The 69,936-nt window shown below is 39.4% G+C and overlaps 7 protein-coding genes and 2 long non-coding RNA genes across 16 annotated transcripts in view; 2 read left to right on the top strand and 7 right to left on the bottom strand.

Moving 5' to 3' along the window:
* Positions 1 to 1,247: 1,247 nt before the first annotated feature.
* Positions 1,248 to 1,737, bottom strand: LOC117474475. Its single transcript, XR_004555102.1, has 3 exons — positions 1,691 to 1,737; positions 1,471 to 1,509; positions 1,248 to 1,293 (listed from the first exon to the last, which is right to left on the bottom strand). It is a non-coding gene; the product is annotated as an uncharacterized LOC117474475 (long non-coding RNA).
* Positions 1,738 to 1,865: 128 nt separating this feature from the next.
* Positions 1,866 to 2,911, bottom strand: LOC117474596 (meprin A subunit beta-like). Its single transcript, XM_034120477.1, has 3 exons — positions 2,698 to 2,911; positions 2,120 to 2,569; positions 1,866 to 1,975 (listed from the first exon to the last, which is right to left on the bottom strand). Exons 1-3 carry the CDS (start codon positions 2,906 to 2,908, stop codon positions 1,866 to 1,868), a joined length of 771 nt encoding a protein of 256 aa, XP_033976368.1. The 5' UTR covers positions 2,909 to 2,911.
* A 5,375-nt stretch (positions 2,912 to 8,286) lies between these two features.
* Positions 8,287 to 11,934, bottom strand: LOC117474605 (meprin A subunit beta-like). Its single transcript, XM_034120490.1, has 10 exons — positions 11,914 to 11,934; positions 11,735 to 11,822; positions 11,289 to 11,406; positions 10,832 to 11,010; positions 10,308 to 10,541; positions 9,742 to 9,903; positions 9,295 to 9,525; positions 8,765 to 9,211; positions 8,483 to 8,653; positions 8,287 to 8,396 (listed from the first exon to the last, which is right to left on the bottom strand). Exons 3-10 carry the CDS (start codon positions 11,402 to 11,404, stop codon positions 8,287 to 8,289), a joined length of 1,650 nt encoding a protein of 549 aa, XP_033976381.1. The 5' UTR covers positions 11,405 to 11,406; positions 11,735 to 11,822; positions 11,914 to 11,934.
* Positions 11,935 to 11,960: 26 nt separating this feature from the next.
* On the bottom strand, positions 11,961 to 12,550 carry LOC117474761. Its single transcript, XR_004555112.1, has 3 exons — positions 12,458 to 12,550; positions 12,195 to 12,213; positions 11,961 to 12,100 (listed from the first exon to the last, which is right to left on the bottom strand). It is a non-coding gene; the product is annotated as an uncharacterized LOC117474761 (long non-coding RNA).
* Positions 12,551 to 16,619: 4,069 nt separating this feature from the next.
* Positions 16,620 to 22,302, top strand: LOC117474612 (meprin A subunit beta-like). The gene is made up of 9 exons (XM_034120503.1): positions 16,620 to 16,658; positions 16,984 to 17,101; positions 17,380 to 17,558; positions 17,866 to 18,084; positions 20,636 to 20,911; positions 21,013 to 21,243; positions 21,372 to 21,806; positions 21,933 to 22,106; positions 22,193 to 22,302. Exons 2-9 carry the CDS (start codon positions 16,986 to 16,988, stop codon positions 22,300 to 22,302), a joined length of 1,740 nt encoding a protein of 579 aa, XP_033976394.1. The 5' UTR covers positions 16,620 to 16,658; positions 16,984 to 16,985.
* Positions 22,303 to 24,879: 2,577 nt separating this feature from the next.
* tomm40 (translocase of outer mitochondrial membrane 40 homolog (yeast)) lies at positions 24,880 to 30,312 on the bottom strand. 2 transcript variants are annotated; one of them, XM_034121021.1, is made up of 9 exons: positions 30,247 to 30,312; positions 29,218 to 29,447; positions 28,415 to 28,575; positions 26,889 to 26,990; positions 26,692 to 26,797; positions 26,091 to 26,213; positions 25,830 to 25,906; positions 25,498 to 25,600; positions 24,880 to 25,377 (listed from the first exon to the last, which is right to left on the bottom strand). In XM_034121021.1, exons 2-9 carry the CDS (start codon positions 29,426 to 29,428, stop codon positions 25,238 to 25,240), a joined length of 1,023 nt encoding a protein of 340 aa, XP_033976912.1. In that variant the 5' UTR covers positions 29,429 to 29,447; positions 30,247 to 30,312; the 3' UTR covers positions 24,880 to 25,237. The 2 variants fall into 2 exon arrangements, with proteins under 2 accessions (XP_033976912.1, XP_033976918.1); XM_034121027.1 differs by lacking the exon at positions 30,247 to 30,312 and adding an exon at positions 29,827 to 29,933.
* A 747-nt stretch (positions 30,313 to 31,059) lies between these two features.
* ddx61 (DEAD (Asp-Glu-Ala-Asp) box helicase 61) lies at positions 31,060 to 40,154 on the bottom strand. Its single transcript, XM_034120208.1, has 13 exons — positions 39,945 to 40,154; positions 37,742 to 38,550; positions 37,481 to 37,544; positions 37,263 to 37,367; positions 36,659 to 36,788; positions 36,190 to 36,336; positions 35,795 to 35,889; positions 35,571 to 35,693; positions 35,354 to 35,482; positions 34,901 to 35,081; positions 34,708 to 34,809; positions 34,357 to 34,582; positions 31,060 to 33,675 (listed from the first exon to the last, which is right to left on the bottom strand). The coding sequence occupies exons 2-12, from the start codon at positions 37,891 to 37,893 to the stop codon at positions 34,365 to 34,367; spliced, it is 1,446 nt and encodes a 481-aa protein (XP_033976099.1). The 5' UTR covers positions 37,894 to 38,550; positions 39,945 to 40,154; the 3' UTR covers positions 31,060 to 33,675; positions 34,357 to 34,364.
* Positions 40,155 to 40,242: 88 nt separating this feature from the next.
* On the bottom strand, positions 40,243 to 59,375 carry bcl3 (BCL3 transcription coactivator). The gene is made up of 9 exons (XM_034120207.1): positions 58,216 to 59,375; positions 57,397 to 57,514; positions 49,534 to 49,642; positions 43,987 to 44,188; positions 42,494 to 42,582; positions 42,293 to 42,370; positions 41,742 to 41,909; positions 41,142 to 41,241; positions 40,243 to 41,058 (listed from the first exon to the last, which is right to left on the bottom strand). The coding sequence occupies exons 1-9, from the start codon at positions 58,709 to 58,711 to the stop codon at positions 40,940 to 40,942; spliced, it is 1,479 nt and encodes a 492-aa protein (XP_033976098.1). The 5' UTR covers positions 58,712 to 59,375; the 3' UTR covers positions 40,243 to 40,939.
* A 5,422-nt stretch (positions 59,376 to 64,797) lies between these two features.
* Positions 64,798 to 69,936, top strand: part of cblc (Cbl proto-oncogene C, E3 ubiquitin protein ligase) — a 14,964-nt gene continuing 9,825 nt past the window's right edge. For 5 of the 7 annotated variants that reach the window (XM_034120893.1, XM_034120900.1, XM_034120909.1 and 2 more), the window contains exons 1-2: positions 64,798 to 65,008; positions 65,235 to 65,995. In XM_034120893.1, coding sequence (XP_033976784.1) covers positions 65,622 to 65,995 — 374 coding nt within the window. In that variant the 5' untranslated portion in view covers positions 64,798 to 65,008; positions 65,235 to 65,621. The remainder of the gene's footprint in view (positions 65,009 to 65,234; positions 65,996 to 69,936) is intronic. The other 2 variants (XM_034120877.1, XM_034120886.1) reach the window with 2 other exon arrangements.

Genomic DNA, 69,936 nt, shown 5'->3' on the forward strand with positions numbered 1-69,936 from the left:
GGGCGTAATCGTCCGACTCGTGCCCTCCACTCGGATCCAAGAAGTCCAGGGCCTCGTCCACAGAGTAAACCTCTGGGACTGCCCAATCATCCTCTACCTCAGCAGCAGCGAGAGCGTCCGCTCTCTGCTGTCTGAGGGCCAGAGGGAGCCGGGCACATAATGAGCATGACACCTGTGGGGAAAGAGCAGCTTTCGCATGCTCTAACCCCAAGCAGGACTCACACTGTGAGTGTTTGTCAAAACTCATTATGTAGCCCGCCTCACATGAAAGGCAGTTCCGGACGCAGCCCTGACTTACCTTGCTCATCTCCATCTTTCCACTAGAAACAAAGCTTCGTAAGGGAGGAATCTTTGTTTTCTAATGTGCCTGCTACAGTGCTTCTGCTACTACGTGCTGAAGAAAAGTGGGAGCAGATTGACGGGCATACTTCCTATTTATACGGAAGTGAGACCGTAGGTGGGGCCCACGTCATAGGTGGGCGTGGATTAAGTCTGTCAGTGCTGCGCATGCGCAGTGGGATTACCCAATAGCGATAGCCTTAGAGGGCGAAGCCTTATACGAAATAGAACAGGAAAACAGAACCTAAATACACACAGGACTAATCAAACCAACAAGACACAGGTGAGGAGGGAGGAGAAACACAGGGCACCAGGTGAACGCAATCACCAGCAACAGACAAGACGGGAGGGGGAACACTTTTCAAACTAAAACAGGAAACAGAGACAGACAAACTAAAACATAGACAGATTGTGACAAATATATGCATAAATGACATATAATCACATGCTTCCTGTGCAATGTTTTAGCGTGGAACAAATGAATATACTTCGCCAATAATGAAGCTATATAATCCGTAACGGAGACCGAGATCTATGGCCCCAGAGATCACCTCCGTTACAGCGTGGTCATGGTTTAACTCCAATAGAATTGACTCTGCATTTTTGATCGCACTCTAGAAGCTATGAGTAATAAATACACTCCAAAATGATTAAATATCACTATTTCAGAGCAAAATAGTAATTACTCTGGAAAAAATACTCACCAATATTTCCTGTGTAGCATGATTTAAAAAACATATCAAAATCGAATTGCTTTTTGTGTCTGGGCTAGAAATGGACTTTCATGCTTGATTTGAACATAGGGGCCTGTTTTTATATATATATGTAACATCATAAATCATAAGTTGATTAACCACAACAGCATCAAATTAAGAATTTCAAAGCCCACTGTTATTATGGCTTACAAATGACTACCTGTAATCTGTTGTCATCATGGGATCACTGGTTGTGGTTCTGTAAAATGCATAGCCCCATTGGAAAGGCATGTGAAAATGTAATTAGCTCAATATCAACAAAGATGTCTGATTGGTTTTTCATATTCGACAGCATCAAATTAAGCTTTTCAGAGCCCATGGTTTTCATAGCTTTCAATTTACTGCAAGTGTCATTTGTGTGAGTAAATATGCATACCTGTCATCTGTTGTTCTGGGGGGATCACGGGGGGTGGTGCTGTAAAATGCACAGCATCATTCAAAAGGCATATCATCAAAATTACTTATTATGCAAATAGAAACCTGTTTTTATATATATTTAACAAAGTGATAAACCCCTACACCCTGATTTTAATATTTTCAAAGCTCACTGTTTTCACAGTTTACAAAAAGTGTAACGTGTGAGTAAATATGAATACCTGTCACTTGTGGTTCTGGGAGGCTGGGTGGTGGTGCTGTAAAATCCATAGCATCATTTGAAAAGCATATTCAAATATATATGGCTTAACCTGACGATAAAATGTTTTAAAGTTTTGTTTTAAAATAAGAGGTTGTTTAAGAGCTAAAATAAATCATTTGATAATAAAAAAAGTCCTACCTTGATGAGCAAGGGCCTCTGTTCAGATCTTTGGGAGGATATTTGATCTCCACTGGTCCCACTTCAGGACTTGGCAGGGCACTTCCATTGACTAGCGGGGTGATATCTAGAAAATAATAAAGTTTGAGTAATTATCCGCAACAAAACTTAAATTGCAGCTAAATAACCAGAGGAACCAGTGTCAGCGTGCTGAACCAGAAACTTCTAATTTAAATAGGTAATTCACTTTTGTATGTTCTTTTAGACTTACCATCAAAGGATGTGCTTAGGTCACTGGTGATACTAAATTGCTTGGACATCTGCAGCTGGATGTTGGCGTTCTGGTCCAGCATTTTGAAGGTCACCTGCCTTTGTAGGCAAGGCCACTCCAGCCAGTTATCATTTTCACCAGACAAGAGTTGAACAAACAATCCGAAAAAGGAATTATACAACACAACCCCAACCCTGTAAGCATAGCCCCCGCTGGAGTATTGCCGAGGGCTGTACATAGTGGTGCCAAGACTACTAGAGTTCAAAGCCTGCTCAAAGTCATCAAGCTGCATGGTTACATGTGGACATTGGATCTCTGACAGATTGATGTCATCGATTGAGAAGCCGCCTGTAGAGCTTCCTGCTCCTTTACAAACCTCAAACTCTACCTGGAAGTGCTTGGTGGCATTCAGGGACACATGATGGAGCTTCCAGTGTTTTGTTGGCTCACCTGGAGGAAGAATTTTGTAATGTCTGAATTGCATTTGTTGAATATTAACAGGCGCATGAGATATATAGCTTTCAAACACAATATTCTTAAACGCAATTTATAGAGGATGATACCATATGCTACATTACCAGTGATCTGTCCCATGAGGCGTAGGGTTCCCTTGAGGTCCAATTCATCCTGAAACTCTCTGATCCAGATGTTGAGGTGGTCTGACATGTTCCCACTGTGGAAATAGTAGAACTGGAGACACTGGACATGATGCTCCCTATTGAGACTCATCCTGTGGGTCTCCAGCCAGGCCGAGTCTCCCTCCTCACCTGATGCCGTGCTAACATGCATGAAGTAACCCGCATCTTTACCTAGAATGTGTATTGTCCAAAAAATAAGGAGTTATATATTTGTGTTTTTAATAATTTTCTGTGGGGATACTTGATAATATATTAAACAGTTCAAAAATAACATGACATAAGGGTGGGTGGCATAAGAAAGTTGGATAGGAATAGTACATATTTTGTATTCATTGTCAGGGAAGGTTTTGAAGTACACACATGCAATGTTAGATTTAAAAATCTTACCTTGTTCACCACTGCCACTGGGTAGATTGGTGTGGTCAGACACAGGACCCCCTGTAACATTTGTTACCATTTCCCAGCCAAGCCCACTCTGTGAACAGCTAGTCATTTGACACATGGTCTCATCGGGGAAGCTGCATTGCATCTGAAATGCAATGGTTGACTCTGTAGAGTAAGATAGAGAACATTGGGTTGCGCACTCTTGGTTGAATGTAGGGTATCAAATCAAAATAAGACTGATTCCGAGTGTTTATTAAAGGTTTTTGTGGGTAGTCATTTAATATTGACTAAACCTTTAACTTTGAAGTTCATTGTTCAAATACATGTTTTGATTCACAAACTGCAACCAAATGGCCTTATACAGGTTCACAGGAATCATTAAGTAAGCTCTTATCTTGCTTTTGATAATAAATAATAGATTTAGTTCGAGCTTGTGCTGTAGTCAATTATAATTGTACCCAGGTAAAAGCACAGGTAAAGTTCCTGAGTTCATTAAAATGCCCCTTGAAAACCTGCTGGGCTGCAAATAGCATTATTATATCTCCACCAATTTTCAAACACTTACTGCATTTGTAGAGGAGGTTCAGCTCCAGAGCGTCTTTGGGACTCACTTCCAGTCTTTGACCAATCACATCCTGGAACTTTGGGTCTTTGGTTATAATAGTTAACCCGTTGCCATTGCTGAAAGCATCTTTGCCGTAGTGCATCACTGACCAGTAGTCGTACGCAGTGGCGTTTTTATATGTATAAAAGTGGTGGGACACAAAAAACTTAGATGTCTATATATAAGCTTCTGCAGTGACGTGCAGTGAGGTTCATGGCTGGTGAGGCACTGGCACTGACTCTTCAGGTTTACAAATATTATATTTTGACCTAAACCAAAATATAATATTATTTTCAAAAGCTTTTTTTGTCTGATGCTTCGATTCATTTTAAACAGACAGTTCAACAAAAGGATACCCAAAACATGTAATTTTATCATTTAAATATTGAATTGTTCTCTCTTAGTAAGATCCCATTTTCAATAAAATTGCGGTCTTACCTTGACTTGAAGATGAAGTCCATTTGCCTATCCTTCTGGACAAACATTTCTATTACTTTTTTGTTAAAGTCCTCCTTATCTTCTTGTAGTTTCAAAAGTCTATCATAAATCTAATCGATAGATTTATGATAAAAAAATTATAAAAGTAGGGTAGACATGTGGATGTTATCCGGCTGATCAAAACGTGCATTTATCTAACAGGTACGTTTCCCACAGATCTTATTTCCAGCTATTTTCTAAAATGCTATGGAGAAATCTCATTGCTTTTTTGTGCTTACTTCCTGGTTTTAGGACGCGTCACTGCAGCTCTCTCGTCTCCTCTTCAAGCACCACACTTTTCGCGGCACACGTACTTACAGCCAATCAGCTCTGAATGATTTGAGATGACGTATGGTGGGGATGGTAGCTCCGTGCCCCTCTGGTCATTATTTTTTTGCCACACACATTACATAGAAAAATACTCTGAGCATGCGCACTGTAGTTTTTACAGTCACCGTTCACTTCACAGCGAGAGGAAGGGGCATCATCAGGTTTTGTCCCACATGGCTCTAAACAGCTCAATAGGCACACACTGTGACTGTAGACACACTAATTAGAAGAACACAGACTAAAACAGCAATGTACAGACGAATCAGATGATTAAACATGATCTTAAAATATATTTTATATATTTTTTTTTTTTTTTTTTTGCATTTTTGTAATCATTATTTGTAATACTTTCTGCTGACACTAGGTGGGGCTGTGCCCCACCTGCCCCTAATGACCAGTCGCCACTGGTCGTACGGGACTCCCTGGGTGGTGGTGGTTTCATTGCTTTGTTTGTCAAAATTATGCTGACGGCCTAGATAAAGACATATAAAAGCCAACCATTATTTGTTTAAACTTATTAAGATATGAATACAATTGTTTGGAATAATGTTATGTATTCATTGTTTTAATTTCAGCAGCATTTATCTTGCCACCAATCGATATATTGATATTTGAAATACTTTTGATTAATTAATTGATTGAGGCTCTAGAGTGGTGGTGCTGTAAAATGCATAGTATGATTTGAAAAGCGAATTGCTTTCTTTAAATGAAATTAATTTCTTAACTCAGGTTCAGGAACATGGCCATGCATCAACCCCATCACTAATCATGGCTAAGTTTATTTATATCCGGCCAATCATCCAGCCATCTCCAAACCCCCTTCATCCCTCCAACCATCGACCCCTTCATCCCTTATACTTTCATCCCTAAATCCCTCCATCCTGTATCCCTCCATCCTGTATCCCTCCATCCCTTATCCCTTCATACCAACATTCCTTCATCCCTTCATCCTGACATCTCTTTATCCTTTCATCCCGACATACCTTATCCTTACATCTCTATATCCCTACATCCCTTCATCCCGACATCATTTCATCCCGACATCCCGACAACCTGATATCCCTTCATCCCTCCCTTCCCTTATCCCTACATCCCCTCATCCTCTCCACCTGTCTCTATTCATATTCAACTCGTGCATATTTTGCGGAATCATGCCGGGGACGGATCCCCCACTCTGAGTCTCCCTCTTCCTGGACCAAAGCACGTTATCCCAGACCAGACCAACAGACGTCATTCACCATCATCACTTAATAACCCCCTCCATATCAATTAATTGTTCCTTCTTCATTAAACCTACAAACAGTATACTGTTGTGGCGTGGTCCTTGCTAGTGAAATCTAAGATAAGATTTTCAAAGCCCACAAATTACTGCAAGTGTAATGTGTGGGAGTAATAGTGAATACCTGTGATCCGTGGTTCTAGGGGGTTTAAGGGTGGTGGTGCTGTAAAATGCAGAGTATTATTTGAAAGACATGTATAAATCTACTTGCTTTCTTCAATTGTTGTTTAAAAAGAAATATACCTTTCTTGCTTAACATGAACATAGAAACACATATATATTTTATTTGTTGAATATCCTCAAGTGCATCAAGCTATTTTACCACTTACAAACGTAATACAGTTTACAAATTACTTAAAGTGTAAATGTGAATACCTGCTTTCATCCGTGGTTCTGGGAGGCTCTAGGGTGGTAGTGCTGTAAAATGCATACTGAAGCACGATTTGAAAAGCAAATTTCTTTCTTTAAATGAAATGTATTGGTTAACTCAGGTTCAGGAGCAAGGCGACGCCTTAGCCCCATCGCTAATCAAGGCTAAATCTATTTATATCCGGCCAAACATCCGGCCATCGCTTGTCTCCATTCTCTCAACCCACCCTCCCGCTCCCTTCCACTCATACATTCTTAGTTCTACCTCATACTTAGCCAAACCCCCTCCATCACTCCAACCATCGACCCCTTCATCCCGGCATCCCTTATCTCTCCATTTCTTATCCCTTCATCCTGACATTCAGACATCCCTTAATCCCTCCATCCCTTATCCTTTCCCCCCTACACCTAGCAAGTTAACCAAATCAATTTAAGTGTTGATCGTGTCCAATTCATTGTTTTGCCTATTCCTGCTGCCAACAAGTGGCCAAAAGAGATCTGTTCATGCTTTTCTGACTGGCATCTGATAAATGTGATATGTGGACCAAGTGATAGAGAAAGAAGACTGCCTTCCACTCGGTGAGTTTTTATTTTCTACATACACTTTCACAATCCAACATACTAACAAGCATTTTGTAACTAACACGGCCCAAATCATGTCGTTGCACACTTTTATATATTCTCAGAAATGCTAATGTTGTGAACTAACAACCACTTTGCACACAAATAAAGGCTCACACTTAAACTTTCCTTTGTATTACCCAGTTATAAAAGCAGTGAATCTTATATTTCTAATTTATTTGAATACACTTCCATAAGAATTCAAAGTAAAGATAATAACAAAACTGTGGTTACACTGATCAACTGCCTTCATGGATCAAAAAGCTTGAAACACAATAATTCCCATACAATTCTGTTTAATTAATGTCCTAGGTCTTTCGAACATTACAACATATATACAAAGAAGGATTGTAATTGTAATTTGATATTAGGCATTGATTGCCTGCAGTTTGTTTTCAGGCCTGTTAAAAAATGAGTGAAGCACTAAAACTAGCAACAGAGCACAGTAATTCAATTATTACATACATTTGAAAATCATTTGTAACTGTATTTCAAAACAATCAATAACGCCAAAATAATATTTTTTTTGTGCAAATAATGTAAATGTAAGTGGTCATTTCCATGAGGAATGAGGACCTAGAAAAGGAAACATGGTTATAATAATCAACTCCCAATCATCAGTTTGACCCGGACAGACATGATCACAAAAACAAATATATTGTAACAACATCATCAACTCTGTGCAGGCATTTCATTGACTTTTACATAAGCTGTTATACAATGTGATACAGTTGTAACCAATATTTGTTTTACCCTTTTGAGTTACCCATTTTTGATCTGTGTATATAACTAGAGAAAAAACGAGAGAAAGAAAACAACAAAAGAAACGTAATACATGTAAAACAGCTGAATAACTCTGCATTACGGGTCCCGTCATGAGCTGAGGTTCAAAGTTCAAGGCTTTTATTAGTCATACGTACATAGCTACAGTGTAGTTATGATGATGACAATCTTAAGTCACAGGCGAGATGTGCTTCAAGGTATCAAAAGCATCGCCGCTAGCAGGAGGGTGAGGACAGGAGAACACAGCAAACCAGGAGAGAAGCCAGACATGCTGAAGCCGGAAGAAAGGAATGGATGAATTAAGATATGAAGATTTTAGACACATACAAACATACACAACCGTATTTTGTAACAAGTGGAAATAGTCTCAACAGCATGAAATTAAGCTTTCAAAGTCCACTGTTTTTATGGCTTACAAGGTTTTTCATCTATACTGTGTGAGTCAATATAAATACCTGTCATCGGTGGTTCTTGGAGGCTCACGGGTTGTGAAGCTGTAAAATGCATATAATAATTAGAAAGGTGTATATAAATCGAATTGCTTCATTTAAAAAAGAGAAATATATATATATGGCATCATTTGATAGACATATTAAACTCCTATGTTTTTCCAAAGAAACTCCAAAGTTCTGTTTTGACAATAACAAGTGGTTTTAGTGTTGAAAAATGATAACACAATGTCCTACCGTGATGAACAAGGGCCTTCTTTCAGCTCTTTAGGAGGATATTTAATATTCACTTGTCCAACTTGAGGAATTGGCAGAGCACTTCCATTGATGAGAGCAGTGATATCTAGCAAAGAAAAAAACTTGGGTAATTATGTGCCATACTTCAACTTAGCGTACATTTAAACATTTAGAGAAAAATAATCAGCTTGCCTTGGAAGCTAAAGGTGAAAATGACACTTCCCCCCTTGAGGAACTCCCTGGTTTTTGATTCATTTTTATCGGAGAAAGTAGATCTGCCATACATAGATCCGGCAAAGATGGTTTCACCATTGTCATCTACGTAAGGCAATCCAACCAGACGAGGATTGTCCCACACGCTGCCTGTTTAAAGAGAGCAATAGATCATTTAAGTTAAATAACGAGAGAGTGTTCTAAACCAGAAACTACTTATGTAAATAAATACTGAACACTTTTATGTTCTTTTTGACTTACCATTGGAGGATGTGCTTAGGTCACTGGTGATACTAAATTGCTTGGACATCTGCAGCTGGATGTTGGCGTTCTGGTCCAGCATTTTGAGGGTCACCTGCCTTTCTGTGCAAGGCCACTCCAGCCGGTCATCATTTTCACCAGACACGAGTTGCACAAACAATCCGAAAAATGAATTATACAACAAAACCCCAACCCTATAAGCATATCCCCCGCTGGAGTATTGCCGAGGGCTGTAAATACGGGTGCCAAAACTACTAGAGTTCAAAGCCTGCTCAAAGTCATCAAGCTGCATGGTTAAATGTGGACATTCGATCTCTGACAGATTGATGTCATCGATTGAGATGCCGCCTGTAGAGCTTCCTGCTCCTTTACGAACCTCAAACTCCACCTGGAAGTGCTTGGTGGCATTCAGGGACACATGATGGAGCTTCCAGTTTGTTGGCTCACCTGGAAGAAGAATTTTGTAATGTCTGAATTGCATATATATAAACACAAGATAATTAAATGCTATATTTCTAGAGGATGATTACCAGTGATCTGTCCCATGAGGCGTAGGGTTCCCTTGAGGTCCAATTCATCCTGAAACTCTCTGATCCAGATGTTGAGGTGGTCTGACATGTTCCCACTGTGGAAATAGTAGAACTGGAGACACTGGACATGATGCTCCCTATTGAGACTCATCCTGTGGGTCTCCAGCCAGGCCGAGTCTCCCTCCTCACCTGATGCCGTGCTAACATGCATGAAGTAACCTGCATCTTCACCTAGAATGTGTATTGTCCAAAAAATAAGGAGTTATATATTTGTGTTTTTAATAATTTTCTGTGGGGATACTTGATAATATATTAAACAGTTCAAAGATAACATGACATAAGGGTGGGTGGCATAAGAAAGTTGGATAGGAATAGTACATATTTTGTATTCATTGTCAGGGAAGGTTTTGAAGTACACACATGCAATGTTAGATTTAAAAATCTTACCTTGTTCACCACTGCCACTGGGTAGATTGGTGTGGTCAGACACAGGACCCCCTGTAACATTTGTTACCATTTCCCAGCCAAGCCCACTCTGTGAACAGCTTGTCATTTGACACATGGTCTCATCGGGGAAGCTGCATTGCATCTGAAATGCAATGGTTGACTCTGTAGAGTAAGATAGAGAACATTGGGTTGCGCACTCTTGGTTGAATGTAGGGTATCAAATCAAAATAAGACTGATTCCGATTTGTTAAAGGTTTTTGTGGGCAGTCATTTAATATTGACTAAACCTTTAACTTTGAAGTTCATTGTTCAAATACATGTTTTGATACACAAACTGCAACCAAATGGCATTATACAGGTTCACAGGAATCATTAAGTAAGCTCTTATCTGGCTTTTGATAAGAATTAATGAAGAATAGCTTTAGTTCCGGCTTGTGCTGTAGTCAATTATAATTGTACCCAGATAAAAGCACAGGTAAAGTTATTGAGTTCATTAAAATGCCCCTTGAAAACCTGCTGGGCTGCAAATAGCATTATTATATCTCCACCAACTTTCAAACACTTACTGCATTTGTAGAGGAGGTTCAGCTCCAGAGCGTCTTTGGGACTCACTTCCAGTCTTTGACCAATCACATCCTGGAACTTTGGGTCTTTGATTATAATTGTTGACCCGTTGCCATTGCTGAAAGCATCTTTGCCGTAGTGCATCACTGACCAGTAGTCGTACGGGACTCCCTGGGTGGTGGTGGTTTCATTGCTTTGTTTGTCAAAATTATGCTCACGGCCTAGATAAAGACATATAAAAGCCAACCATTATTTGTTTAAACTTATTAAGATATGAAGAAGATTGTTTGGAATAATGTTATGTATTCATTGTTTTAATTTCAGCAACATTTATCTTGCCAACAATTTATATTTGAAATACTTTTGATTATACCGTCTGTATTTAGACAAAAATATTGATGATATGTTTATGGACTATTTATTCTATAACTTATTTCTTTCCAACTCATTGTAGGTCCTTTATATACCTTGATATAATCCTGTAAATATAAAGAAGAGGCATGTTTAATAAGAATCTGTAACAAACCTTCTCTGATGTTCTCGTTAACAATGGTCACATAATCATCTCTGTCATATCTGGACTGTTCATGGTAGAAGCCCAAAGCATGGAGGAACTCATGTTCAACGATTGAGATGGAATCACAGTTAGACCCGATGGAGATGTTCTGTCCGTTGGATATTACTTTCCCAATATATGAATAACATCTAAAATGAGAAAGAGCATCAGCAACAGCATTTTGACTGACCTTACCAGGCCTCGTTTATCAAAAGCATTCATAGTGAAAGTAAAAAATATGTGTATAGTAGAAAGAACAAAGACGTATATTTATCAAACATGCCCCTAAATCACAGCAGCTCATTTACATCCAGAAGCAAAATATGGTCAACCACGTACTTATGAAATGATCTAATGTTGAGGAACCTTTTGTGGACAAAGAAGCTAACAAGAAATGAATGGTAAAGACAGAACAAAAAAAACATACCCATTTAACTTCTGGACGTGGATGTAATACTCCTCAGAGTCCCTTGGTTTGAAGTCAATACATGACTTCAACCTGAACTGGTCAAAGGCTTTCAGGGTGAGTCCTTTAGCATTCATCTCTGCCATTGTTCATGGGGATTTTTCAAATAGAAGAAGAACAAGTAAATGATAATATGAATGCATAGTTTAGGTGACGTTTTCTTTCCTGGGAACATTACTGGAATATGTATGCTCTGGTGGATGCCTTTAATGATTAAGATCATGCCTAAGGAGCTTTGTTCACGTCAATGTGCTGCTGCTATCTGGTTCTTATCTCCCAGGAACTGACCCCAATAAACTGGTTAGGTCAATGATATAAAATATTTAACAAACTCCCTAACATGGCTCATAGCTGTTCTCTCTACCAAAGACACATTTTTTGGTTAATGCAGGAACAATTATATTTACCAAGGTCTTTGTCCAAAACGTATGGGACTGGAGATGTCCACAGTTCGTCCCCATCAGTAATGGCACTCCTCTGCGTTGTTGGTGGTGCCTAAAAAGATTTATAAGAAATGTAATGGGTGGCGGAAAATAATCATATAAACCAAGTTTCAGTTTCTTAATTTACAACAAAAAAAACCCACCTTCAGGATATCATCATGTAATAAATCTAAGATAAAGCACAAAAGGGTTGTGTTTTTAAACAAAGAAAGGTGCTGCAGTTAAGTATGAACGTGAAAACAGCAATATTAACACAGGTCCATTGAATGATATGAAGATGTTTGACTTTACCCTTGTTTGCCTCTTCAATGCTCTGGTCGTCACCAATGTCTAAAAAAAATTGAGAGGTTGCCATATAAAGTAACATTGATGAATTATATGATTATACTAGTTATATTTGATCAAATAAACGACTAAAACTTACCCACTATCAATGTTCCGACCTGTGAACAAAGACATTTGATCATATTAACAGATGTAGTAATATAATATGTTATGTACAACATGAAACACAAATAACGTTATTGTATTCTATCTAATGATAGTTTTTTTGGGAAACAGGTACGCTTAAAACTTTCGTCAAAACAATACCTAATTAATTCCTGCTATAAACTTTACGAAATGAAACACTGCAGTATGAAATACATCATGATTTGACAGAAAATAGAACAATAAAGTTACTCTTACCGTTTTTCGTGAGAATGATAATAAAAATATCAAGGTCACAACAAGGAAAATGTAGCCTTTCATCCTTTTGTCTTGGAACAAACCTAAACTATACACAGATATATGAATAAACGTAAAAGATGTCCCAATATATATATTGTTTAAATATTATAATGAGAATATATTGCTCAACCAATTTAAACAATAGCTTTTTTTTCTTTAAGTTTGATTAATTTGTATTTAAAGAAGACAGAAAGTGCTCATCTGCGTTTACCCTCTGCCAGCCTGATCGTCTGAGCGCTAACTGAACATGAGAGGCTTTGGCTGTAACAGATTCACTTTATATGTTATACAAAAGAAAGAAAAACAGGTTTTAAAACTATTCAGACAATGCAGTAAACACAGACACAGGGTTTCATCTAAATGTGACTTCATACAGAAATGTTAAATGAGTCTGCAGAATGACTCCCTTTTTTATTTATATTTGAATGTTTCACTTGTATAAACTGCCTTAACCTGTTAAGCCCCATGCCTGTTTTTCAGGTCTCAGGCTCGAAAATGACATTCCCAAAACAAATGAATATATCTTCACTTCTAAAAGGGGTAAATTAATAAGCTTCCGGTTTTGGGCATGCTGGCTGCGCATCCTCTCATTCACCAATGGTAATATTTAGATCAGGGGTGGGGAACCTTTTTCCTCTCAAGGGCCATTTCAATCTTTCAACATCCTCAGTTAAAAGCATCAATCTGGTGCACTTTGAGAGCAACATGAAGAGATCTATGGATACATCTCTCAACACCCATATGAAACAGAACTGTAAACAGATTTTATTTTTCTTTATGGATATTTTACAAATCACTCCCCTTTTAAACTGTATTCTTGTTTATTAATAAGAACTTTTTATTTTACTGTCATATAGTATTTTATACCTTATCACCTGAATCTCCTTCTAGAGCACCAATGTGTTTTTTAACACAGGGGTGTGGGGTGTGGCACTTCATTTGCTTTAACCTGTTAAGCCCCGAGCCTGTTTTTCAGGCCTCAGGCTCGAAAATGACATTCCCAGAACAATTGACTAAGGCTGCCTTTACACGGGAACGTTTGCGTTTATGCACAGTATGCGTTTTCAAAAAAGTCTTCCGTTCACATGCATTCGTTTCATTTAACGTGTCTGTTCACACGAGACCGCTGGAAACGCTGTAGTACATATGCCGGGACTGTAAGTGGCGCTGTAACTTCCGCCACAAAATACACCAAAAGCAGCGAAGAAGACCCCGGAGCATGGTTGCCATGGCTACCCTTCTGTTTATGCCCTGCGGTGGATTTAGCAACATGTAGTAGTTCATGTAATTCTCCATGTCCACTTGTTGCTTATGGTTGTGGTAGAGGAGCTGTAGATTTTGCACTAACATCTGTAGCATGGTCGAGCTGTAGATGGTGTACTAACATCTGTAGCATGGTCAGTAGCAGTTGCACTAGCAGTAGCTACTGACAGTAGCTACTGGCCATGCTACAGCAGTGAGCAGCAGAGGCGGGGAGAGGTGGGGCTATCGTTATTTTTTCAGGAAATTATCGTATAGAGGCGATTACACGGAGCCGTTTGACCCCCCAGAGCGTTTTGTTTGCAAATCTATCCACCTTGGGACCCGTTATCGTTTATGGGGTCCGTTTCTATCGTTTTGTTACAGCCTCGTGTAAATAATAGGGCTATACGCAAGAGAAACTATGCAGATACAAGCCGTTTCGTTCTCGTGTAAAGGGGGTCTATATCTTCACTTCTAAAAGGGGTAAATTAATAAGCTTTTTCTCAAAGCAATGATAAACCTGTGAGTTGGATGTAGAAGAGTCAGAATCAATATAGATGTTTTTATTTTAAAGTAAATTCAGATTGAACATTACATTTTAGTTTCCGTCCAAAAGAAAAACATTATATAGTGAATACCACCCTTGAATGATGGGATAGTAGACTAAAAGCTTCAGGAATCCAAATTATACATATAATAAGTACCCTGTATCAAGATTGATGCAAAACAAGTGAAATTTGACCTTTTTAGAGAGGTTTGGGGAAAATAAACACTTCTGGGGTCATTTGGGTGGATAGAATCGAGGGGAAGTTCCTAAATCCATCTAAACCAGGGGTAGGGAACCTCCGGCCTCCGGGCCGTATACGGACTGCGAGACCATTTGGTACGGCCCTCGAGGTAATTTATAAACACACGCAAAAAAGAAAAAAATTAAAGAAATCTAGACCGCAAAATAATTAAACAAGGTAGTGCCTGTTTTTCCTGGCCATGGTCAGGGTCCTTGAACACAACACGAGCCTAACGTGTCATCACGTTGTATATGTCTCGTCTGACAGGGGTGCAGTTCTGACGGAGACCACCAGAACGCGGCTCCGGCACTACATCAGTTGCAGTACCCATAAGGAGCCGTACACATGCCGCAGTTTTTGCGTGGCTGTGTCTTTAGTTGAAAGCCCAGTGGCGATCGGTTCATCTGTCATACTGATCATACAGTCAATAACTTTGTTGTTATTAGCATCTGGTTAGCTAGCTATGCTAACGAATATAATAAGCTTTTTCTACAACCAGTGAGGCACATCTTTATATGATCATTATAGTTATAAAAAAAATTGAGAATAAAGTAAACAGGTATAAAATACTATATGACAGTAAAAGAAAATGTTGTTATTAATAAACAAGAATACAGTTTGAAAGGGGAGTGAATTGTAAAATATCCATAAAGAAAAAGAAAATCTGTTTACAGTTCTGTTTCATATGGGTGTTGAGAGATGTATCCATAGATCTCTTAATGTTGCTCTCAAAGTGCACCAGATTGATGCTTTTAACTTCAACATTTAAAAAAAAATCTTTGGACCCCCTAGAGGATGTTTGGTTGAATGGAATTGAAATGGCCCTTGAGAGGAAAAAGGTTCCCCACCCCTGATCTAAATATTACCATTGGTGAATGAGAGTATGCGCAGCCAGCATGCCCAAAACCGGAAGCTTATTAATTTACCCCTTTTAGAAGTGAAGATATATTCATTTGTTCTGGGAATGTCATTTTCGAGCCTGAGACCTGAAAAACAGGCATGGGGCTGCATTGTCTGAATAGTTTTAAAACCTGTTTTTCTTTCTTTTGTATAACATATAAAGTGAATCTGTTGCAGCCAAAGCCTCTCATGTTCAGTTAGGGCTCAGACGATCAGGCTGGCAGAGGGTAAACGCAGATGAGCAATTTCTGTCTTCTTTAAATACAAATTAATCGAACTTATCATTTATTTATTGATTAATTTAAAGAAAAAAAAGCTATTGTTTAAATTGGTTGAGCAATATATTCTCTTTATAATATTTAAACAATATATATATTGGGACATCTTTTACGTTTATTCATATATCTGTGTATAGTTTAGGTTTGTTCCAAGACAAAAGGATGAAAGGCTACATTTTCCTTGTTGTGACCTTGATATTTTTATTATCATTCTCACGAAAAACGGTAAGAGTAACTTTATTGTTCTATTTTCTGTCAAATCATGATGTATTTCATACTGCAGTGTTTCATTTCGTAAAGTTTATAGCAGGAATTAATTAGGTATTGTTTTGACGAAAGTTTTAAGCGTACCTGTTTCCCAAAAAAACTATCATTAGATAGAATACAATAACGTTATTTGTGTTTCATGTTGAACATAACATATTATATTACTACATCTGTTAATATGATCAAATGTCTTTGTTCACAGGTCGGAAAAACATTGATAGTGGGTAAGTTGTAGTCGTTTATTTGATCAAATATAACTAGTATAATCATATCATTCATCAATGTTACTTTATATGGCAACCTCTCAATTTTTTTTAGACATTGGTGACGACCAGAGCATTGAAGAGGCAAACAAGGGTAAAGTCAAACATCTTCATATCATTCAATGGACCTGTGTTAATATTGCTGTTTTCACGTCCATACTTAACTGCAGCACCTTTCTTTGTTTAAAAACACAACCCTTTTGTGCTTTATCTTAGATTTATTACATGATGATATCCTGAAGGTGGGTTTTTTTTGTTGTAAATGATGTAACTGAAACTTGGTTTATATGATTATTTTCCAACACCCATTACATTTCTTATAAATCTTTTTAGGCACCACCAACAATGCAGAGGAGTGCCATTACTGATGGGGACGAACTGTGGACATCTCCAGTCCCATACGTTTTGGACAAAGACCTTGGTAAATATAATTGTTCCTGCATTAACCAAAAAATGTGTCTTTGGTGAGAACAGCTATGAGCCATGTTAGAGAGTTTGTTAAATATTTTATATCATTGACCTAACCAGTTTATTGGGGTCAGTTCCTGGGAGATAAGAACCAGATAGCAGCAGCACATTGACGTGAACAAAGCTCCTTAGGCATGATCTTAATCATTAAAGGCATCCACCAGAGCATACATATTCCAGTAATGTTCCCAGTAAAGAAAACGCCACCGAAACTATGCATTCATATTATCATTTACTTGTTCTTCTTCTATTTGAAAAATCCCCATGAACAATGGCAGAGATGAATGCTAAAGGACTCACCCTGAAAGCCTTTGACCAGTTCAGGTTGAAGTCATGTATTGACTTCAAACCAAGGGACTCTGAGGAGTATTACATCCACGTCAAGAAGTTAAATGGGTATGTTTTTTTTGTTCTGTCTTTACCATTCCTTTCTTGTTAGCTTCTTTGTCCACAAAAGGTTCCTCAACATTACATCATTTCATAAGTACGTGGTTGACCATATTTTGCTTCTGGATGTAAATGAGCTGCTGTGATTTAGGGGCATGTTTGATAAATATACGTCTTTGTTCTTTCTACTATACACATATTTTTTACTTTCACTATGAATGCTTTTGATAAACGAGGCCTGGTAAGGTCAGTCAAAATGCTGTTGCTGATGCTCTTTCTCATTTTAGATGTTATTCATATATTGGGAAAGTAATATCCAACGGACAGAACATCTCCATCGGGTCTAACTGTGATTCCATCTCAATCGTTGAACATGAGTTCCTCCATGCTTTGGGCTTCTACCATGAACAGTCCAGATATGACAGAGATGATTATGTGACCATTGTTAACGAGAACATCAGAGAAGGTTTGTTACAGATTCTTATTAAACATGCCTCTTCTTTATATTTACAGGATTATATCAAGGTATATAAAAGGACCTACAATGAGTTGGAAAGAAATAAGTTATTAGAATAATTAGTCCATAAACATATCATCAATATTTTTGTCTAAATACAGACGGTATAATCAAAAGTATTTCAAATATAAATTGGTGGCAAGATAAATGTTGCTGAAATTAAAACAATGAATACATAACATTATTCCAAACAATCTTCTTCATATCTTAATAAGTTTAAACAAATAATGGTTGGCTTTTATATGTCTTTATCTAGGCTATGAGAATAATTTTGACAAACAAAGCAATGAAACCACCACCACCCAGGGAGTCCCGTATGACTTCTGGTCAGTGATGCACTACGGCACAGGTTATTTCAGCAATGGCAACGGGTCAACTATTATAACCAAAGACCCAAAGTTCCAGGATGTGATTGGTCAAAGACTGGAAGTGAGTCCCAAAGACGCTCTGGAGCTGAACCTCCTCTACAAATGCAGTAAGTGTTTGAAAGTTGGTAGAGATATAATAATGCTATTTGCAGCCCAGCAGGTTTTCAAGAGGCATTTTAATGAACTCAATAACTTTACCTGTGCTTTTACCTGAGTAAAGAAATCATTGACTACAGCACAAGCTCGAACTAAAGCTATTCTTCATTCATTCTTATCAAAAGCCAGATAAGAGCTTACTTAAAGCTCCCATGTCATGCTTTTCCGGTTATTACCCGTCCCCTTGTGTGTTATGAAGGTTTTTATGCATGTAAACGGTGTGCAGAGTCAAAACCCTCAAAGTACACCCTGTAGCGAGTAAAACTCTAACACAGAAAATACCTCCCCAAAACGCCTCGTTGGAGATACGTCACTGCCCATTTGAGTCTTCCATTTAGTTCCGGGTACCGCCTGATGTCATGCGGTACCCGGAACGAAATGGACCAATCCCGAAGAGCTATGGCCACACCACCAGCGTCGTGTTCCTCCTCCAGAGGTTCGAAGAACCGGCATTTCACAGACGAAAGCTTCCAAAACATTGCCCAGTTTGAGGCCGGATATGCACAGCTTGTTTGGACCGTTTGGAGCAGGGGAAGATCTGGGTATACAACCTGTAAGTTTGCATTGTTATTTGTGTATTTATCAAACAAGACTGTTTAAATGTGTAAACTGTGTTGGACTGCTAAGCCATTGACACAGTGCTAACTAAGTTGCTAGAGTTTCCATATATCAACTCTAATATCAGCAGATGGCCTTGCATACATGTATCTCATAGCAGGAGAATGTCTGCATTCACACACAAAATACCTATTGACAGTATACTCCGGGTGATTTGCCGGTCAGTCGCGAAACGTAATTACATTATAGCTGGCGTAGCGATCTAACACACGGAGCTAGAGCTAGTTTCGGTCAGAAAAACATTTTTGTGATGCTACGTTGCTAGCGTTTAAATATATCAACTACAATGTCAGCAGATGGCCTTACATGTTTGTCATGGCAGGAGAATGTCTGCAGTCACACACACGGAATACTCATACAGTATACTGTACTGTGATTTACCGTACATTGTGACCGTACATATACTGCATGTAGCTAACGAGGCTAGCTGTATGCTAGCGCAAAACAATGTATTCATGCAAGTTACATTGTATGACCGAACGTAGCAGAATACCCGTATACGATTGCAATTATAAACACGTTATTGCTAGCCTAATATGAACCACTAGCTTTTGTTCATAGTAGTTTTATTACACTGCATTATAGTTGCCTTTCCTCCAAGCTAACGTTCATATCGTGTTAGCTACCAAGGTAAACAAAGCTAGGTTAGCATATTAGCAGGCAAGCTGTTCATTACACAACTACTACTAACGAATCTAAAACAACTAAGTTTCTCTAATATTTTGTGATTTGCATTTGATTTCGTCCAGCCAGATCCTGGCGGACAATCCATGACGGGGAAGGGATTCTACTACTACTGAGGGTGCTAAAAGGCACCGCACCGACTGCGCAGGCAAGATGCGAGGAGGAGGAATGGATGATATACCGTGTATATATGTATATTTATGTTCATTTTGTACATTTCTAAAAATAAAGTTTAATGGAAATACTTAGTAGGCCTATCCTTTCTTCCCTGAATTCATATATAGCAAACCATGATTTGATTTCTCATCAAACAGTAGTAGTTTATAACGGGTAAAAATAACTTACTCTTTGTTATGAGAGTAGCTCGTAGGCCACAACGGAAAGGCAAGGAGACATACACGAGTTTACAAAACCACGGCACATTTATTGTAGTAAATGCAGAGACAGGTGGTCGAGGGGAGAGGGTCGCTCAGTTCGTCCTTCTGCAGCCGCTTTGGAGAGAGACTCCGGGCCGCTGGGATTAATAGCACCGGCTACGGAGGTGTCCGTGATCGCGCTGATTACCCTCTTCAGCTCCACCCCACCGTAAGACAAAGGCCCTGAGGCCGTCACACTCTTCTATAACAACAGTTAAAAATATATATGTATATAAAATATACCGCTGTACCGACGCCATGATAAGACTGATGTTACGCTGAGAGCAGCCGGGAAAAGCACTGACATGGGCGCAGCCTCTCTGGTGGTTGACTAATCAGAACGAGTGGCCGAGCTGACCAATCGGAGCACACTAGGCTCACAGGGAGGGGGGGGCAAGAGCTCCAACGAGTCGTTTAGTGGAGAAAGTGAATACTGCTGAATACACATGCTTGACAGAGATGCTGTATGCGAAACCAATGTGAGTTTGGAAAATTGCACAGTATAAATCTATTTTAGTATACCTCAACAATGTAATTATGATCAGTGGAAATGGCCATGACATGGGCCCTTTAATGATTCCTGTGAACCTGTATAATGTCATTTGGTTGCAGTTTGTGAATCAAAACATGTATTTGAACAATGAACTTCAAACTTAAAGGTTTACTCAATATTAAATGACTACCCACACAATCCTTTAATAAATCGGAATCAGTCTTATTTTGATTTGATACCCTACATTCAACCAAGAGTCCGCAACCCAATGTTCTCTATCTTACTCTACAGAGTCAACCATTGCATTTCAGATGACATGCAGCTTCCGCGATGAGACCATGTGTCAAATGACTAGCTGTTCACAGAGTGGGCTTGGCTGGGAAATGGTAACAAATGTTACAGGGGGTCCTGTGTCTGACCACACCAATCTACCCAGTGGCAGTGGTGAACAAAGTAAGATTTTTAAATCTAACATTGCATGTGTGTACTTCAAAACTTTCCCCGACAATGAATTAAAATATGTACTATTCCTATCCAACTTTCTTATGCCACCCACCCTTATGTCATGTTATCTTTGAACTGTTGAATATATTATCAAGTATCCCCACAGAAACTGATTAAAAACACAAATATATAACTCCTTATTTTTTGGACAATACACATTCTAGGTGAAGATGTGGGTTACTTCATGCATGTTAGCACGGCATCAGGTGAGGAGGGAGACTCGGCCTGGCTGGAGACCCACAGGATGAGTCTCAATAGGGAGCATCATGTCCAGTGTCTCCAGTTCTACTATTTCCACAGTGGGAAAATGTCAGACCACCTCAACATCTGGATCAGAGAGTTTCAGAATGAATTGGACCTCAAGGGAACCCTACGCCTCATGGGGCAGATTGATGGTAATGTAGCATCTGGTATCATTCTCTATAAATAGCATTTAAGAATCTTGTGTTTGAAAGCTATATATCTCATGCGCCTTTTAATATTCAACAAATTCAATTCAGACATTACAAAATTCTTCCTCCAGGCGGGCCAACAAAACAATGGAAGCTCCATCATGTGTCCCTGAATGCCACCAAGCACTTCCAGGTGGAGTTTGAGGTTTGTAAAGGAGCAGGAAGCTCTACAGGCGGCTTCTCAATCGATGACATCAATCTGTCAGAGATCGAATGTCCACATGTAACCATGCAGCTTGATGACTTTGAGCGCAATTGGGATGCCAGTGATTATGGAGCCTCTAAATACAGCACTCGGTATTACTCCAGCGGGGGCTATGCTTACAAGCTAGCGATTGAGCTGTATAATTCATCTTTCGGATTGTTTGTGCAACTCGTGTCTGGTGAAAATGATAACTGGCTGGAGTGGCCTTGCACAGAAAGGCAGGTGACCTTCAAAATGCTGGACCAGAACGCCAACATCCAGCTGCAGATGTCCAAACAATTTAGTATCACCAGTGACCTAAGCACATCCTCTAATGGTAAGTCTAAAAGAACATAAAAGTGTTCAGTATTTATTTACATAAGAAGTTTTTGGTTTAGAACACTCTCTCGTTATTTAACTTAAATGATCTATTGCTCTCTTTAAACAGGCAGTTATGTGTGGGACAATCCTCGTCTGGTTGGATTGCCTTACGTAGATGACAATGGTGAAACCATCTTTGCCGGATCTATGTATGGCAGATCTACTTTCTCCGATAAAAATGAATCAAAAACCAGGGAGTTCCTCAAGGGGGGAAGTGTCATTTTCACCTTTAGCTTCCAAGGCAAGCTGATTATTTTTCTCTAAATGTTTAAATGTACGCTAAGTTGAAGTATGGCACATAATTACCCAAGTTTTTTTCTTTGCTAGATATCACTGCTCTCATCAATGGAAGTGCTCTGCCAATTCCTCAAGTTGGACAAGTGAATATTAAATATCCTCCTAAAGAGCTGAAAGAAGGCCCTTGTTCATCACGGTAGGACATTGTTATCATTTTTCAACACTAAAACCACTTGTTATTGTCAAAACAGAACTTTGGAGTTTCTTTGGAAAAACATAGGAGTTTAATATGTCTATCAAATGATGCCATATATATATTTCTCTTTTTTAAATGAAGCAATTCGATTTATATACACCTTTCTAATTATTATATGCATTTTACAGCTTCACAACCCGTGAGCCTCCAAGAACCACCGATGACAGGTATTTATATTGACTCACACAGTATAGATGAAAAACCTTGTAAGCCATAAAAACAGTGGACTTTGAAAGCTTAATTTCATGCTGTTGAGACTATTTCCACTTGTTACAAAATACGGTTGTGTATGTTTGTATGTGTCTAAAATCTTCATATCTTAATTAATCCATTATTTTCTTCCGGCTTCAGCATGTCTGGCTTCTCTCCTGGTTTGCTGTGTTCTCCTGTCCTCACCCTCCTGCTAGCGGCGATGCTTTTGATACCTTGAAGCACATCTCGCCTGTGAGCCTGTGACTTAAGATTGTCATCGTCATAACTACACTGTAGCTATGTACGTATGACTAATAAAAGCCTTGAACCTTGAACCTCAGCTCATGACGGAACCCGTAATGCAGAGTTATTCAGCTGTTTTACATGTATTACGTTTCTTTTGTTGTTTTCTTTCTCTCGTTTTTTTCTCTAGTTATATACACAGATCAAAAATGTAACTCAAAAGGGTAAAACAAATATTGGTTACAACTGTATCACATTGTATAACAGCTTATGTAAAAGTCAATGAAATGCCTGCATAGAGTTGATGATGTTGTTACAATATATTTGTTATTGTGATCATGTCTGTCCGGGTCAAACTGATGATTGGGAGTTGATTATTATAACCATGTTTCCTTTTCTAGGTCCTCATTCCTCATGGAAATGACCACTTACATTTACATTATTTGCACAAAAACAATATTATTTTGGCGTTATTGATTGTTTTGAAATACAGTTACAAATGATTTTCAAATGTATGTAATAATTGAATTACTGTGCTCTGCCACTAGTTTTAGTGCTTCACTCATTTTTTAACAGGCCTGAAAACAAACTGCAGGCAATCAATGCCTAATATCAAATTACAATTAAAATCCTTCTTTGTATATATGTTGTAACGTTCGAAAGACCTAGGACATTAATTAAACAAAATTGTATTGGAATTATTGTGTTTCAAGCTTTTTGATCCATGAAGGCAGTTGATCAGTGTAACCACAGTTTTGTTATTATCTTTACTTCGAATTCTTATGGAAGTGTATTCAAATAAATTAGAAATATAAGATTCACTGCTTTTATAACTGGGTAATACAAAGGAAAGTTTAAGTGTGAGCCTTTATTTGTGTGCAAAGTGGTTGTTAGTTCACAACATTAGCATTTCTGAGAATATATAAATGTGTGCAACGACATGGTTTGGGTCGCGTTAGTTACAAAATGCTTGTTAGTATGTTGGATTGTGAAAGCGTATGTAGAAAATAAAAACTCACCGAGTGGAAGGCAGTCTTCTTTCTTTATCACTTGGTCCACATATCACATTTATCAGATGCCAGTCAGAAAAGCATGAACAGATCTCTTTTGGCCACTTGTTGGCAGCAGAAATAGACAAAACAATGAATTGGACACGATCAACACTTAAGTTGATTTGGTTAACTTGCTAGGAGCACAATTTTAATACATTTTAAAGACTTCATTTTGTATGGCAATGGAGGGTTTAGTTTGAATCCTTGTTAAATTGCATTTAACATGACCTACTTTCAGGATTAGTGGGCAGCTACTATACAGAACCCAGGGAGAAGTGTGGGGATCCCATGCCTTGCTCAATGCACTGTGATCGTCTCACAAGATACCCGATACTATTCAGTGAGTTTTTTTTCACTCGGCTTACTATACATGAAATTATTTTTATGATCTGTTTTCCTGAGATGATTCAATCACTTAAGTAGTATTATACTATTGTGAAGACCTCTTTTTTAATGTTATACGGGATTTATGGCATGACATATTGAGACTTTTATAGCAAACAATTAACTTTTAACAACATACTTGACCTTTCATGTGAAACTAAGCTATAAAATACATTTTAATGACCATGCCTGTGTGAATAAAACCTTTCATGGCACACATTCTATCACGTTTTTTATGATATTTCCAATACTATATTCTATAATACTATACATTTTATTTGGTATTTTACCAAATGCTGTGCTATGAATTTTTTTATTTACTTTTTGTTGTACTATATCCTGACCTTTTTGATACATGTTGGACATTGTAGGAGTTTTGTCATGATAATTTAGACATACTATACTATGATTTCCCCCATCTATTGTATGACTTTTCCATGATATTTTCAACATATTTCTCTGATGATGCTTACATTTGATGGTGTTTTTATCCCATACTCCCCACAGTAAGAGAAACCATTTGTGAATGTTTATGCTGACACTAAAGCCTGTAAAACATTTTATAAGTGAGCCCCAAGTAGAATATGAATCTGAAAATTAGCCTCATGTCACCTTTTGCATCCAGTTCTTCTACAAGCAAACGCAACATCCACTTTTACAAAAAGTAATCACATTTATTTGAATCATCTTACATGATCACCATATATTATGTCTAACCACTTTGATTTTCACATCACATGTTCTCATGCATCACTGATGCCCTCTGTTATACATCGCTCTAGCCTCTGGGTATATGGAATACACCATAAAAGGAAAGACATTTGTGCTACACAATGTAGGCATGGCTTGGCCAGTTCTGGCTCCTTGGTAGTTATCTTTGTCTCTCTGTCTGCCCCGGGAAATCACAGTTGTGTAAGAGAGTCTCTGAATCCAATTTCTAAAACTTAGTCCAGGTTCCGGTGTGTCTCTGTGCCGGTCCAAGCTGTGGCTCCAGGCGCCGCCGCACCGCTAGCCGATGGTGACACCGAAGCCACACTGGAACTTGTTCTTGCGGTGGTTGAGGAAAGCACCGAGAGCCAGAGTGAGGGGCAGCGGCAGCAGTTTCTTTTCCAGGGTAGCCCCAACCATCCAGTTACTATCAACCGTGCCTGAGGAGAGGAAGAGCACATTTTTTTAAAGAGAAAATCTATATTTATTTTTGCCATTTTCTAAATGAATAGTCATTTAATTTGTGTGGCTATGGGTGTATTAATACTGGATTTATTTACCTTTAAAGAGCAAGTTAGCTTTGGGAACGTCCAACTGGTAACCAAAGGACGCCGTGGTTTCTTGCATCCTTGTGTTGGCTTCAAATTCAACTCCCATCTGCAACTGTATTAGAAGATAAAAGTTAGAGAATAGATTTAAATGTTTTCATGTTTGTCGTAAAACAATACACACTAAAGGGCTTTCTGAAAAACGTATGCTTTAAGTGAAAAATCGGAATGTGAAACAAAATGCTCCATTTGAGAAGTTTTGGGGGATGAACGATGATGATTGATACACAGAAACTCAGAATTATAAACACACACACACACACACTATTACTAATCTCAGGTACCTGATCATTGGCTTTGTGATAGTATGTAGCATGCGCTCCTGCTCCTCCCAAAGTCAATGTAGCTATGAAGTTGTCCCCTGGGGAGAAATAAAGGATTGAGAATCTATCACAGAGGTAACATAAGAATGCAATTAGATTTGGCACCACTTGGTCCATATCACACTACAGAAGAGTGATTAAATGAACTAACCATAATGAAGGACAATGTGCTAAATGAACAGGTAAATATAAGATTGAGAGAGTGACAGAGCAGGGATTTACCTGTGTACCTGCCCAACAGGGAGGTGACGGCCCCTTCCTCCCCCGGTCTTCTGTGGTACACCAGCTCTCCACCCATAGCCAGAGCTGGTGTGATGGACTGCAGATAGTGGCTCACCAAAATGCCTGAGGGAAAACAGGAAAAGAGATTCAAATGATGTACACAGTATGGTCTCTTATCATCTGTATTTGTAGTATGGACATCCTGAATTAAACTGTGTGGAGTTGCTGGCAGGTTATTTCAATAATCAACGAGAGAAACTTGACAACCTGCCAAAATTAAACTTAGCTGTTATCTGGTTAGTGCTCTCTGTAGCTAGTGTCTATAATCTGCCAAAGGTTGTTTTTGAGGGGAAAAGCTCGTAACACTGCGAGTTATTCTGTAGTCACAACAACTCCAACAAAGTTTGACTTCATCCCTATAACAGATCCTGTCATGCAAAATACAGGAGAGACAACTTTTCCTATCATGACTTAAAAGTGAATATTCTTGAATCAGGACCTGCAGCACTTTGATCAAGTAGTTTGTAAAAAGATTAGTATGGGCTACAACAAACCCCTCTGTGGACTTTATTATGAGGAATTAGAAAAAACGAAACCATACCAGATCCAACAAGTACATCTGGATTTCCGAGCGTCACGGCAGAGGTGAAGTTTTCCCCGCGCCACTCCATGTCACACTGCCAGTTCACAAACTTATGCTGCTGGGTCTAAAATACACAAAAAGGGGGACAGACTGAAATTACAAAGTAAGTGACGCTGAAAGCTGAAAAAAGACAAAACATCGGCAAGTCTACATACCTGGATGGCTATTTTGGAGCGTACTGCAGACGTAAGCTGGTGGATGATTTGAGCATTCACACTACCAGTGTTGTCCATATCTCCAACCATAACTGGGAATGACTGAGGGGAGTAAATACATGTATTAGTTTTAAATTCATGTGAATAACATGTGAAACCTTGTAGCCAAGCTGGGGGCTGAATATCTTCCTGACTAGGGCTGCAAGATTTTGGAAAAAACTGACAATGCTAAAAAAATATTCAGCGATATGTATGTAAAAATACTGGAAATGTTGTCTAAATAGCAACAAAATACCAGTTTTTGGTCAATATCATCCCATCTGTAGCTGAAATATTGCCATAACCCTGATATGACATGTTATTTTTGCAACCATATCTTCCTGTTTTTTTATAAATTGATTAAAATGATTGTGATTGGTGGATCCCTGTGTGTGCAGAATCCTTCTGTTACTCACAAGTTACAAAATCAGAGTGTCCCAGAAATTAAATCGCAGTAAATGTGTTATGACACAGACCAAATAGCATCACATGTTTGAATAACTTTGTTTTACTTGACATTACTGTGATGTGACTATTGCACATGCACATATTGCAATGTTGATGCTTAAACACCGTTTTATGCTGCCTTTACCTAAAGCATTGTAAATGTTGTTGAGCAAATACAAATTACTTGTGTGATCCTTGTAGGCAAAGCACTAAAACTGATGTAAAGTTGTTATTGAAACCTGTTATTCAGCGTTGAATACAAAGGAGGTCATTAAAAGAGATAAAGCTTAACCTCTAACCAACAAAAGACTGTCTAAGCCCAAGTCCTAAATGTCAACAACACTTTAAAGGTCCTGACACACCAAACTGACACCAAAGAACACGTCCCGACGGAATGTCGCCTCACGTCTCCTGCGTCTTGACCATGTTTCGCACTGGAACACACCGCAAAGACTTCAGCCAACGGCCAAGTTACACGTACGAACTTGCGCATGCGTGAGTGGCAATAACTCTCCTTACCAGCAGGCGGCGGTAGTGTGTATTCGTCATTCAAAAGAGGCAACAACCGGAAGACAGTCTGTGTCATACACCGAGAGAAGAAGAACAGACTGCGTGATATAAACAAACAACAAATAGCGTGTGTGTTCCATTTTCACTCTACAGCGAGAAGCTCATGGGGCTTTCCCGAACCTGTGTCGAGAGCTGGAGTTAAATGAAATCTCAGATTTGCCTTCTTAATAGTTTGTTTGGGTCCCTCACTTCCGTTTCACTTCTCATGCACTGATTCGCTAAGCTGAACAGCCAATCAGAGTGATTTCTTTAGCCGACGGCCTTTTACCGACAGCCTACCGATTCAACATGTCGAATCGGCAGCGGAAGGTGTCGGCACGGCCGAAAAGACACGACGGGGCGGGACACACCAAGACACACCTATCTGAGTAGGGCGACACGACGCTTATCGACGGCCCGACATCTATCGACGGCCGAAATTGGCTTGGTGTGTAAGGGACTTAAGAGTTTATTAAAGAGATGATCATTACCTCTGCTGGTCCAGTCTGTTTACTGCCTACGTAGGTGGATCCAAATCGATAACCAGAATCACCAAGAGTACTGAGGGTAACCGTATGGCAGACCTGGAAGTGGTTACTCAGACCCTTGTTGACCACTAACCGCACCCCATCCATCTGCAGAGGGTACACCTCTGAAACAGAGATAGGGCAGAAGAAGATTACAGACCATACCTATATCTAATAAGTGATCTTATTAAATACCATTAGTAATACTTTAAAGGTCACCTATTGTGCAAAATCCACTTTTTCATGTATATACATCAACGTGTGTCCCCTCTGTGTAAAGAAAGTTTCAGGAAAAAAGATTCCCTCACCGTCCATTTATATAAAAACCTGTCTGAAAATGAGCTGATCAGATTTTGGCCTCTTTATGATGTCATAACGATTTGTTGGCTTGTGTAACCATTAGCCAATCACCAACCAAGGTAACCCCCCCCCCCCCCCCACCTTATCACCTGAATCTCCTCCTAGAGCACCATTGTGGTCTTTTTAACCAAATATCTCTCAGAGGGGCGTGGGGAGTGGCTCCTTATTTTCATCTAAAGTAACAGAGAATCAGCACTTTTGAAACAGGGCTCAAACAGAGGGGATTATGGGATGCTACAATGCAATGATCTGTTTGGTGTTTCAAGCCAAACACTTCAGAGACATGTTTGTATATCTGAGACCTATAATATATTGATGAAAAAGAGTATAATAAGAGACCTAAAGTGGAACAAATGTTGACAAAAAAAATGTCATTACTTGGGGATCACACAAAAAAAATTTCTTACCTTTACATTTGCGGTGGCACTCCTCATATGTGCCAGGATTTGGGAGAGGGGAGTCTGCATCTGCTGTCTGCTGGTCAGACGTAGCAGGGACGGAAGACACCGAGGGCATGGTGAACCCTAGAGGGTCGGACCCCAGCCCCGGGACCCCTGGACTACCTCCAGCTGCAGCTGGGGCAGGACTGGGGGAGGCGGCAGCCAACACACTGCCCATACTCTGAGACTGTGACAGACTGGGAGAGAGATAATACAGAATCAGAATAACTTTATTCGTCCTACAGAGGGGAAATGTACATTGTTACAGCAAGTAAAGAGCCAAAGATAGCTTAATATTGATTAAGAAGCATGCATCATAATATTAAAGATAAAAGTAGAAATTACACAATTACAGTAAATACAGTAGAATTATATAATTAATGATATTAATGTCATTAACTACAACACAGCTCCAGGTTACTTCGTTAAATAATATGTCACATTTGCAGTATTAGATTGCAAGGATTAAACATGAAGATGCAAGTGTTCTGTTATGCAAACAATAAACCCTAAATACCACAATTACCCCCACACAGTACTTCCAATGCACAGTTAGCGCCACAATAGTTAGCTCACTTGCAAGCTCCAGTGATCTGTCAAGAGTCCTCCTGACAGTAAGTAACGTAAGGTTGGTTTGTTGTAGCTAAGGCCCAGCGTTGTCAAACTCTCAATATATAAAATACAACTTTAATATGTTACAATACAACTGCAAGAAATATCGAACAGGAGCTTGTTGTTTACTACAGAGGACACCTTTGGAGATAAGCCGGTAAAACTATCCGCTTGCAGCAATTAACCTGTGAGCTTCATGCAGGCTAGCAGGGTTGGTTGGTTGGTTAGCTAGCTAGGTAGCCATGTGGATTCGAGCACGAGATCTTTAAGTCTTCACGGCACCACTTCAAGGAAAATATGGTAATAGAGAGTAAGATATGTGGCGTGTTTACAATCAAATTAACCCCTCATAAAAGTACTAATGCCATGTTAAGGTTTACTCACGCTGAAGGTTTGGGTCCAGGGGTAGGTTCAACACCGGTAAAGTTCACCACAACGTCCGTGACCGTGTTTGACAAGGGCCCGCCTATTTCGCGTAACTCGTCCACCGATTGGTTAATGTACATCCTACTTCAACCCTGATTGGCTGACAACAAAGCTGGGACAGCCCCCTCCGGACGACGTATCACGGTGTTCATTCGCTTAACATTTATTTAATTCTATCTCCGACTGAATGACATTCCAAGGGTACAACTATGTTACGGGCAGTAGCTCATCATTCAATTTACAAATAATATACTTTAGTTTTCAACTAAAATTGAATAAGATGAGGGGTTACCAGAGGTGAACTGAACTGATCAAATGCAATATTACCTTATGTGCAATGAAGAAGTGCAACATCGGTGGTTCTGTATCCTTAATCAATAACTTCTACTTTGGTGAAAACCTTAAGACACACATTTTAGATGTCACACTAGCATTCTGCTCTAAGAAAAAGGCATGACTTAACACAAAAGATAGTGTCATTTTAGGAAGAAACGGTAGTCCCATGTGCCTAAACATACACTATACATTTAGTTTGATTAAATGGCAGAATTTCAGAGACTACATGGAGCACAATAACAATGATAAGCACACATATACAGTACCAAATATTTGACATGCATATATTTGATAAATACAAGTGTGATAGCTATTTTAAATTGTTCACATGATCTAAACACACTTACCATTAGATATTTGCTCAAAGTAAATCCTTTTTTAGATTTCAAGACTAACCCTAACGAGCAGAACAAAATTAAAATAAAAACAACAGGAGTTAGTCAGTTGGGAGTTTTTATTTGTTTTAGGCGCTGGCATCGACACAATTAACAGAAAAATGGTTGTCTGTTTTCTTCACTTAAAGCATCTGGTCATCAAGTCATTAAGATATTATTTTCTCCAGAATACAGTTTGGAACAAAATGGTTTCAGGTTACAAACCCTTAAAATGGTCATGAAATGAAGAGTTGCCTGCAACGAGGTAAAAAAATAAAAACGGGGAACCAAAAACAAGGGAACTGCAGAATCAGACATGCAGCTAGTTAATGCCAATTTCTACTTCAGAAGCTTTAGGAGAGGGCACACATGGGGCCTTCTCTGCTGGTGCTTAGCAGTAATGCAATTGTCAGCAAAGGAATCAATAAAAAAAGTATTCGTTTTCAATCTTAACTGCATCGTTCAAGACATTGTGCTAAAGTCAAGGAGTATATAATATATTCAGACAGCTGGTCATATTTACAATTTGTCTTTAGACAAATACATTTCTTTAGGAAGGAGAAACTGAAAAATCCTTTCTGCAAAAACATACTGAAACTAATAGGGTGCCGATTTACCTACAATTCAACCTTTGTTCAAGAGTCTGGGCAAAATAGAGGTTTGACGTTTGATTAAAGGGACAGTGTGTAGGATTTGACGCCATCTGGCTATGGGGTTAGATTCAACCGACTGAGTACCCCTCCTTTTCCAAGAGGACCCACTTCCTATGTAGATAGTCAAACAAAAACATAGGTATGAATATTATATTCCATTTATGCTAACAATTACCCTTAAAAATTCTACACACTGGCCCTTTAAGGCACTTTGGAGGGAAGAAGGTACACAGTATCGACATTGAAAAGACCGAAGAAGTTGGCTGGTTTCATCGAGTTAACTAAGGCCCCTCTCGTCCTGTTAATTACCAATGACCTCAAAACCAGAAAAAGGCTGTCTATGGATTTTTTAAAAAGGGATCAAAGAAACAAATACTGACTTGTCATAATTTGATCTGTGCTTCTACAAAACGCGCCATTATCACCGACATTACACTGCCGCCATCTTTTAACCTCCTTTTCTCGGCAGTAAACACTTTAATATAAAAAAAGTAGCCATTTCACTCAACAATGTCACAGGTGCTCGCCTGCAGCATCATATCAGCTCTCTTTAAAACATCACTCGGCAGAGTGGTCGTTTTGGTTTCTGAAGCAATATCTTTTCTTACTTTTAAATCTTTGTCTATTCTTCCTGCTTTGGTTCCCTTTTGAAGCAAAAATTGGTTAAACTATGGATGTGGAAAGTCTGCCTTTTAACCACTGCATCCCTAAATGACTGCAGAACATTTTTCGGGGAAAATGCTATAATAACCAACTGGAATGACGACAAAAGTTACAAAAGAAAAACATTCAGTGGCAACGTTATTAGGTAAACCAACTCATACATGCAAATATCTAAATCAGCCACTCAATGCATAAGCATGGTCAAACAGTTAAGTTGTCGGGACCAAATATCTTGATGGGAGAAGAAAAGTGAATGTGGAATGATTGTTGGTGCTAACCTCCAGGGATTTCACACATATCAACGAGTGGCATCTGTGACAGCCAAATTGTCTTATTCATGAAAGGTCAGAGGAGTGTGGCAGGACCGGTTCAAGCCGACAGTAACAAATAACCATGTGTAACCAAGGTATGCTAACAAAGAAAACTGCGTCTCGACGAGACAGGTTCACCAGCATTGCAAAGCAGCCGATTGGAAAAGTGTTGCCTTGCCATTGAGATATTCGGGTCAGATTCGGCGAACCCATGAAACAAACATTTCGGATAAAAGTAATTCTAACTTTCTTTATGACAAAGTCTTCTCTAAATGTTGTCATCTATGTGCATCTCATTATGGCCAGTTTACCCTTCTTCTAATGGCCATTTCTTTTATGGATCCCTTGCCTCAACACAGACCACGACATTTCAAACAAGAGCCGAGCTAAATGGCCTCCCACAGTCACAAGATCTCAATTCAGCAGAGCACTTTTAAGAGAAGGTTAAACAATCTACAGCACGAGTGGGTATTGGACCAATCTGCAGCAACAGCATGAGGCCGTCATGTCAACATGAACCAATCTCTTGAGGAATGTTGCCAGAACCTCCCTGCCATCAAATAAAGTAGCCACTGAGTGTAAATTGTTAACAATAAAAAGGGGTTCCCAAAGCCTCTGGTCAAGGGCATGTCCGCAGGATGTGCACACTGCCATATGTAGTTCATCTGCACAGAGAGAATGTGAGCAGGCTCTATGGCTCCAGGTCTACCTTTGGTTTCACATTTTCATTCTCAAAGCAAAGTACAAAAAAAGTTGTTAATGACAACTTTCATCTATAGTTGAGTGGCTGATTTCAATAACAGACCTAAGCAACAGCCCATATCACATGTCCATCTCTGTCAGCGTGGCTGAGAGTTCAACTGATTGAAGTGGCAGTTTACCTTAAAGTGTGCAGACAAAACTGGAGATAGCTGTAAACTCATACTGGAGTGAAAATAAATCAAAATAAAAGACCATCTTGGTGGCAAAACGGGGAAGAGAAATCATCACTTGGAATCTTGTGTGATGCATAGCCAATATTGTGTGATGAGTGCCAGTCGCCTTGATTCTGAAAATAAAAACAAAAGCGGAGTTAGTATTTATGCTTTAGAAAAACGTGCAGAGAAGGCGGCTGGCTGTGTGCGCTTATCAGCTCTGTGCAAATCTATGTTGACTGCTGTTGTGCAGCCCCAGGAGGACAGCCCTTAACCTTTAAATCCTCTGAAACTGCAGGTAATCTTGTTGGCAGAGGATTCTATCAATTAGCAAGGTTGCTACTATTTGCTATTCATAAAAGGTAGAGTACTCAGATTCCACTGGTACGAACATACCAAAACATTGTGCACCAAGTTAAATGCAGTTGCACAGTTTCTCTTACTTTGTCTTGGTTATATTATTCTCCACTTTCTGGCTTATGAATGTTAAAAAAGCAGGTTTAACGCCACCAGTCAAGCTTTGAACAGGATATATATAGCTGGGCAGTCAAGTAAATAACAACCCTGTTCTTCTTGGAAGCATTAGAGGCAGCTTTACAGCTTCTTAAAACCAGCCACACAAAGCCCTAAATACTCTGCAGTGTCAGACTTAAATATGCAGCTGAATTATGACCCATGTAAGCAAGTGTTATCAGCAGATAATCCCCTGCTCAAGATGTGTGTCTGATGATAAGACAGGTAAAACTGGGGTTACAACACCATTTCAGCTTTGAAAAGGTGTGTTTTTAAAATCAAGGATTGCAAAATGGGAAACTGACCATTTACTCAGATTCCTCCCAGTTCCTTGTTTCGGCCCCCGATCTCAAGTTCGTCGTCTTCGGCATCGGGGTCAACGGAGTGAAACTCTGCCACATACAGGCTCTTATCAATGCAGCTGGGGATGGGCTTGATGTCAGTGACCAGTTGATCCTCAATGTTCTTCAGGTTGTAGCGGTCCTCTGAAGTTATCAGGTTGATGGCCAGACCCAGGTGACCAAAACGCCCTGCGAGAGAAGAGACAGAGAAGCTGTTATAGATAGATAGTACATACTGATGTATGTACTGGAAGTAACAGTCAAACTGGACAGATTTTGAAAGAAGTTGAGGACTTATTAATTAGTCGTCATACCTGATCTGCCGATGCGATGCAGGTAGGTCTCTGCATTTTTAGGGAAGTCAAAGTTGATGACCACATTCACTGCCTGGATGTCAATTCCCCGAGTAAACAGATCTACAAGAAAGTACATATATTAGTCAACATTTCAACCATCAATTCATTTCAATTTCCACTTTACATTTTAATATATACTCTCGTCACATACCTGTGCAGACCAGGTTTCTGCACAATCCATTCCTGAAGTCGTGGAACACACGGTTCCTGTACTCCTGCATCATCTTTGCATGGATGTAGAAGCACGAGTATCCCAGCTGGGTGATTTTCTTGGCCAGAAGCTCAACCCGCTGGGTGGAGTTACAGAAGATGATGGACTGATTGATCTGAAGCTGTAATGAAAAATATAAAGATTAAATTAAAGGATGAAAAAAACATGTCTTTATGCTCCCAGCCTCAGGTATCCTGCGGCTTCGCTAAGTTAGAGTTCATTCTAGGATGGACAAAAAGGCAGTTTGTGTACGTTTTGTCAAATAAACCATAAAACCATCAATGATTGGAAAAATAATCTGTCTCGAAATTCAACCAGAAAGGGCAGAGAAACATTGCTTTTTAGGACAAGTTACAAATGTAGACTATTGAATGTCAAGAGCCGAATACTCACCCTAGAAAAGAGTGTGTTGAGACAGTGGACCTTTTGTCTTTCAGTCACATAAGCGTAGTACTGAGTGATGCCCTTCAAGGTCAGTTCCTCCATCAGGTTGATCTCATAAGGCTTCGACAGGTGCTTGCTCTGTAAACAACATTCATAGTGTGTTATGAAACCAAACGCTTTATTTTAAACATCTTTGGAGGACGGCATTGCTTCAGTGAGTCCTCACCATGAATTTTTGCACACTGATGGGGAACGTGGCAGAGTAAAGCAAGATCTGACGGTCCTTTGGCATGAAGCTGATGATATCTTCAATCAGGACCACAAAGTCCTGGGACAGCAGCTTATCTGCCTGAAGAAAGAAATATGAAATAATGAATGAAGAGGACCCGTTTATAAAACACAGTAAACAATATGGAAAAGCAAAACAATTCATTAAAGAGCCAAACCTACCTCATCCATCACAATCAGTTGGGCTCTGTCCATTTTTGCCACACCCTTCTTGATCAGGTCGAGGATCCTGCCTGGTGTAGCAATCACTACATGCACTATAGGGATATAGCAGAAATTGATTAGCAACAAAACTGAAGCCGGGGTGATTTTGTTGTTGTAATCATCAGGCACAAATGTGTGACAAGATAAACAAAACAAAAAAATCAATAAACCGTATTTAATGTATAGACTTGTATTTTATTATACATGTTGCATTGCTGGAGGAGCTCAGGTCAGAAGAATTTCATTGCCATTTCTACATTGTAGCTTACGTGCATATGACAATAAAACCTTTGAATCTCCTTTATTGAAAACGTTTATTTCCTTATCTTGAATATTAACGGCACAACCAATACCTGTCTCATCAAGACGCATGATGTCGTCCCTCAGGTTGGTGCCACCCGTGGTCGCCATCACCTTGACACCACCGAGGTGCTTGCTGAGCTGGATGCTGATCTGGCTCATCTGAAGGGCCAGCTCTCTTGTTGGCACCATTACTATGGCTGGATTGAGACAAAAATGGGAAGGGCTGATGAAATGCCAGGGTTGAGACGCATAGAGAATATTAAATAGAGTGGCATCAACCCAACAAAGAGGTATTTATAGTTTCCGATCAACAGTTATTTCCCCCGAAACTGAAATAAATTCTAATTTGGGAGAAAATAACAGGGGTCATGGCCATGTCTATATGCTGGAGAGATTGTGGATACAAAAAAAATCTATTTGGTTCAAATATACTTTATTCTTTTTTTACGGACACCATCTCTGCTGCTACAACACAGCTGTCCTTCAAATTCTGCTTCAGTTGAGGCAGCAGAAACTCACCCTGAATGTGATCCTTCTTCAGGTCTATCCTCTCCAGCAGAGGGATGAGGTAGGCTCCACTTTTTCCTGTGCCATTCTTAGCACGAGCCAAAATATCTCTGCCTGACAGAGCGATGGGGATACTCTCCTCCTGTTGGCGGAGAGAGAAGTCCAGTCAGTGCAATGGGCATGGTCAATTGGACATGACACATATTTGGTGAAACATACCAAAATAAAACAGTACGCACCACAAAGAAAGGCATCTATGAGTGCCATTATACTTTAATCTAAAAGTGTGCAATCTGTTGTTTAGGTATAGACAGACATACATTTTTGTGTGTGACCACATGCCTATAAGACCCTCGTCCTCGGCATTGACAATACAAGATAACAAGATTTCAGATGGCATGGTCAAATGACTCTGTTAGAGAGGAGGGTTATGTCAACATAAACAAGAAACTAAAAAGGGGCAGTGTTCTGGGTTTAACTGAGTGCAGTCAGATTCATAATTATGATTCATGTGAAAAGACCTGAGGAAACTTTTTAGGAAGCCTCAGAAAGAAATATACTAAAATAAGTATCACGCCTCAAAACCATGAGGGCTCCGTGTTATACATTTTCTTACCTGGACAGGGGACGGTTTCTCCCATCCCATTTCAAAGATGCCCATAAGCAGTTCGCGCTTTAGGCAGTAGTCTTCAAATTCATTTCCCTTAGTTGATGTCACATCCTGGGAGAACAAATCAGAAACATGAGATTACTGTTCAACAGGACCCAGAGGTTAATGGGACACCATTAGAAGGCAAAACGCATTAAAACATTCAAAATCCAACCGTAGTTTACCGAAGTTCTCATCCTGCAGTCCTTCGGAGGCAGGTCCAGGCACTTCTTCCAGTCATCACCAAATCTAAGTGTAAGAAATAACAATATTATAGCTTAATAAATGACACAAAAAGTAGGTCTCTGAAATATATAGAGCCCTTAAACTATTTACTTCCCATGTATATGATCAAGAATGGGGGAAGGGGCAGACAGAGCAGAACAATAACTGTGGAGTAACTTTTCCTTTAATGCAGAATTAGAGAATATGGAACTGGGGCTTACTTGATGCCCCCGCTGCTCTGAGGAATGCTGGTCTTCTTCTGGAGGGCAGACGACTGCTGGACACCCGAAAGGAGTCCCATCTGTCCTTTGAGCTGCCCATTTGCTGGTTTGTTCAATCCAATCATTGGGTTTGCTGTTCTTGCTGTAGCCATTGCATCAACATTCACTGGCAATTTTGCTTCAATGTGTTTTATTTGCCCACCCGTGTGTAAAAAAAAACAACTAAAAGCTGAAAAAATAACTTGTCTGATGATTTTTAAAGAATGTATTGCGTACACAATCTGACGTTAAGACCTCTTGAAAATTAGAGGTCTGCGTATGAATTATGTCTATTTACAAGACAACTCTCCAAAAAAGGGAGAAATTAACATTCATATGAATAAATAAATCAAGCATGTGACCAAAACATAAACTCTTTTCTTTCAAAATAGTTTTTCAGTACTTTTATCCTGGCTGTATAATTCAGAATTATCTTTTTGTGTTCTTCTGAGTATCTTGGCTTTTTAAATCCAAGTGCTATGTCTGTACATTCAAATTGGCCAGTAGTAAAATATATTCTGCTTGGTCACGTCTCAAGACTATTCTTATGATTCGTTTCTTTGTCATCAAAAGTCTTCAAATGTTTTTTGCTGGGGCTCGATACTGGCTCAAAAAGTCACTCCAGCAATGTTGTCCTAAAACATGGGACAGTCCACTCAAAATGTCTGTGGTAATCCTGTTCCGGTTTTCTTTAGGTCAGTGGCAAATGTTGAGATGATCGTCTGCAAAGTGCTTTGGGAATTGCAGCTCAACAGAAAAATCCAAGTTACCTGTCAGGCAATAAAACAAAAAAAAATCCATACAGGAAATCAGAACCAAACATTTCAGACATGTGCATGAGGAATAACCATCTTTGAGCTGCAATCCAAACAATACCCAGTAGCAAAATAACGTCAGAATCACAATAAGGTTTACTGCCATGGTGAGTGGTGCACTGCAGACAAGAGATAAAAGTACAGGCACTGGAAACATCAATAACATGATCAATTATTATACAAATATGTGCCAAAAAAATATGTTTTAAAATGAAAGCTGTTAAATTTTTGTGCGAAATTATCAAATAATTGGAATATGCTTTCTGCTGATCTTAAAACCTGCTCAGATGTTCACACTTGTTCCCCGATGTGCAAAACATTTTTTATTTTGGGAAACCAGTCTTCCCAACATTAAATTGTACTGTAATGTGAGATTTTAGTTTAAAAGTAAAATTATATTTACATATAACAATGGTCCTAGTATTTATATTTTATACAGCTGTATTTTGATATGGTTTTAATTGTCAGTGTGATGGGCACTAGGAAATGTTTTAAACTGTGTTAATTGTTATACGTGTCGACTGCAGACGGATATTAGCTTTTAGCTATAATCTGGCATGTAGCCCATGTTCTCCTTGAGATTAAAAGTACATGAATTAATGTACAATGCATGGTCCTTATTCAATAAAGATGCATAATAAAAGGAATGTGCAATAGTTCGGCAACAACAACACTAGACCGAAAAAACGGGCTTTAAAATTGACAGGCACCGTTAATGTTACATCGAAGTAATGTTTACAGAATTAACAGAGTTAAAACTATGGATTAAAGCAAACACTTTAAACACTAAAATCGCCATTAATAACGACTGTGCAAATGCGTCTTTGTTGTGATGCTAAGAGTAGAAGCTAACCTAAAGCTAACGCAGTTTGGGAGTTCAAATCAACTCAAAGTTAGCTAGTTAGCTCTGGACTTTTTCTTACATCTTTAATCTTTTGAACTAAAAGCAAAATAAACCAACCACCCGGTTATTGCTCAGTTTGCCATTTATTTCATAAACACCCCGTTGTTAATGCCGATGGCAAAGTTAGCTTGAAATAAGTTAGTTAGCAAGACTGTAAGCAGCGTACAAACTTTATGCATAGCAACGTGGCTTTAGCCGTTAAGCTAGCATGCTAACGCAAACTTGTCAAGTTACGTATTTAAGGGGACCTATTTTAAACATTTAATCGAGAAACAATATCCACAACCCCTAACAACCGTGGCTCTATTTTGTTTGATTGCTTCCGTTACTTCAACGATGTTATTCAACCCAAACAAAAGATTAAGTTAGCATGCTAGTGTTAGCTTAGCACAGTTAACATACACGGTTCTGTTAATCGATAATGAGAAAAGACTGTTTATCCAACCTGAGAGGCGATGCTAGCTTCACTTTGCTACTTCCACACACAGTTTCTCCTTGTTGTGTCGTTGCTTAACGTTTCGTCGACGGTTTAATTAAGTTCTGTAAATACTCGCTGTTTCGAGAAATCCATCGAGTTTTTGCTCTTTTGTCTCTTCTTTCGAAATATTGACAATTCAACATGGCCGCGCGTTCGTTTTTGGGCTGGTTGTTTGCTCCAAAGCACCTCCCACTGACCAATCAGAGCGCTGCTTTCAAATGTTGCTGTGTGTGGGACAAGCTGACAAAATCAAGACAAAGGTCGCTTCTGTTGAACACATTTTATATAAAAATACAACTTTTCATAGTGATAAAAGAACACTTGCACAGGCACGCAAACATCTGAAAGGTACTGTGGACACACATTGTTAAAAAGGACTATAAATGTGCAATATTAACCAAGTCAAGTTACATTGTAAGCAGCCTGGATACTGGATGGTTCCTGTATTTGTTGACCTTCATTTTTTTTGCCATCTCTCAACAGTCATCTCAACAAAAAAGGCCACAATACTTTTGAAATTGACCCTTGAGTTCACCAAGCTTAGCCCCATGTCCGTGATTTATGCAAATATCCATGCATTTAAAAACAGTCTTCAATGTTAGGCCATGATTGCATGTAGTTGCACATTTCTGTTGCTGCATGGAGTAACTTCACTCGGAGAAATCCAGCTTTTCAGTCACTTTTGTCCTGGTTATTAGGGAGGTGCACACAACAGCAGCTGGATGAGCAGATAGGCACCCTGTCCAGGAATCAAGCCCCAACAGTGCAAACTTTGACTGTCCTTTAACATGGAGTGTTAGGACGTTATAATTCAGATGCAGTCATTTGCTGCTCTGTCATCCCTTTGGCTACATCTCCTGAAGTCTCCTTCTGCTGACTTCTGTGTAGCTTAGGGCAGTGAAGTCTCTTTTTCAGGTTAGTTGTGTGGAGGTAGTCGCTAGGTACACCGGACATAACTTACACTAGTAAAATGGAAACACAAGTGTAGATTGAGTCTTTGGTGAATGGGAGGTGCTGCGATTAGGGGTGTGTGGTGTTGTTGCAGGTGAATATCCATAACTGTGGTTGGAAGATGGGGACCCTAAAAGAGAGGCAAAGATAACAAATTAAAAACTGTGATTTAAGTTGTACTTGTGCGTTTGAGCCTGTGTGCATTTTTCTTACCATTTTCTGTTAAATTGCTCCCATGTGATGAGAGGGACACGCAGTGTTGATCTTGCACTCTTATTTGGTTGGAGCCTCTCCCTCGTAACACGTCTGTTATCTGCAAAAGATTTATAGTCTCTATAATAAACTTGTTTGAATGACCTAAAGTACGTGTCACAATGATCTCTTAACAAGCAACTTGAGTAAACAAGGATATAATATTGTTGGAGAAAAAATTGCACCATTCAGGTCTGTCCTCTAGAGGGAAGGATACACACATTTGATGTACATTTATTGCTTCATCTTTTTCTTCCTGCTATCTTATCCAGAGCTTAGTCTGGTAGATTTTCAATTGTTTAAATTTGTAATGTCCACTGAAGTAGTGGTGTGATTTTACAAATAATTTGACAGTGTGTAATAAGGCCATCCCAAGGAAGTCCTTCACAGTCAATTAAGTAACCTTTTTTTGGGGTTCATTGTTTTCTTGACACTATTTGAATTATCCTGAAACAGCAAATCACAGCCATGAAAAAGGCTAAAACGAATGCCACAGTAAGAATTGAATTTCCGCAAGATCTGTTTTATTTTGCATTCTTTTTCTGTCATCTTCTTGCTCACTTTCTTGTTCTTGGCCACCATCACAGGGGTGTCGTTGTGGTAGTTCTTGAGGCTGCTGTCAGCTCCGCTCTTCAGAAGCAGCCGCACCGTGTCCACCTGACCTCTGCCACACGCGCTGTGCAGGGCTGTGTTCCCACTGTATGACTGGCTGTTGACATCACAGCCACTCTACAAGAGAAAAACAGAACAAGTTGACACAGATGTGATTCATATAGAAAGCTAGAGGGAGACGTAGTTAAGCATTGAAAGTGAAACAGATCCATGGATAGGCTTGGATCAGATAGGAGAGGCAAAGAATAGAAAATGTTTTAAAGGGGAGATTAAGGAAAAAAATGATCTGCTGATGTACATCACATCTTCACAAATTCTGATGAAATAGCTAAACTTTAAATATTTTTGTTCAAATTCTTTGAAGGCCTTATCTTTAAGTTAGAATAGAATGGGAAACTCATTGTGCAGCTTATGAGCCAGAACAAAAAAAAGAGAGTCATCAAATAGAGCTGAGTCACAACCCTCCCTTTTCCATACCAACACGCACACACACTCATTACCTCAATGAGGAAGTGGACCATGTCTGCGTTATTGCTCTCCACAGCATGCATGAGAGGACTCTGGCCACTTTTGTTGTCCTGATTAGAGGAAAAAAAGAAAAGCACCGTGGGAAAAATCAGAGGATGCACAGACGGTAAATGTAAAATGTGTGATGTTGTGAAACTTAGTCAGTGCTGAGTAGGGGCAGCACAGGGACTGACCATCGCATTGATGTCAGCGCCTGCATCCAGCAGCATTTTGGCCAAATGTGTATGGCCACGCAGCACCGCCAGATGGAGAGGGCTCAAACCTGAGAACAGGGACGAAGCAGAACATGTGAGCAAATGCAGATAAACACACCTAACACATACACAAATCAAGGTGAATGTATGTACAATCTCCAGCATGGACCTGCACATACCTCCACACACAGTATACATTCTTAGAGACATAGGCAGTTAGCACAGACTATTAAATAATGTAGAAGTACAGCATTAAAAAAGGATTGTAGCATTTTAAAGTGATACAAAAGATGACAGAGTGTGCAAGATGCTAGGGCATTTCATCTCATAGAAGGGCTTTACCAGCTAGGAGAAGCGATATAACTAAATGATGATTTTCTATGTTTCAGTGGGACTGGAAAGCAAACTGCTTCGAGGTGACCTAAGAGGTCAAGAGGTTTCTTTCACTAAATGATTTGTAGACTAGCAAGAGCATCTCAAACTCGATCATGTAGCACCCAGGACGCCAGTGGAGAGACCAGAGAATTGGTGTGATATGTTCACATTTCTTAATCTTTTTAAGGAATACTTAATCCACAAACCATTGATATATCAAATACTCACCCTTGTTACTTTTTTTTACTTTGAATTTGTGGAGAACGTTTGCATGTGTTCAGGAAGTAGTAAGCATACATACAGTGAACTAGCTGTGAAAAAGTTTGTAAAGGGATGTTTTGCTGTAGTTTTACTGTTGTTAAACATGGCCCATATTTACTTCAATGCATCAAGACTTTCTCTGTTTTTTTTACCTTCACTTTGGACATATGCAAGAGAAACCAAGTTTTTCTTCAAGAAATCAAGGTAACCCCGAGTGAGAAATTCACAAGCAAATGATAATTGTTGGGGTGAATGATTCCTTGAGAAGTCTTTATGCAGTGTGGTTAAACCTTCAGCACACAAAAGTTGAATGTCTGTTCATGTCATGTCATCTCAGATTTTATGCTATTAAATGTATAGTAGGTAGATGTTGTTATTCAGCAGAAGTGTCTTTCATGTTATTAGATCTAACCATTTCTACAGCTTCACTAAAACCCAAAGAGGAACCTGTGTTTATTTTGGGGGCTTTCTCCTATACCCAGATTGTTACTTTCTCACAAAAAATGTGTCCTGTGCTTTGACATCACAGGCTGTGAAGATTCGGCAGTGTGACACAGACCACAGAGAAAGGACATGTCTCTGCTCTCTCCACCCACACGCCCAAAAACAACGAACCATATCCTGAAGAAGGGTTCACATTTGTCATACCCCCCCAAAAGATGTTAAGTTAGTTGTTGTTCACTTATTTGAGCAAGTTTCTGCTAGGACATGTTTTGCAAATTATGCTTTATCAAAGTGTCTAAAATAGATGTGAATGAAAACATTGTAAGAACACTTTTGTCAAGAACCACTTCAACACAATGCAGACCCTGGAGCTTCTTCTGCAGACAACTTACCCTCATAGTTTCTCAACTCTAGGCATGTGGAGGATGAGGGGTGAGAGAGCACGACAGACAGACAGTCACGCTGGTCATATTCGCAGCAGAGGTGGAGTGCTGTTTGGCCGTTACGGTCCAAGGCAGAAGGGTCGGCCCCCTCCCTCACCAGAGCATCCACCATGTTCGCCTGCTGGGTGATCACTGCCAGATGAAGAGGAGTCTGATGGGGGGATGGCAGGAAAAAAATACAATTTAGATAAACCAGTGTATTCATATCCATAACCACAAAAGGCAATATACTGTCGCCTAAAATAGTTGTAATCTTTCACACAGCAGCACACAGTACACAGCATTCAGAGAGTATGAACCTCCCACTAATGGTGCACAATGCCCCTACTATCCTTTAAGACACATGTGTCAAACTCAAGGCCCGGGGGCCAAATCAGGCCCTTGGTGGATTTAAGTTCGGCCCGCAGGATAATTTCGAATTTCGCCGGTATATTGCACGCACACCTTCACTCAATCCTGAGGATTTCCTCATCTCAGAGCCTGACCCAAAACATTGATGAACTTGCACCCAAGATGAGATGCCAAGTATCTGGGATGAACTAGCATCACAGAGCAGCACACTGAGTTTCAATGGATGTTTCCTTCTGCACTTTTTTTCTTGCGACAACAGGGCATGTTTGTTTTTTTCTTTGAGGGAAATTGTTTTTTGAAGCTGTTGTTGGCCTGTGGAAAAATGTAATCATAAGAAATGACTCCGGAAAAGCTGCAGATAGAGCCATAAGAAATGAATGCAATTGATTATTTAATGTTGTTTTTATAGGCAATCATTTAAGCTTTGTTAGTTCCAGGTTTAATATCTGCAATAAGTTAATTTCAATAAGTTTTGCAATAAACATTGAACCAGTCCGGCCCTCGACTAGTAGGCCTAACCATTTTTAAATGTTGGCCCACTGTGTATTTGAGTTTGACACCCCTGCTTTAAGACATACAGTATCTCTTAAAATATGAGATAAAAATATTTGTTACCCTGTATAGTTATTTCTAAACAAGAATCTATTTTAGAGTCATTGTTCCGATCAAAGATGCTCATCTAATAGTGGAAATCCCAGATCCACTTTTCCACCAAATGTAATTATGTTGTCCCTCCCCAAAAGCCTTTCTGTTGACAATCTCCAAATTGTAAATCCATAAAAGGAATTAAAGCTTGACATTTTTGGGAAATACACATTTATCTTTGGTGGAAAGCTAAAAGATATGACTATATAGTGGATGAATCTGAAAAAAGAGTCAGGAGACAGTTAGCTTCGCTTAGCGCAAGAACTGAAGAGAGGGCTGCAGTTCTAGCTAGCTAGCCTAGCCTCTGTCTCAAAATAACAAAATGTGCCTGCCAGCACCACTAGAGCTCACTAAATAACATATCTTTAATATGTACTAAAACATTTAAGTGTAACTTGCCCTTTTACAGGGTTATATGTTGCAGGTTGAAGGCATATTTTGTCTCTGCTAAACGGGCTATAGGCTACTAGCTGTTACCCACTGACTTAAATGTGTATGCTAAGATAAACTAAAGCAGCATAAGGTTATAGCTGCATATTTACCACTTCGACATGCAAGTGGTATGATGTCCTCTAACTCTCAGCAAGAAACTGACTAGCCATGTTACCCAAATGACTATTATTATTTTACTTTTGGAGATTTTCTGCTGCCAGAAAAGCAGCAATGAATACAAAAACCTAACAAACAACACCTTCTTGTGAGGTTGGAGGAAGCATGTTATTATTTCTAGTAAAGGCCTCCTGTCATCTGCAACCTGTTCTACAGGGTAAAGGTCAAAGACACAATAGAAGCTATGCCCGTAAGGAAGGGCCAACGCCTGATGTAAATAAACAAAGAACCATTTCTGGTAAGATTATTCTAATTACACATCAGAAGATCATGAGATACATGCACAGTATATTACGCACCTATGCCCAAATATACACAAACGCACATAACCATTACATGCACACACACACAATGGCGATATAGTTGTCAGCAATCAAATCAAAGTCCAAAAAAAGCTGACTGACAGATGAGACCTTTGCACCGAATATCACAGAGCACACAACAAAAACAACACCTTAGCATGGGACTTTGTGAGTAATCAAAATGAGGGGGAACCTGTTGTGAGAGACAAACAGCCTGCAAGAACAGGAAAATAAACAATTACTCAGAGTTCACCAGGTATTTGCCTGGCTGAAACTACTGCTTGCTCAATAAATTAACTTGTGCAATCTAGGATGTTTCTTTGGGTGAGGTCAGCATGTATCATCCTGTTGATAAGTATATTAACTCTGTCCAGGGCAATGAAAACCTCCTGTCTAAATTAAGCAATGCAATAGCTCAGTCATAAAGGGAAGTATTTTTTAACCTGGACTTTTTAGCTACCATTTAAGTTACACAATAAACACTGCAATCAGGAACAGATCGTTTCTCCAAGTTTCACTTTTGTTGTACTGTTACTGTACATGTGTGTGTGTGAGTGTTGGGGTTTGTTCCAGTAAAGGCTATTAAAAAAAGCAGTGTAGCAGTGGGAAAGCGACTTTGTGGAAATCCTCAAATGTGTCAATGCCAGTGTTCCTCCATTATGCTCCTGTTTCCCTGAATCCTGTGACTCACACAAAATGCAACAAAACAGAAACACACACAACACAATCATCTTCTGCTGTAAAAATTGGATGTTCATTTTTTTTTTAACATCCAGTATGAACATTGTGAAAAGCAGCCATACTATATTTTGACCTCACACAGTACTAATGACACTTGTAAGAGTTCTTGTGAATCATTTCCAGAATTAAAGAAATACATTCCACACCTATAAGGCCTTAAAAACACACCTATCATAGTTGGCAGAGTATAGTTCTGGCTTCCTGTAAAGGATTTCAGAGCGACTAAAACAAAAATCCAACAAAGATAAGGGGAAAGGAATGAGGGGGGCAAGAGCGGAGAGACGGAGGAATGAGGAAGAAACGGAAGCGGCAGAGGGGAGTCCGGGGGAAAGACAGGATAAGAAGGGAAAAACCCTTCTCTTTCCCTTGGGTTTGTCCTTGCACACTTGCATTCCTGCAAAATGAGCGGATAAACATGAAGGAGGTTAGAAGATGACAGGAGGCTTCTCGGCATGAAGAACAGCCTCGGGCTGTAGGCTGTGCCAAACACAAAGAAAGATGCGAGGCAAAACTAAGAGACTGCGGTGAACACTACAGCAAGGCCTGTTGCACAAATCACACGCTTTTACGTCAGTGTTGTTGACGGTTGTACTGATAGCATCAGTCAGTTCATCAGTTATGGTTACAAACCCTAAATTCTCATTAGATGCATGCAGAAAAAAGGATAAAGGTTACAGGCGGAGATAGCGCGCGAGAGAGACAGAGAGAGAGGCACGCGCAGTAAGGGAAAGTCCCTGTAAACTACCCTCTGAACCAAGGTATGTTGAGAAACAGCCCGAAGCAAAAGCAGGGGGGAGTGTCATGTGACTTCTCGGAACGAGGATACTAAAGCACACACAAACACACACTCAGATGTCTCGCTTGTGCACACTCACACAAAAAAAAATGGCATGTTGCCAGCATGCACATAAACAAAAAAGTGTCACTTGAACTAAACAATTCAACAGTACAGTGAATGTGACCATTTACAGGCATGTATTTAATGAGGTGATCTGTGTTGCATTGCAGAAGTAACACATGCACATTAGTGGATGTCTTAAATCTAAAGCACAAGTCCATCAGTGCATGTATAAGTGTGGGTGGCCCCTGGGGATTCAGACCCTAAATCCCACTAGTGTCAGTGCACCATCAGCTGTTGGATGAGCAGCAACAAGTTGACTACTATAGCGTGTGTTTTTGCACAGCCATACTGATTTCATGAGCAGTGTGGGAGTATCAAACAGCTGTCTCTACCATAATGTAGTGAAAGCCAAATCAAGTTCTGATATCTTGCAATATTGTTCGGTTACAGTACTGATAGTAACACTCAGTCAAAAAGTTCCATATGTAAAACCACAGGAACTCAGGATTTGTCATCAACATTGGAAAAGCTGTGTTTTATTATTTTTGTCTTTGGGAAGTTGGGCCAATGCCAGAAAATGTTATTGCGTCCGTCTGGTAAACTTTATGTTTTATAAAGTAAAAAGTTCCCTTTTGAAGTGTTGCCTTTATGCCTGGTAACCACACAATCTGGTAGGCAAATGAGTGTGATGGGACCTGTGCCTGAAAATCTCCCTTTTTGGGTATAATTGCATGGGGCATATTATGTGTGAATGTGTGAAAAGAGAGTTTTGTGTGTGTGTGTGTGTGTGTGTGTGTGTGTGTGTGTGTGTGTGTGTGTGTGTGTGTGTGTGTGTGTGTGTGTGTGTGTGTGTGTGTGTGTGTGTGTGTGTGTCGCGTGCATTTATTTCACATACAGGGTAGAGACAGGATATCACAAAACCTATGCTGTCAAGCCTCAGCGATGAGGAAAGACAACAACCGCTGATAGCACCAGCATTATTTCTGGTAAGACAGCCTGTGGTGTGTGGTGTGAAACTCCAGCCTTGAGAACTAAAGCTCTATGTGGCTCAGGTGCTTTCTCTGCTGGAAAGGATAAAGCTGGCAGAATACAGAGCAGGAGGCAGAGGAAGTGTGTGTGAGGGGGGGGTGTGTTTTCTTAAGGCCTTTGGTTGGGACAGCCCTGGATTGGGAAACATTTAAAGATAATTCCCTGTCCACATTCCAGTTCAGTTCACTGTAGTTTATCTATTTTGTTGAGGTTATTATGCAAGGAGGGTACAGTCACTTTTTTTATAAGAAAGACTGATCACCTCAGTTCATTGAGTCTGTGTATTAATATAAAAGTATAAATAGAATTTCCCTGAACAAAGAGTGTAAGAGTGTAATCTTTATCTGCAAGAAAACAAGGAAATTATGTACTGAGATATGATTTAAAAGAGATATCACGTCGTTTTACCAGCCAGGACAAGGTTTGTAATTTGAGTGCAAGGTTCATGAGAGTTCATAGGAGTCCCACTTTGCTCCGTCCTATCCTTTTGGCAACGTGCTAAACCCCAGAAATCGCTCACTTTAGGGAAAGCTCACACTTACAAAACCATAAGCAAAATAAAAGTAAACATTGGAAAACACATTCAGTCCTTCCCAGCATGTGCATGTATTTGGCTTTTGGCAAGTTCAGGTGAAGAAACCAGGAAGGGTGAATTCCACTGCCATCAGCCTACTGACTGTAAGAGCATGCGATAACATGGTGCCGTGCAAGGAGGAAACCAAGGCACTTCCTCTTTCTTTTCCATGTTACTGTTATCAGAAGGGTGAGGCAGCAGGGGAATGTCTTGTACATGCCGTGGTTGTCGGGGCAGAAAACCCCAACACATTTAAGTCTTTCTATCATCATTTTATACTAACTGACGCTGATACCTCTCATAAAACTCATAAAACTGATACAGTAAAACAATCTTCCTGTGGATTGAAAGAACGTAGAAGTAACCGTGCATGTTTGTGTGTATTTAAAGATTATTAGTTTTACCTGACGGAGGTTGTTGTAAACATCAAGGCCTCTGCGAGCCAACTGCAGGAGTTTGATCAGTTTGCAGACGATGGCCATCTCCTCATGCACCACCGCTATGTGGAGAGCTCTGTATTGAATACAAAAAAACAAAGAAACAAATAATTTTACACTGAGAGTTAAAAGAGAAGTGTAGCAAAAAGATCTCAAGGGATATTTAACTGAGTCTGAGGCTTTCATGACATTGTGACCAACTACCATTAGGAGTTAATACGAATAAGCATTCCGCTTTAAGCATGAATTAATTAATGAATAGGAGAAGAAAACTCACTGATTCTTTCAAAGCCTTCGAATCTAACATGTGATGGATTGTTGATATTTTTGTCATCAGAAGTAGCAAATAAACTTGTTTCAAATATTTTTATTGAGAAGAAGCATACAAGTGTAAGCAATAGTATAGACTTCTTTGGGGTGGAAATCATACTTCCCTTTTTCAACATAGAAGACAAACAGAACAGCCAACAAGAAATAATAAAGAAAAAACATAGCATGACAGGACTACCATGATTAATGACATACATAGTCATAGTGGGAAAGGACATACAAAATAGTATACATAATACAAATAAATAAATACACTTAAAGGGTAGTAGCAAATAAACTTGATCACTTGATCTGAATTATCCCACTGACAGTTGTACCGAGGAGCTTGACAGATGTGCAGCAGTCATTTCTCACACTCCCTTTATCACACGCTTATCAAGACTAAAGGGGAAACCACTATCTGTAGTTTCTATGTGAAGCAAAAAAGAACAAATGCAGGCTAAAGTTTAGGACAGGGAAAGGAAAGGGGATGGCAGGCTTTAGTACGCCATATACTGTAGAAGTTCTCACATTTTTATTTTTATGCTTTCAGAAGAAGCAGCTTCCAGTAAGAGGCAGACTGGTTTTATGTCACTTCCTGTTATCAGCAAACAATGGCAGCATTCTTTATCTTGCTCTGTGTGATGTGAATTCAGCCATTCATCTGTGTGGTTTCTGACTGGGGCTTTCTGTAGGTTAGCTTAATCCAATGGGTAAATAATATTCACTCAAAAAGTACAATCCTGCCACAGGAAACAGGAATGCTTCTTGGAAAGTCAAAAGTACAATTTCATAGAGTTTGAGTTAAAAGAAAAGTCACAATTACAAAATCACTTGCCACACTTCCTCTCAAGTGATGTGTCCCAAAGACAATGAGCCACTAACATTGATCATTTCCTGCCATTGATGACTTATATATATTTATGAATTCCTTATCATATTTAAATTTAACAATAGATTCTACATTTGCACGCAACAACTACACTTTTATCACATTTCATCAAAAACAGGTGTGTGGTTCAAGGAGCTAGCTAGCTACTTATTACAGCATTTTGTAACTCTAATCACGTCTTCTAACTACATATAAACCAAACAGCTATGATAAGATCTGTATTCACAATGAAAACATTTAAATTATTTGAAAACTTGATGCAGGAAAGTATGAACAGAACAATGTCTGTGGTCTTTTGAACTGAAGGATCATCATGTGCCAAACGTGTTGGTTAAACTGGAAGAAAGGCATGCTCCACTATATCTGTATATTCGATTTAACCAATTTACCATCTTAAAAATAAGTGCTCTGGATAAACTAAGTGTGCATCTGTACATACATGCAACAATGCATCCCCATGAGACAGATTGGACTTCAGCTCTTAAACATATATTTCCTGCACCTTGGAACTCCATCCGCAATAAACAATCAGATGATTCGAACCTGATATCAGAGCAAACTGTAAGAAAAGCAGAACTGAACTTTGGATCGGGAGTGTGCTGGGTCTTTCCTCAGCCCGTGTGTTTCACCCATTTCATATGTGACAAAAATATTAATATTGACACGTGTTTCAGGGAATGTGAGGAAATATAGTAAAGAAAAGTATCAAAGTATTGGGTCCAATCAGCAAGTAAGATAACGACCCAGTAAAGGTTTTGATGTGACATTTTCAGTAATCAAGTATTGCCAAACTCTGCATATATTGTTGACTTGTGCAGGCAAATGCACTGAATTACTGGAAGCATGTAGGAATTCATTTGAAGGAGCTACAAGACAATCAACACGTCTGCACTTCTCACATGCAAATGATAGTGTGGATAAGCAAATGACACATAAAAGACATAGAGAGAGAGAGAGAGAGAGAGAAAATCGTAAGAAAAGCAGAACTGAACGTTGGATCGGGAGTGTGCTGGGTCTTTCCTCAGCCCGTCCCTGTTCCTGTAACTGAGCTCAGCATATAAAAACAATCTGTATGAACAAAGAACTATTTAACATATTTACTGTCAGCACATTGGCTTTATGAAATCCCCTGCAGCTTCACAGCACAATATAACAGTGATTGGAGACAAAAATCATGCTATATCTTTACAGATAAACTAATTCATCTAAGCATTGAACTAAACGACTGTACATATAAATGCCTTCATATAGGGGTGTCCACACTACGGCCCGGGGGCCAAATGCGGCCCGTGACCCATTTTAAACTTGTGCTTGTCATATATTGTACTAATTCAATATATATGTAAAAATATATATCACAGTATTCATGTGTTAATATGCCCAGTTTTCAAATAAATCAAATAAATCAAAGTTAGAAACATTTTCAAACAAATCTTAGTTGATAAAAAAAAAATAAGATAACTAAAAAATAACTTAATTACATAACAAGCTTGAAATACCCTTTCTATTTCCTGTTTTTATAAGCAATCTGAAGCTTCTGTTTTAAGGAATGAGCTGCCAACTAAATAAATGAAACCCTACAGAGAGCTGAGAGCTTCTTGCATGTTGAGCACAAATACCTGTACTTTCTACTTCTTACATTTTGAACTGGCTGTTGTGGCTGTTGAAGGCTGTTGTGTTTCTTGAAGCATTTTCAAGTATCAAGCTTAATTTAACTACATTTGATTGATTTTGCTAACTTATGACTTAACTGATAAGGCAATAAACCTCTCCTCTAGTGAGAGGCCCAGACCTTCGTATATGTTCCTGTATGTGGCCCTCGAAGAAAAAAGTTTGGACACCCCTGGCCTAAAGTGATACTGAGTCTCTTGTTATTCTCTTTTATCTGCATCCATCTCTCTCTTTTCTCTTTAGATGAAACCGTACTGTTTCTAGTTCCTGGAAGTGGGGCAGACCACAGCCCCAGTTAACCTCAGGCACAGTGCCACTGACGCAGAAAGGAGTCCCGAGCCTGCCGCACTACAGTGACAGTCCCTGTGTAACTGTGTCTGTGTGAATGTGTGTGAGAAACACAAAGAAGAAAATAAACTGCTATAAAAAAGAGAAGACGGCGTGGTGCTGTATCCTGTTTGGCAGGGAGGGTGAGGACTTAGCTAACCTGAATGATGCGACTGAAGCCAAACATGTGGTCTGTGGACCAGCTGAGCAATGAGGTGATGTCTCAGTTTGTGTGAATAGTAAAAAAAACAAAAAAAACAAGATGCATCACAGTCCAGTTAAAGGGGCCCTATTAGGCTCAATTTCAGGTTCACATTTGTATTTAGTGCCGCTACTGTGACATGTTTCCATGCTTTAATGTTCAAAAAGGTCTTTATATCTCTCTTACTGCCTATGCTGCAGCACCTCTTTTCACCCTCTGTCTGAGCCGCTAGCCAATAGAAGCGCGAGGGTTACATAGTGATGTCATTATGTTACAGAAGTAAACAAAGGAGTCAAATCGAGGCTTTCCAGGCAGGGGGGGAGTGTGTGGGAACTTTGGGATTGTTCCCTTTGCAGACCATTTACATGCACACAAACCTATACAACACACAAAAGGAAAGTGAAAACTCAGAAAAACATAATGTGGCCTCTTTAGCCAGGAATGATGTGCCCGTCACACAGAATGAGTACTTCCAGATTTTGTGGGTGAAACAAGCAGTTTGTTATCATGTGGGATCTAGGTTTGTTTTTCTTTCTTTAGAGCATTTCTACATGTATCATTAGGGTAACATCTAATCTAAAGTCAAAAGTCACCAAAGTGCATTTGACAGCAATGCACTCAGTTTAATCTCGAGTCAGTTAATGGAGGTGTGAGTTTCTTATTTGAATGCAATTAGTTTTGATGAGGTGAGGCTAAATGCTTGCATGATAGAGGATTTTTGAAAAATAATCGGTGCAAATCCCCAGAAAACTTGCAAATGTAGTTCAAAACAATGCACACACAGGAAAAGGGCTGTGGACCCAGGTCACATGACGCATCGTGACCTTATTCACACCACAGACAGACAGTCTTTTTTCTACATTGTTGCTGTAGTGTAAGAAAGAAATTAGTGACTTAGTACATAAACATTTGTACACAGTGATCAGAAATACACCCCCTTGGTCCAGACATCACATCCTCACATCACATCGCAACAATTCACATGACATTTTGCACAGATAGCCAAGGTGCCCATAGAAAGAATCCTAAAGACTCTTGTGGTCCCCTGAATCGTCCTCCGAATCAGTGAGGTACACATTTGTTTTTTTGGTAAAACGTTCAAAATCTCCTAAGAATCCCCTGACTTTTGATTGTGACAATTTTCAATTCAATACTTTGTTCTGTCCAAATACCAAATAACTGCATTTCCATAATCCTGAATTGTACTTTACCTTTAGTTTTTGTTAGCAAATGTTAGAATGCTAACACGTTACATGTTACTGTAAACATGTCCCGTTTAACATCAGCATGTTAGCGCTCTAATTGTGAGCATGTTGCAGTACTGATGTTTGCGTTTTGAAACAAAGCATGTGTATAGCCTCACAGAAGCATTGATGTGGTTTCGGACTTTTAATATTCTTTTATGTGTGTTTCACCCATTTCATATGTGACAAAAAGATTAACATTGATACGTGTTTCAGGGAATGTGAGGAAATATAGTAAAGAAAAAGATCAAAGTATTGGGTCTAATCTGCAAGTAAGATAACGACCCAGTAAAGGTTTTGATTTTCAGTAATCAAGTATTGCCAAACTCTGCATATATTGTTGACTTGTGCAGGCAAATGCACTGAATTACTGGAAGCATGTAGAAATTCATTTGAAGGAGCTACAAGACAATCAACACGTCTGCACTTCTCACGTACAAATGATAGTGTGGATAAGCAAATGACACATAAAAGACATAGAGAGAGAGAGAGAGAAAGAGAGAGAGATGAAGCTGATAGAAAGAAAGCGGTAAATGAGGAAGTGGGTAACGGATGTTTGGGTTTTTTGAGTCCATTCATTTAAAAACACAGAGAAGAAAAGAGAGAAAGACACCTGAGAATAACCGCGATCATGTTTAAAAAACTGAGCACTCACTTGGTTTTCCCGAAACTAAGGGGCTCAAAGGCGCTTTGACGTAAGAGAGGCTCATGCACAGCGTCACTCACATTATGCATAAATCATGCACGCACACACACACAACCGGTGTGAAAAGTACAGGGGGGCTGAGAATGTTTCTTTCTGCAGAATTCACACAAGGTTTAAAACAACCACAAAGCAACACACAGGTACTACACAAGCCAGCTAAAGTCTCAACTTCCATAGTAAGGGGTCATGAAACGACTCTGCTTTGCTGCATTAGATCACTAGTACTATGATAAAATCAGTTGTTCATTTCGGTTATGTGTTTGTACTGCACATTTTGATAATATACTTGTAAGATGCTCTGGAGAGGGGTGTCAACAATTCCTTGTAATCGCATAACATATGAAGGTGATAATTAAAAACAGGTTATAGAGTACCAGAATTAAAATGCCACAATAACAAGTTTACATTAACAGATTACTTCTAAGTGGCAAGAATACAAATGTAAATGTACTTCTTATCATTGCTGATGTGACAATCAGCATATATGGCATTCTTCTCATATTCCATGCCACAATTTGTTAAAAGAGTATGTATCATAGTTATTATGAGTCTCTGAAGATAGGATGGGACAATAAGAAGCTGTGACATGTCACGGGATTTCTGGCTCATGTTGGTCATCACGAGTTTGTTTCAAATGGATGCAAATGATCCCGATACTTTTCAAACCGCAACATCAAAGTCATTTAATTCTTGGACATGCTATGTTTTCGGTCATATGACTCTGTTTTTTAACTCTAATGAGTGACATCTAAGTAAGTGTGTGGGTGTTGAAAACTTTAGACAAAGTAAAGTAACCATGCGTTAAAAGTTTCATATTTGCAATCATGTGGTCTTAACAACTCCTCAAGTGTCCTGAGTACAGTATACTTATTTCCAACCCACACGTTGTTCAACACACACACACACACACACACACACACACACACACACACACACACACACACACACACACACACACACACACACACACACACACACACACACACACACACACACACACACACTCACACATTCACACATGATGCATGTCTATGTGTTAAAGCAGCTAAGACTCTAGTGCTATAGTTTCTCTGTTAGTGTGTTGGATTATTTGCCACATTGCAAATCATTCTTCACCTCCACTAAACAAGTTTCCCTGACAGGAAGTGAAACAACAGTAAAGAATCTGGTTGGATTATGGAGGGGGGTACTGACTGTACTTGTTTGATAGGCAGAACCAGGTGAGTCACAGAGAGAGTAAAAAATAAACTCAGATGATATCACAGACTTCGCACAAACCACATCCAGGTTGCGCAACGCCAAAAGTTTTGTTTATGAGGTCAGACTTGTTGAGACCAGCCTTGTTTGGGTATAGCCCACTGAATCACTTGAACTGACTTGTTTTTTGCGAGACTGTTATAATTTCACTTTTAGTCAAACCTTCCTATTGAGAGAAGATGGCTCAAGTACAGGTGTCAAGACACAGACCTACAGTTTGTTATTGGCTGGTAAGGAGTCGTGATGCAGACTAAAGTGTCACAGTACTTCTTATGCAAGACATTTTAACATATCACCATACTAAACCTTAATGTGTCAAACATTTTAATTAATGATGCATGAATTACATTTAGCTTCATAAAAATGTGCATGCTAGCTTACTTTCAAACTGAGATGGCCTACTGGGATATATGAATTTCAAACACAGTGGTTGAAATGCTGCTTTGGAAAAGGCCTTTGGTGCATGCTAAGGCAAAAATAAGAAGCCAGCTCTAAAGACAGATAAAGCAGATACATGAATCAGCTGTTTTGTGTGAATATGAGAAGTGAAATAATAAAATAAAAGCTTAAATACTGACCTCTTTCGTTTTATATTATCTGCAAGTTTAAATGTTAAGATCTGTTAACTGCATATGTCTTGCTATTCGCCACCACATGCCATTCTAAGGTATTACAAAAAATATATTCTTGCGACAATATTGGGCATCGACAGAATGCAGTTTTAAACTGACTTGAAAAACTTACTTGAAAAAATTCATTCTTTTTAGACCATGAATTGTCCTTTCTGAGGAACATTTAACTATTTCAAGAATTTGAGAGTGACTCAAATTCAGTCACTCTCGTGGGACTGACGAGTTACCAGTTCCAAGAAGAAGTTAGGAAGGTTGCGCATATACATTTTTTTTTTATAACACTATTATCAGGCTCTTTATGTACAGAAGTCACTATGGTTTACACTATTGGTCTCTATGGGTCTCTAAAGAAAATCACAGTGAATGATCTCAGTCTGCTGGAAAATCCATGAGTATTTCTGACTGTTGTAAGATCTCAGATTTGAGAATTGTTTCATGTTTGCACTGTCAACATTGCCGCCTGATTAAAAAGAGCAGATTATTAAATAATGCACAACTTAGAGGAATCATCAAGTTTACTGTATGCGTTTGAGACTTGGATATGTGACATTACTTCGAACTTCAAAGCCATATAAAATACATTAACATACGTGTCTCCATCTTCATCTTGACGTGTAGCCACAGCAATAGTCTGCAGGTGTTCTGCTTGGTGGGCCAGAAGGTGGGTGGGCTCAGGAACAGACGGCAAACAGAACACTGGGTATGCACCTGAACAGGAAGGAGACAGAAAGAGAGACAAAGAAGAGGCAGAGAGGGCAAAGAAAAAAGATAAAAATAAATATTGAATTCAAAGGGCAGTGTTGGCACACTTTTTTTGTAATAAGGAAGTGTGCAGCTGTGCATGTAGGTGTGTGTGTGCATAGTATTTAGTTATGAGTTGACCCAGTGAGCTACTTTATCAGTGCAGGAAAGCAGCAGCAAAAAAGCTGACTGGACATTTTCTCGTTGATTCAGCATCAGCTGCTGCATCAACCCTGCTATCTTTCTTCTTCCACCTGAGACTCACTAGTGACCGAAAAAGTATTGAAGAAGGAGTGTGTGCTGCTACTGCTACCTAAAATAGCTTCATTCATTTTATAAAAAAAATACATCTTCATAGAGAGCCCCTGCAGGTTGTGCTATGCTCTCTCTCTGCCTTGGGATGCTTACTTGTGTCTCCAAATTAGTCTCACCATTCAACACACTGATCTAATTTTAGTCATCAAAATAAAGGTTTCCTTTGAAATATTCATCAGATGAGAACTTTATAGAAGTTACATAAAACGTTGTGTAACATAGACCAGAAATGATACTTTGTTGGTTACTTGGGCTAAGAATAACTTGTGCAATAACACAGAACGTTTTAATCGTAAACTGTAAATGGTTTTAATAAGTGAAAAGTAGACTGAATGTTTGACGGTAACGCTTACCGTAATCAAACTGGTGCCAAATGCGGATGGGATATCCATCTGGACTCAGTCCTGCCTCTGTGAACCGCCTGGGAGTCACTGGTGTGGCACAGACTCTGCTCTCATCCGCAGATACCTCCAAACGTCCGGTCAAACTCTCTCGTAATGTGAGCTCTGTGTTCCCTGCAGGGGGGACGCGGTCCTCTCCCTCTGGGGGAGCCGGGGACTGCCTCTGGGGCTCCGGCTCCACGACAAACTGGCGTTTCCGAAAAGGAAGCGAAGAGGAGGATTTGTCCGCTTTTCGTTTGCGAGCAACACCGGTGTCATTTATTTGCAAACTGTCCGTCCCTGTGCACGCGGGGGGTGCGGGCGAGCCACCTGTCCCGCGAGCGTCCCTCGCGCCGCTGCTGCAGTCCGGAGTCCTGGCCGCTGCACGCTCCCGGGTGGTGGTGCGCAGATCCAGCGGCGCGGTGGCGACCGACTGGTGGTCCCCGTTCATGGTCATGATCCTCGGCATCAACCGGGGGCGAGGCGCTCAGGTCCCGGAGAAGTCTCAGGTGTGTAGGCGTGAAGAAAACTTCGTTCAGTGACACTTTGGTGGGATCAGTCCATTCAGAGTGGCCAGTCTTCCCATCCCCATGAAATCAAATGCGCGTTCCCTTCTGTCTTACTGTTTTATCTGATACGCGTTCAAAGCAATTGATTTCTTCCTGCAAATGTGTTTTCGAAGATGAGCCAATAGAAGTGTGGTGTAGATGTGGTGTCCCAGCTACCCTTAAGAAAGGACTGCAGGTACAGTGCAGTTCCGCAAGCGCTCATCTGCTTTAAGCCTAATGAACGTAATCACAGCGACAGGGTGCTTTCCCTTATAAACCGAAACAAAGCGGTTGTTATAAAATATACTGAGTGGAGAGGGAAAGAGAAATCACTTCGTTGAAATCATAATACATTCTGCATTTGCCACGTCTTCGACAGCTGTCTGTTTTGCATGCAAGTTCAAAACATTATACTGAATTTCTCAAGAAGTTCAAGGATCGAGGCTCTTCACGGTTCAGGTGCTTTGGCCAGTCGCTGTGTGAAGTGTGTCTGCATTAACCGCATCTCCATTCACTACATTTAGTTAATTCCCTGTCATTTTTAAAATGCACCTTGATGCATTTGACAGTTGTAAATGCTCACAATGTACACTTATTGTGTACTTCTATGTACTTCTTTGTTGTCAATTGTTCAGTCATGTTAATAAAAGCTATAATTTAAAATGTCAAAATGCACTTTTCTTTAAAAAAAAAAGGAGGATCAGTGACCATACAGTTTAAGGAGATGGAGAAATAGGTATATATATATTAAAGGGTTCACTGGTTATAAACCGTATTTATTTCCTTTATTGCAACATCACTGTTCCACCTTGTTGATGATAATGGAACCTACTGACCTTAACAACATGGAATCTGCAGAATTATGTTACACTCATTGTGAAATTAGGGAATATTTTTGATGTATTCTTGTCGGATTAATGCCAAAATAGTGAATGAGTAACTCAAAAGGAATGGCTTTGAATGTTAAACTCGTAATGATGACATGGAAGGGATAGTCATGTGTTTTTTGTTCATTTTTTATTGCCTCAATTCACCAGACAATGTTGATTTTCACACTTCAGTCTCATTGCATATAGAGCAGACAGTATTGTCTCAGTTGTGGTACATTACAGCTGATTTTACTCTTCTAATTGACAGTTTAGTAATAATGTAAACGTTTATTTTCTTGCAAACATGTGAACTCATCATTTTGTAAATGAACAGCACACGAAGGCTCAAGTTTTCCTTATGTTTAATTCATTTTGAGGATGCAGATTTGACAAGCTTCAGTCATGGATGCATAGCGCCATATGTGGCCTCAGGTTGGTCATGTCACTTGTATTTAGACTATAAGTGAATCCTGTGTCCCCAAAAGCAGGTATAAGAATAACAAAGGGGGAATTCACAAAGAAGATGTCCTCTAACTGACTAGTTGATGCCATAACTGCTGCCCTGCCTGTGCGTGTACCCAAACATGCACATAAACCCACACATCACACCTCATCTCTTTGACTTTAATCTTATCCTACCCCACCCTCAGACCAGGGTCTTATTACCAGGGTCAATTTGGGACTTTCCTCTTTCCACTGAAGTGTGGAGCTGGCAACGGAAAGTCAAACTTGATGTTTAAAGTCCCTAAAACACCCTGACACTACACAAACATGCTCTGCAGCTGTCAAAGCACTCAACCATTATGGTATCTAATTGCAAAAGGTATTATTTATGAAAAACAAAGGCCCGCCTCTTTAACGGCCATGCAGTCTCACCCTGAACACACACTATCAGAACGTATTGCTTAATGAATGATACATTAGGCTTAATGCTCTGCAAGCACACACCCATAGAAAGAGAACATACATTTATCTTTATTATTTAGGGGTTCAGTTTGCTGAGACTCAGCAGCAGGATGAATGCAGAGAGCAGTCCTTAGTGCCACCTACCACGAGATAACATGAGGCCCCCTTGTGGCTGGAGAGCAGAGGTGCAACTAGGCCTGAAACTCAGCATTTAGAAATGAACCTACTTTGAACGATTTAGAATATCTACCAAGATCTTCTGTTAAGTCATTATATTTATAGTATTTTTAAAGCATATTAACCCTCTATGGCATACTGTTGCCCTCAGGAAACACACCACTTTTTTTGACCTCACACTGGCCCTCTAAATATTTTTATTTTTTAAAATATACACAATGTCACCTGACATGCTGCTGTCCAATAAAATGAGGGAATTATATGGGTGTGGCATTTTGTCTGGGGGTGGAGCAGTCCTTTCTGCAAGCAAAGCTGCAGGGGACTCAGGGCCACCACTTGGTAAGATACATTTCACTTTTTAACATATTAGAAATGTACACAACTTAAAATAAAAAATACATGCATGTGCATGAATACGTAAAGAAGTATATTTGATTGTTTAAAGACTTATTGTGTATTTATTAATTAGCTAAAACTATGTTTTTTTGTTCGTTGCCTCAGGGCAACACTGTGCCACTTAGACCACTTTTTTCCAGGCAATATCATGCAAGTGTGCAAATGTGCTCAGCTGTAAAATGATAAACCGAGTCAATGTTTTTACTTTACCATCTACTGATATTTACAGGAAATGGACACCAAAACATGTTATGGGCAGAAGGGACACGATCAGGCTGTTAGGGCTATTCCGTCTGACAGTGAGGACAGTGAAGGTCAAGATAGGGTTAGGTACACAGACACACACACATAGACACACACACATAGACACACACACACAGACACACACACACACACGCACACACACACACATAGACACACACATAGACACACACACACACACACACACACGCACACACACACCACACACACACACACACACACACACACACACACACACACACACAGAGACACACACACACACACACATACACACACACACACACACACAGACACACACACACAGACACACACACACACAGACACACACACACAGACACACACAGACACACACACAGACACACACAGACACACACACACACAGACACACACACACACACACACGCACACACACACACACACAGAGAGAGACACACACACAGAGAGATACACACACACACACACAGACACACGCACACACACACACACACACACGCACACACAGACACACACACACACACACACACACACACACACACAGAGACACACACACATACACACACACACAGACACACACAGATACACACACACAGATACACACACACACACACACAGACACACACGCACCAGACACACACACAGACACACACACACACACACACACACACACACACACACACACACACACACACACAAAGAAATACACACAGACACACACACACACAGACATGCACAGACACACACTCACACAGACACATGCACATACACACACACACACAGACAAACACACACACATACATATACACACACATACTGTATACACACACATACACACACATACACACACATACACACACACACACACACTCACACAGACACACACACAAACACATGCACACACACACACACACACACACACACATACACACACACACACACACACACACACACACAGACAAACACACATACATATACACACACACACACACACACACACACACACACACACAAAGAAAACCTTTTGAATTCATATAGAGTTGTTTTTTCAATTTCTTCTGAATTGTAGAAATCCTTGGTGTTTCAATACCCTCGTAGCACATTGTTGCCCTGAGGCAACAAACCAACCCCTGGTTGAGGGGTGTGGGGGGGGGTCACATTTTATAATTGATATAATATCAGGGACCCCTAAGCTCCTAAAACACATGGTGAAACATTTTTTTCCTCCCAAAATAAAAAGTCATGCCATAGAGGGTTAATATATATGCTCTTTAGTTAAGGCACATTAAGATGGAAACAGACATTTAAATGTGTAAAATAAACTGATTTCATTGATAACACTAAACTGAGAGTTGAAAGCAATTGATTTCTTCTTGCAAATTTGTTTTCGAGAGCCAATAGAAGTTTATTGTAGATAGTGTGTAATATTTTGATGTGTTTGTGTCGGATCAATTCAAAAATAGTGAATGAGTAACTCAAACCGAAAGGCTTTGAATGTTAAACTCATAATGATGTCATGGAAGAACACTAAACTGAGTGAGTGTCTCCCTCTTGTGGATGTTAAAGCAGAGGTTGTCAGTCTTATTGATAGTACAGATGTTATGCTATTTGAAATAAGGGGAATCAGTATATATACATATTTGCATTTAAAGCATGCTTTTATATATCAAGTTCAGCTTTATTTGTAGCAAATACATTTTTTACTCGCTTCTTATTAAAGTGACTTTCTTCGAATTGAGCCCTTATGCTCATGCACAGGCACGGAATCAAAGTCAAAGTCAACTTTAATGTCAATCTTTCAGTTTGTGTGTACAGACAGAGAGATCGAAATAACGTTTCCAACAATCCCGAATACAAAAATACAATAATACAAATATACAAATATGTATACAAATATGTATAAAATATGTATATCCTATATACACTCAACAGACACATTTACACATATGCACTCATTAAGATAAAACACAACAATCAATATATACAAAATAACAGTCACTTCAATATAACTTCCAATGATTAATGGAACAAAATCAAATTAGTTTTAACAATATATGTACTGTATACAGCCCATGATTCATCCATGCAAGCTGTGCTGTGGCTGCACATCGTAGACGTAGACCATACAAACGGTATAGAGACACAGCTGTCCCTAATGTTTTAATTTGATTTGTGATGTCATGTTGTTGGAGTACTTGAGCTGCACCCAATGTATGAAAAGTGCTATACAAATAAAGCTTTATTATTGTTAAAGCTTGCCTCAGCAGGCTAACAGCTAATATGTTCACATGTGTTACCATTGTAATGCAGTTTGGTAATTTAGCATGCTAACTAATTCAGTAAAATGTCTCATGTGTAAATCAACAGTTTAGATCATTTGTGAATTGTTTTACTTTTTTTGCCAAACAACGACCACATTTCCTCATTAGGGCTCTTTAAATGTGACAGTTTTCTTCTATTTTGTGTTTTCTATCATTGCGATTGGGATATGTTTGGGTATTGTTTATGTATTAGAATTCTAACATTTACAGACAGGCACCAAACACAAAGCAGGCTACAGTCAAGACTGATGGGAATATCAGAGGTTTTTTAGGAAGATGACCAAAAACAACACATTTTGTAAAAGTTAACATTTTGGCCTGATGGTGGCGATAAAGCAAGAGTAGTGACTCTAAACAATAACAACTCATTCTGAGGGGGACACATTACATTACATGTAACTTGTTAGATGCTGTTATCCAAAGCGACTTACATACTCAATACTGTGGGCAATCCCCACAGGAGCAATTTGAAGTGTCTTGCCCAGGGACACAACGACATGCTGACTGCAGTGGGACTCGAACTTGCTATCCTCTGATTCGAAGATCAGCGCATTAAGCCACTGCGCCACACGGCTCCCTGTTAAATTGAATGGCATCCAAATCCAGAGCAAAGTATTAGGGTTCTTCCTCTTGGGAAGTCCATACACAATTACACAGAAATTAATCGAATGGTTTTTGAAATATTTGAGTTTAAACCAAAGTAGTCAATGTACTGATAAACCACTTCTGCAGAAAATATATGGTGACATGCCAAATAAATCCTTCAAATGACACAGTAAACATCGTTCCCTGCCAGTTGTCAGGTGAAGAGGATTGTTCTTATAACACAACTGTTGTTGTTGACCTTTAAGTTTGACCTTTGCTTTGATTGCAGGCATCCTGTCGGTTAGTGAGAAGGCTACCTGTCTGGATACTAAGTTTAACTCAGGTCTTGCACACTGCTTTCATGTTAAATTTTGAGGTCACTCCTCTCGGTCTTCACCACTCCCATCTCTCTCTCTTGCTCTCTCTTGTTGCTTTCCTGCTCAAGCAATAGAGCAAAGAAAGTAAACCTGTTTAGCTGGCTGCAACCAGGAAACCATTCAAAGGGTGCACCAAGAACAGAAAGAGCGAGAACGAAAGAGAGGGGGGGGGGGGGGTGACAGAAGAAAGAAAGAGAGACAAAGAAGAAGCAGCAAAGTTTCAGCCAATGACAGAGGACATGTTTTCCGCGGTGTTGTGAGTAGATGTGTCTGTTCTGTTGACCCTGACATTGTGGGAGTGCTCTGCCTCTGAGATGTGAGCATGAATATTGGTAAGTATGCTATAGAGAGGGTGAGGGGGGCTGAAAGTGAGAGGGTGGAGAGAGTCAGGATGGTAGTTGTTGGTAGAACGGTTGAGTATCAGTGTCACTCCCTTCCTTTGCAGTCAGTTCACTTCTTTATGCTTGGTGTCTTTTGTTGAACTGTTGATGTTGTGAAAAACCTTTAAAAAGCAGCCTCTATATAACAGGACTTGTATTTTCTTGTGTTTTTCTGAAGATCTGACACAGGAGAAAGAGTCTAAAAATGGGCTATTTCTGGAGGAAATGCTAAGATTGAAGTGCATTTTTAGAGATGCTATAATTGTGCGGGCTAGCCATCGTTGGGTCATGTAATGCTATTGGATTATTTTATGGATCAAAGATGGATGCTGTTTGAAGAGGCTAAGATGTCTGCTTATCCAAAGAAGCTGGGACCTCACACAAATCACCGTAAGGACATTAAATACCAGCAGAGACACTCAAACACTTGAGTCTGGATGATAACTGCTCCTATTTTTGCTCTTAAACACATTCAATAGACCATTATTATTTATCGTCACGCCTCCTTACATGGAGACAGACTGACATTTAAGGTTGATTCACATCACTTCACAACAGAGGAAAGATGGCGGCAGCAGGTTCTGGAGCTTCCCTGAGCCCCAAATCTAGCTCCCAGACTCCTACCAGTGGAGACAGGCGGCTGCTGGACAAGACCCTAAAAAGACTTCATAAACTGGGCGAACTATGCACTAACCCCCGGCTGGGCCTGAGGAACAGTCCACCATACCTGCCAGAGCTGGTCTCTGAGACGACAACACTGCTGACTCAGGTCTGGGAGCCCTACAGAGGCCCCAGGGGGCCGGGGGGCCAGGCACCCCGAGGGGACGAGGCCAAATACCTGAGGGTCCACATCCGAAACCTGCTGGATAAGACGGACCGGGCGCTGCTGCTGTTCAAAGAGGGACGGGACAAGATGTTCGAGGACACGTCCAGCTGCAGGTAAGAGGGCCGACATCTACACACAAGAAAGAAAGTGTTATTTTACCTGAAATGCAATACATAAAAAAAAAAAGGTTTTTATGAATCCTTTTATTCAAATGCTTAATTTATTCATTCATTACTTTGTCCTTTGTTCTCTGTCTTTTTTAACATAGATTCAAATAAGTCAATCAATCAATCCTTTATGAGAGGCAGTCACATGTTTTTTCCTCTTGGTGTACAAATCAAAGAAAAAGCTGCTTGATAGAACAGCAGTTTTTTTGACAATTAATTAATAATTTCAGCCATTTATTTTATAGAAAATGGCAACAGGTGCTGCTTCTAGTTTCTTAAATGCTATAATTGGCTTTTCTTTCTGTGTTCTGTTTAATTGTCAATTGAATATCTTTGATTTTTAGTCTCATGGTCATAAAAAATAAGACACCTAAAGACATAATCTCGGGCTCCCAGGACTTGTGATGACCAGTTTTGATTTATTTCTGGACACTTCATTATTTATTTTTATTTGAAAAGGGACAATGCACGTTATAAGACATTGCTTTAAATGCGCCAGAGTTAACCAAGAGGCCGTATACTAAATGATAACTTTATTAATCTAACAAATTATCTCCATATTCAAATAAACATATATTGATATCAAAAAATATATCGAAACTTGAATATAATTTGTATTATTTTTGTATCTCAAGGTTCAGTCAGGCAAATTCAAATGGCAAAAAAATTGGACGCCACATTATGTACTACAAAAGACAGTTGGGATAAAAGCAGCGATCATAGCATTCAAATATGATTTAAAAATATTAAACACAAGCAGTGTCCCTGCAAATCAAGAAATGTATTGGACTATCTCCATTATCCAGAGTAACAAGGAAACCTTTCTTTTGAATTAAAACATTTCACTGAGCAAGGCCAATTACCATTCGAGGTAACCCGCCATTTAAGGACGGCCTCGTGTAGTGGTCGCCATTTCCCCCCCCCCCCCTAATTTAATCATGTTCTCAAACTGAAAAAAAAATCATCTTTTTTTAGATGTATTCCTCTCTGTAACCAGATCTTGATGTAAGATTTAAGACAAATAAACTGACTCTGGGGTCAGCAATAGTTCGTACATCCATCAAATCCTTATCCAGGACCATGGGACCAGGGCTTAGTGCTCGTGGTCTTTAAAAAGTATGAAAATCCATAAATAGTTTTCTGTATTTGCTCGACTAAAGGAGTCATAAGTTAATACTTGACAGCTACGATAGAGGCTATGACCCGTCCTTATACTAAATCAAACAAACTCGTATGGCCGCTTTACACCATCGCTACAATATATAGTTTAATAAAATAACTCCCCCGTTCCCACATGTAAAATATAGACTTTGTTGTGTGCCAAAAGAGAAAGAAAAATACCACTTTCAGTAAATTTGCGGTTTGGCCAAAGTGGATATTTTGGAACAGCTTAAAAAGAGTGACTTCTTTATTTAAAGTTTGTGCTGCATCTGCTGCTCCTGTTGAGACTACTAATAACGGCAGCAGAAAAAGAGCCAAACCTGAATCTTTGTGATGCTAATGTACGGAAACTTGGCAAAAGCAACATCAGTTTGTGAGCAGTTTGGGAGAAAGGCAGCCGGGCTTAAACACACTTTTCTGTTTGTTTCCATACATTAATATCCACAAGGTACACATATATCCTCTGCTACTGTTACTGCTAAATATAGGACCTCTCTTTTCTACATTTTACTCAGATAAAGACATGCTGAGCTATCCATCTATCTATCTTTATTTATATTGCGTCATTGTGCACGCAGCAGATGGCCTATTACCACAGCAAGGTCTGCATGAGCGGTCATGTGACAAATTCACATTGTGTGATGTGTAATGTGGCTTTTGAATTACGGCAAATTGAGTCAATATCTTCTTTTGTCTTTTTTTAAAGCAACCCACTTTTCAGCATGTTATGCCACAGACTCAGGCAGTATGTTAAGGTTAAAACAGAACTGAGATCAGCCTGATGGAGGAGGCGACAGAAACAGACAGTAGAAGGTTTGAGCGGCTGGTGGATTATTGTGCGTGACACACTGATGGTTTTGACATCATCTGACTGGAATTTATGAAACACATGCAAATATGCAAACTCTGTTCAACATATAGCTTAAACTTTAATCAAAAACAACACACATATGTATCAGTATATTAATGAATAAACCAGTTTTTGTAACTATGAATGATAAAATGTGTATATTTACACAAATACACATTGATTAAACCGGCTATGCCCCTAAGAGCACTTCATATTTGGGTAATTTTTACACAAACAAATATTTCATTAGGATTGAATATCTTACTCATCGTGGTTAGGGTGTGGTTTTTAATATGTCATTTCCATTGTTAGAATATAATCACTGATTAAAGATCCGGATAGATATTAGGTTGCAGGATTTGTTTTTAATTACAAAAATGTGAGCATGAATTTGAGGGTCACTCAGACACAGCTTTATGTTCTTGGTCTTGAAGTTTTGAATACATTTTTCTCATCATATCATCATATTGTGCAAGTCTGAAAATAGATAAATAGGCCATTACTGATGTGTGAATGTTTTACACAACTATTTTTATTTAGCTTGAGATTCTTCTGTAAAGACTTCCATCGGCTGCAGAGAGCTCGACTTAAACGCGCCTCAAAGATCTTTAAAAGTTATTCTCTCTTTCTGTATAAGATTTGAAAGATCGGAAGCTTAAAACGCATTTAACATTGAGCTTCTTCAGGTGATCAAGCGATATTTCAAATATTAAAATAAAGAAACAATTACAGCACAGAAAACCAACCCATCCGAGAATTAAGCTATAGAGCGTCGCCATTGCTTCACAACATATTTTACTCTTTAATCTAAAAATAACACGTGCACTGGAGTGTTTGCAGTACATTTACCGACCATCTTTTTTTCATGACATTTATACGAGGGGCCAGACTGACCGAGAGACGTGACTAATAACACATTTCCTCCCACGCTTCTCCCCTTCTCCTCAACACCTTATACATTTTTCTCATCGAGTTGAAACGTTTTTAACCACCATCCTCTTAAGAGAATGCCCATTTTATAATTACTGGCTGCCTGGACACATCTGCTGAACATATTTACAAAGACACATTCAAAAATAATTACGAAAGTGCAGATATGGTGAGATGAAAATGAGAAGTTGGGGTCAAATTCAATGGATGGGATTTACTTGCATTGTAATATACTTTATTCAGGTATTAGAATATTTCCTATTGTACAATTTTAACTGCATTTTCATTAGAAAAGTAAAATAAATATAGTGGAGTCTGTTAATCCTCTCCTGAAACACGCATTCGGGTCTTACGTAAAACATGTTCGGAAAAAGATCTTTCAAGATACTTCAAAGACAACTGATATATTTTTACCTGTTTATGTTTTGCATGATAAAAAAAGTGTTAAAGATGGGAGTAAGCTGTTGTTACAGTGCATACAATGTCAATTAAATGTAGCATTTACATAGTTTAATTCAGTTTTTTATGAGAGACTGCACCAAGCGACATGTTTGTAGACAGATGTGTGTTTAAAAAAAAAGAAATTGTCAACAAATAGTGTCTTGAAAGAGGGTACAGTACATTCTTATAAAGAAGTGACACTTTGGCCACTGGAACATTCTGTGGTATTTACAGACAAGCAAGCTGCAGAGCATCCTGTTTGCTAGCTGGACTACCTGGTGTGCGTTTATCTGCGGAAAGTATCAGCAGTGTTTGATTTAACTCAAAAGAAGCAGTACAGTATCCAGTGTTTAACAATTAGAGCTATGTCCCCCTGAAAAAAGCTGGTGGTAGAATTTATTTTATGTTATTTCTTTACATTTATACACCATTTATTTATAGCCACAGTTGCCATAGCAAAACAAGCCTGCCTGCCCTGACACCTTTAACTTTACACACCTACATT

This window comes from Trematomus bernacchii, unplaced genomic scaffold, assembly GCF_902827165.1.
Source record: "Trematomus bernacchii unplaced genomic scaffold, fTreBer1.1, whole genome shotgun sequence".
Classification (NCBI taxonomy): domain Eukaryota; kingdom Metazoa; phylum Chordata; class Actinopteri; order Perciformes; family Nototheniidae; genus Trematomus; species Trematomus bernacchii.

Excerpts from the sequence above, each read along its gene's own strand:
- ddx61 (XM_034120208.1), bottom strand. The coding sequence starts at position 37,893 with ATGGCTACAGCAAGAACAGCAAACCCAATGATTGGATTGAACAAACCA. Across the intron at positions 37,545-37,741 it reads CAGAGCAGCGGGGGCATCAA|ATTTGGTGATGACTGGAAGA; the intron begins GTAAGCCCCAGT and ends TCTTACACTTAG. Across the intron at positions 37,368-37,480 it reads ACTGCAGGATGAGAACTTCG|GATGTGACATCAACTAAGGG; the intron begins GTAAACTACGGT and ends TTGTTCTCCCAG.
- LOC117474605 (XM_034120490.1), bottom strand. The coding sequence starts at position 11,404 with ATGAATGCTAAAGGACTCACCCTGAAAGCCTTTGACCAGTTCAGGTTG. Across the intron at positions 11,011-11,288 it reads CACGTCCAGAAGTTAAATGG|ATGTTATTCATATATTGGGA; the intron begins GTATGTTTTTTT and ends TTCTCATTTTAG. Across the intron at positions 10,542-10,831 it reads TAACGAGAACATCAGAGAAG|TATGTCTTTATCTAGGCCGT; the intron begins GTTTGTTACAGA and ends GGTTGGCTTTTA.
- LOC117474596 (XM_034120477.1), bottom strand. The coding sequence starts at position 2,908 with ATGCATGTTAGCACGGCATCAGGTGAGGAGGGAGACTCGGCCTGGCTG. Across the intron at positions 2,570-2,697 it reads CCTCATGGGACAGATCACTG|GTGAGCCAACAAAACACTGG; the intron begins GTAATGTAGCAT and ends TTCTTCCTCCAG. Across the intron at positions 1,976-2,119 it reads CCTAAGCACATCCTTTGATG|ATATCACCCCGCTAGTCAAT; the intron begins GTAAGTCTAAAA and ends ATTATTTTCTAG.
- bcl3 (XM_034120207.1), bottom strand. The coding sequence starts at position 58,711 with ATGCCGAGGATCATGACCATGAACGGGGACCACCAGTCGGTCGCCACC. Across the intron at positions 41,910-42,292 it reads TGGTCCACTTCCTCATTGAG|AGTGGCTGTGATGTCAACAG; the intron begins GTAATGAGTGTG and ends TTTCTCTTGTAG. Across the intron at positions 41,242-41,741 it reads TGGTGGCCAAGAACAAGAAA|ATAACAGACGTGTTACGAGG; the intron begins GTGAGCAAGAAG and ends AATCTTTTGCAG.
- LOC117474612 (XM_034120503.1), top strand. The coding sequence starts at position 16,986 with ATGAATGCTAAAGGACTCACCCTGAAAGCCTTTGACCAGTTCAGGTTG. Across the intron at positions 18,085-20,635 it reads GAACCTCCTCTACAAATGCA|AGTCAACCATTGCATTTCAG; the intron begins GTAAGTGTTTGA and ends CTTACTCTACAG. Across the intron at positions 21,244-21,371 it reads CCTCATGGGGCAGATTGATG|GCGGGCCAACAAAACAATGG; the intron begins GTAATGTAGCAT and ends TTCTTCCTCCAG.
- tomm40 (XM_034121021.1), bottom strand. The coding sequence starts at position 29,428 with ATGGGCAGTGTGTTGGCTGCCGCCTCCCCCAGTCCTGCCCCAGCTGCA. Across the intron at positions 26,214-26,691 it reads AGATGTACTTGTTGGATCTG|GCATTTTGGTGAGCCACTAT; the intron begins GTATGGTTTCGT and ends GTTTTCCCTCAG. Across the intron at positions 25,907-26,090 it reads CCTGTTGGGCAGGTACACAG|GGGACAACTTCATAGCTACA; the intron begins GTAAATCCCTGC and ends ATTTCTCCCCAG.